Here is a 72,089-nt window from a genome sequence, read left to right as displayed (position 1 = left end):
ACCAACTTCCTGGAAGAGGGATCTAAACTTCTGGAAGTTTAGATCTAAATTTCCTAAAAGAGGGATCATGTTAGCCTGCTCACAATACTACATAGGAAGCATCAGTAAATATTTATTGAATGAATGAAGAAAGGAGAAAATGGAAAGAGGGGATTGGAGAGGTAGAGATGGATCAGATCACAAAAAGACCTTGGACATCTTTTGCGGGGATGTGTACTTTATCCAACAAGTTGGAGAGCAATTAGTACTTTCAGATGGATAGAAACAGATTTATACTTGAATTAGCTCACTTCAGTTTCTTTATGAAGAAAGTATTTAAAGAAGTAAAAGAAACAGAAAGCCTATGTTAGAGGTGGACACTGAGAAAGGTTTCAATTCAAGAAAAACTAAGATGTCTTCAGTTTGCTAGCTTGATAAGGCAGATATAAGCTACTTATCAAAACAAGAAAATGATTATTGTACAATTGAGCATGTGAGTCTGTGAGTCTGGACTGGATAAAGAAATAACTAGCATAAGTAGCCTATAGATGATCATAAAAGCCTTAAAATAGACCAGAGATGACAAAACCCTGGGTAATCCCAATATGTAATGTACCAAGAGTTGAAAGAAAGAATGAAAGAAAGAAAAAATCAGCAAGCCAAGAGGAGTCTAAGAAGAACCACGAGAGAGTAACATAGGAGAAAAGTGCTATGACATAAATCTTGGCAATGATTTTTTGGATATGATACCAAAAGTATCAGCAAAAAAATTTTAAAAATAATCAAATAGGACTACATCACCTAAGAAGCTTCTGCACAGAAAAATAGTCAACAAAATGAAAAGGCAACCAACAGAATGACAGATAATATTTGCAAGCCACACTTCCAATAAGCCTTTAAAATCCAACATATATAAAGAACTCATATATCAATAGCAAAAAAAAAAAAAAATGAATAGTACAATTAAACAGAAGGCAAAGGACCTAAATGGACATGTTTCCAAACAAGATATCAAGTGACCAAAAGGTAAATGAAAAGGTGCTCAACATCACTAATCATTAGAGAAATGCAAATTTAACTGCCATGAAATGTCACCTCAAACCTTCTTTAATAGCTATCATCAAAAAGACAAGAGAAACAAGCTAGACGTCCATCAACAAATGGATGGATAAAGAAGCTGTGGTATGTATAAACAATGGAATACTACTCAGCGATAAAAAAGACTGAAATACTGTCATTTGCAGCAACATGGAAGGACCTAGAAATTATCATATTAAGTGAGGTGAATCAGAGAAAGGCAAATATCATACGACAATCACTTACACGTGTGATGTAAAAAATGGTACAAATTAACTTACTTCCAAACAGAAATAGAGCTACAGATGTGGAAAACACACTTATGGTTACCAAAGGGGATATGGGGGTGGGAAGAGAATTAAGAGTTCGGGATTAACATATACACAGTGTCATAGATATGGAATAGATAAACCATAAGTCCTCACTATATAGCACAGGGAGCTATACTTAGTATCTTGCAATAAACCATAATAGAAAAGAATATGAAAAAGAATGCATACATATGAATAACTGAATCACTTTGTTGTACACCTGAAACTAACACAATATTGTGAGTCAGCTACAATTCAATTAAAAAAAAGACACAAGATAATGAGTGACTCAGTGAGGATGTGGGGAACAGGTGTGCACTGTTGGTGAGAAGATTAATTGGCCTAGCCACTATGGAAAACAATTTGGATGTTCCAGAAGGACTTTAAAATAGAACTACCATTTTATCCAACAATCTCGCTTTTGGGTATACATTGTAAAGAAATGAAATCGCTATCCTCAAGAGACGTTTGCACCCTTATAGTTATTGCAGCATTATTTATAATACTCAAGACATAGAAACAACCTGTGTCTATCGATAAATAAGTTTAAAAAATGCATAAAGGGAACTTCCCTAGTGGATGGTGGCTGAGACTCTGCAACCCCAGTGCATTGGTCCTGGGTTCGTTCCATGCCTGGCTGGTGAATAAGATCCCACATGCCAGAACTAAAAATCCCCCACCATGACAAAGATCAAAATTCTGCATGGCACAACTAAGACCCACCACAGCCAAACAAATGTTTTTAAATACACATTTTTAAATATATACATACATATGCTTATAATATATACATATGTATATTTAATGTATATATGCATACTTACAGTATATATATATTTTACTGTATATATACATACTTACTGTGTATATATATGTATATATATATATATTTAGTAAAATATCAATACTACTATTCAGCCATAAAAGTAAGGAAATTGTGCCATTTGTGAGAGTATGGCTGAATCTTGAGGGGGTTATGCACAGTGAAACAAGTTAAGTAGAGAAAGACAAATACTGCATAATCTCAGAAGCAGAATCTGAAACAACAAAACTCATCAAAACAAAGGTCAAATTTGTGGTTGTCAGAGGCAGGGGTAATAGCTGGGAGAACTGGATGAAGGTGGTCAAACTTCTAGTTACAAGATAAATTAATTCCTGCAGATGTAATGAATAGCATGGTGACTATGGATATCAACTGTTGTTTAGTCACTAAGTCATGTCTGACTCTTTTATGACACTATGGACTGTAGCCTACCAGGCTCCTCTGTCCATGGGATTTTGCAAGCCAAATTACTGGAGTGGTTTGTCATTTCCTTCTCCAGAGGATCTTCTCAACCTAGGAATCGAGCTCACACCTCCTGCATTGCAGGTGGATTCTTTACTATTGAGCCACCCATTGTTTTGTGTATTAAAAAGTTGCTGCTGCTGCTGCTGCTGCTAAGTCGCTTCAGTCGTGTCCGACTCTGTGTGACCCCATAGACAGCAGCCCACCAGGCTCCCCTGTCCCTGGGATTCTCCAGGCAAGAACACTGGAGTGGGTTGCCATTTCCTTCTCCAATGCATGAAAGTGAAGAGTGAAAGTGAAGTCGCTCAGTCGTGTCCGACTCTTAGCGACCCCATGGACTGCAGCCTACCAGGCTCCTCCATCCGAAAGTTGCTAAGACAGTATAAATTAAAAGTTCTCATCACATGGGAAAAACATTTTTTAACTGCTTTGGGTATTGGATGTTAACTAAACTTACTGTGGTAATTATTTCAGAAATATACAAATATAAAATTGGTATGTTATACATCTGAAACTTACACTATGTTATATGTCAATTACAACTTCATAAAACTGGGAGAAAACAAAGCAAAGCCAAGAAGAGTCTAAGGAGGACCAGGAGGGAGGAACATGCTGAGAATCATTACAAGAGAGCTTCAGTAAGGAGGGAGAAAGAGGTCACCATTGCCATACACAGTTAGTTATCTCTCAAATAAGGGCTATGAAGGTCCATGGTTTTACCTGGGGGGAAAGTTGATCAATAGAATTTTATCTGCCACAGTGTTGTATCTAGTGGTACAGAATGCTTTCTGATAAATTTTATGTGATTTATGTGGTTTAGTAAATGCTTTATTTTGGGTTCACATAAGAGTTTGTTTAGGAGATAACTTGGAATTAAAAAAAAAAAAAAAAAGAAACTTGAAATGGAAAAGCAAGACTTCTTAACTCTGCCCAAGTTTCTGTCTTGCTTTCTTCCTTCCCAATCTGTTTTGACATCAAGACTCTCTTGTTTTGTCAACTGTGCCGGAGACAGATAAGGATGGCAGGTATGCAGCTTAGTAATCATTAAGTCTCAAGTTGTCTTGACATCTGCCAATAGCTAAAACACTTTGTTTTTAAGTCTGAATTATCTGCTCATTCACTTTTCTTGCTATTCAAGTTTAGTGACACAGCCAAAAAATACCATCAAAAATACCAAACTACTATAGCAAATAAATGCATTTTTAAAAGTCCAACTACCTTCTATTTTTTAAAAAAATATTTTTGTAAAAAAAACACAAAACTTTAGTCTAAGTCAACCAAATTCACATTTAAGGCTGTTCTCTTATGAACTGTCAAAAATTAAAAATCTTACACTCAAAAAGAGTAATCATAAATTTAGAGTGGAACTCCATAGACATTTTCATAACTCAATTTGAAAGTTTAGCAATTGGTTATGTGGTAAACCTATGTACCAAAAATATCCTCATAATTTAGACAATCTCTTTAAAATTTAAAAAAACATAGTTAATATTTAAGTAGCAAAGGCTATTTTAAAATAGTAGCACTAATAATTCCATAGATGTGGTATGAAATTGCAAAACTAATACCTACTTATTTTCCAGCTTAATAGAGTATAAGTTAATTGTCAGGTACACTATAAATCAGACAATTATTTCTAAAAATAGATTATTTTTCAAACATCTAAGAAATTATCCTTGCTAATATTTCTCACTTTGGAAATTACATTTTCGAAAGAAATAGTTCTGAAGTGTTCTTTTGGGGCAAAATTTAAAAATTATCAGTAGACATACAAAATTAGAATAGGTATATATCACTTGGTTGGCTATGAAATGAAATTAAAACTTAGATTTTTAACTGACGTCAAAAGAAAAATATAGAGCTCCCATATAAGAGAAAAGGAATGCCCATATACCAAGTCAGTGATTTCTTTAACTTTAGGTGAAGAATTTGTGTTCAAAAACTGAACAACTTGAATGTGAATCACCTCTCCTCACCATATGGTAAATAACACTGGGAATACTCTACCTGCCTTTCTCTGTGAAATGCATCTTACAATTCTATTATAGTGTTTTAATGATAAAAGGTTGAATTAAATGTGTAAAGTACTTAGAAAACTGTTGATGCCTCCTTAATATTAATAATTACTACTCATTAATATTATCACTGGAAGTACAATTTCCCAGAATTTTGCTAGAAGTGTCCTATAACAAGGGATATAACATCTGAACGTTATTACCTTTCAGAGCCATAATCGACAAATTTAAAGTAGAAATTAAGTTTAAATATTAGAGTGCCAACAAATCACGTAATATAATTTCTGAGTGTACTACATTATTTATCATATCCCATCTGTTCATTTATTTTAGATAAAACCAAGTTTTTATTTTAAAATTGTCAATGAAAACATGGTATCAATGGTGTTGATTAGAAAGATCCAGAATATGCTCCTGGATATAAGGAAAGATGGTATAGCAGGCTAACTCTTGATGAAAACAATTCAAAAATCTGGAAGATATATAGATATAGGTATAGATATAGATACACAAATGGCATTATATATAAATATGTATAACAATTATATGAGCCACAGACACACATATATCACACATCCAATCTAAGTATCCAAGTGCTACTTAGGCAACAAAGATAAGGAAGCCAAGATTCCAGAGATAAGGGAAGCACAGAGAAATTAACCTCTCATTTGACATCATTTTTCTCCTTGAGGCAATTTTTTATTCCCAAGACCAATTGATAGGCACTGCAGAAAGTGTCCACTGAGAAACTGAGAATCTGGAAGACTGAGCAATACTTGCAGCAGTCCTTTGTACCCAGTTTGACAATATTGGAGGTCAGAGCCCATAAAGTCTAGGGGCTGTCATAAACAGCCAGGGTTCTGAGTTGGGAACTCAGAATATACAATTTCTAGTGTTAAAGAGAAAGTGGAAATAAACTAGTTCTAAAAAAGGCCTAAGCTCAGCTTTAAATCAACTTAATTGATGTTGGATTAAAAGAAAGTAATTTACTAAATCGCTCAGTCGTGTCTGACTCTTTGCAACCCCATGGACTGTAGCCTACCAGGCTTCTCCATCCATGGGATTTTCCAGGCAAGAATACTGGAGTGGGTTGCCATTTCCTTCTCCAGTAGATCTTCCTGACCCAGGGATTGAACCTGGATCTCCTGCATTGTAGGCAGACGCTTTACCGTCTGAGCCACCGGGGAATTTATACTTCTTAAACAGTTTGCTGAAGGAAGGAAACTTTCCTTTCCTTCATTGGAGAAGGAAACGGCAACCCACTCCAGTGTTCTTGCCTGGAGAATCCAAGGAACGGGGAGCCTGGTGGGCTGCCGTCTGTGGAGTTGCACAGAGTGGGACATGACTGAAGTGACTTAGCAGTAGCAGACAGTTTGCTAAAGCAAAAGTAAATTCTCACTGAAAGAAAATAGCATCTTCCAAAGCCTCAAATTATTTCTGAATTTTTTTTCATATATAAGATCAAGAATTCAGTAAAACAATTTATTGGATTTACAAAGAAAACTAACTTAACAAAAGTCAATAGAAAAAATACACAACAAAAATAAACCATAGAAGTTCCAGATATTGGAATTATCAGTCCTGAATTTTAAAATAATAGTATGCAGCAACCAATAAGAGGATACTATCCAAAATTACAAGCAGTTCATAGAATTTAATGTTGAAAAACTGTTACTGAGTCCCAGCTCATACTTCTCACTACATAACAGGCCAAAAAATTTGAGAGCTGTGTTGTTAGGGCAAGAAATAGTGATTTTACTCAAAAAGCCAGCAAACTAAGAAAATGGTGGACTCATACTCTGAAGAACCGTCTTGCCTGAGTTAGATAGAATTCAGGCTTCTTTTATACTAAAATGGGAGGGAGTAAAGTCAAACATTTCATGGAGTATGAGAGATGCAAACTGCTACACATAAAGTAGATAAGCAATAAGGATTTACTGTACAGCACAGGGAATTCCATCCAATATCTTATAATAAACAATAATGGAATATAATCAGGAAAAGAAAACTGAATCACTATGCTGTAACCCTGAAATTAATACAATATTGTAAATCAACTATAATTAAAAAATAAAATAATTATGTTCAAGGTTAATATTAATATGTATGAGATTTTGAAATTAAATAAAATTGAGATGAAGAAAGAGTAATTAGAAATTCTTTAAGTGAAGAGTAGGATAACTGAAATTAAGAACCCAAATGAAGCACTTATCAACAAACTAAACAATTTAAAAGAAGATTAATAAGAGTTTTCCATCTCAATGCTGCCCTTTAAGGATTACTAGGTCTCTGAGGCAGCTGGTCAGGCAAAATATTACCACTGCCAGTTTAAAGCAGGAAACTAGATGAATTAAACTGGGACAAGAGTTTGCCCAAGGTTATACAACTAGTACATGGTTAAGCCAGAACTGGAGATCAGCTGTCAAAGATCACAAAGCTGAGCAGTTCAATGAAGTCTGCCAAATATAAAAATAAATTATAGCTTAGAGAAATTTGTCTTAGGAAGAGGGGAACGTTAAAAAAGGAAGTCCTGGAGCTCATCAAACGCCTCCATACCTACACTGAAACCAAGCACCACACAAGGGCCAAAAAGTTCCAGAGCAAGACATACCACGCAAATTCTCCAGCAACACAGGAACACAGCCCTGAACTCCAATATACAGGCTGCCCAAAGTTACTACAAAACCATAGACATCTCATAACTCATTACTGGACACTTCATTGAACCCCAGAGAGAAGGAATCCAGCTCCACCCACCAGAACACTGACACAAGTTTCCCTAACCAAGAAACCTTGACAAGCCACCTGTACAAACCCACCTACAGCGAGGAAACTCCACAATAAAGAGAACTCCACAAACTGCCAGAATACAGGAAGAACACCCCAAACTCAGCAATTTAAACAAGATGAAGAGACAGAGGAAGACCCAGCAGGTAAAGGAACAGGATAAATGCCCACCAAACCAAACAAAAGAGGAAGAGATAGGGAATCTACCTGATAAAGAATTCCGAATAATGATAGTGAAATTGATCCAAAATCTTGAAATTAAAATGGAATCACAGATAAATAGCCTGGAGACAAGGATTGAGAAGATGCAAGAAAGGTTTAACAAGGACCTAGAAGAAATAAAAAAGAGTCAATATATAATGAATAATGCAATAAGTGAGATCAAAAACACTCTGGAGGCAACAAATAGTAGAATAACAGAGGTAGAAGATAGGATTAGTGAATTAGAAGATAGAATGGTAGAAATAAATGAATCAGAGGAGAAAAAAGAAAAACGAATTAAAAGAAATGAGGACAATCTCAGAGACCTCCAGGACAATATTAAATGCTACAACATTCGAGTCATAGGAGTCCCAGAAGAAGAAGACAAAAAGAAAGGCCATGAGAAAATACTTGAGGAGATAATGGTTGAGAATTTCCCTAAAATGGGGAAGGAAATAATCACCCAAGTCCAAGAAATCCCGAGAGTCCCAAACAGGATAAACCCAAGGCGAAACACCCTAAGACATATATTAATCAAATTAACAAAGATCAAACACAAAGAACAAATATTAAAAGCAGCAAGGGAAAAACAACTAATATCACACAAGGGAATTCCCATAAGGATAACAGCTGATCTTTCAATAGAAAGTCTTCAAGCCAGGAGGGAATGGCAAAACATACTTAAAGTGATGAAAGAAAATAACCTACAGCCCAGATTACTGTACCCAGCAAGGATCTCATTCAAATATGAAGGAGAAATCAAAAGCTTTACAGACAAGCAAAAGCTGAGAGAATTCAGCACCACCAAACCAGCTCTCCAACAAATACTAAAGGATATTCTCTAGACAGGGAACACAAAAAGGGTGTATAAACTCGAACCCAAAACAATAAAGTAAATGGCAACAGGATCATACTTATCAATAATTACCTTAAATGTAAATGGGTTGAATGCCCCAACCAAAAGACAAAGACTGGCTGAATGGATACCAAAACAAGACTCCTATATACGTTGTCTACAGGAGACCCACCTCAAAACAGGGGACACATACAGACTGAAAGTGAAGGGCTGGAAAAAGATTTTCCATGCAAATAGAGACCAAAAGAAAGCAGGAGTAGCAATACTCATATCAGATAAAGTGCACTTTAAAACAAAGGCTGTGAAAAGAGACAAAGAAGGTCACTACATAATGATCAAAGGATCAATCCAAGAAGAAGATATAACAATTATAAATATATATGCACCCAACATAGGAGCACCACAATATGTAAGACAAATGCTATGAAAGGGGAAATTAACAATAACACAATAATAGTGGGAGACTTTAATACCCCACTCACACCTATGGATAGATCAACTAAACAGAAAATTAACAAGGAAACACAAACTTTAAAAAATACAATAGACCAGTTAGACCTAATTGATATCTATAGAACATTTCACCCCAAAACAATGAATTTCACCTTTTTCTCAAGCGCACACAGAACCTTCTCCAGGATAGATCACATCCTGGGCCATAAATCTAGCCTTGGTAAATTTTAAAAAATTGAAATCATTCCAAGCATCTTTTCTGACCACAATGCAGTAAGATTAGATCTCAGTTACAGGAGAAAAACTACTAAAAATTCCAACATATGGAGGCTGAACAACACACTGCTGAATAACCAACAAATCACAGAAGAAATCAAAAAAGAAATCAAAATTTACATAGAAACGAATGAAAATGAAAACACAACAACCTAAAAGCAGTCCTAAGGGGAAAGTTCATAGCAGTACAGGCAGACCTCAAGAAACAAGGAAAAAGTCAAATAAATAACCTAACTCTACACCTAAAGCAACTAGAAAAGGAAGAAATGAAGAACCCCAGGGTTAGTAGAAGGAAAGAAATCTTAAAAATTAGGGCAGAAGTAAATGCAAAAGAAACAAAAGAGACCATAGCAAAAATCAACAAAGCCAAAAGCTGGTTCTTTGAGAGGATAAATAAAATTGACAGACCATTAGAAACAAAGGGAGAAAAATCAAATCAATAAAATGAGAAATGAAAATGGAGAGATCACAACAGACAACGCAGAAATACAAAGGATCATAAGAGACTACTATCAGCAATTATATGCCAATAAAATGGACAACGTGGAAGAAATGGACAAATTCTTAGAAAAGTACAACTTTCCAAAACTGGACCAGGAAGAAATAGAAAATCTTAACAGACCCATCACAAGCAGAGAAATTGAAACTGTAATCAGAAATCTTCCAGCAAACAAAAGCCCAGGTCTAGACAGCTTCACAGCTGAATTCTACCAAAAATTTAGAGAAGAGCTAACACCTATCCTACTCAAACTCTTCCAGAAAATTGCAGAGGAAGGTAAACTTCCAAACTCATTCTATGAGGCCACCATCACCCTAATACCAAAACCTGACAAAGATGCCACAAAAAGAGAAAACTACAGGCCAATATCACTGATGAACATAGATGCAAAAATCCTTAACAAAATTCTAGCAGTCAGAATCCAACAACACATTAAAAAGATCATACACCATGACCAAGTGGGCTTTATCCCAGGAATGCAAGGATTCTTCAATATCCGCAAATCAATCAATGTAATACACCACATTAACAAATTGAAAAATAAAAACCATACAATTATCTCAATAGATGCAGAGAAAGCCTTTGACAAAATTCAACATCCATTTATGATAAAAACTCTCCAGAAAGCAGGAATAGAAGGAACATACCTCAACATAATAAAAGCTATATATGACAAACCCACAGCGAACATTATCCTCAATGGTAAAAAAATTGAAAGCATTTCCCCTAAAGTCAGGAACAAGACAAGGGTGCCCACTTTCACCACTACTATTCAACATAATTTTGGAAGTTTTGGCCACAGCAATCAGAGCAGAAAAAGAAATAAAAGGAATCCAAATTGGAAAAGAAGAAGTAAAACTCTCACTGTTTGCAGATGACATGATCCTTTACATAGAAAACCTTAAAGACTCCACCAGAAAATTATTAGAACTAATCAATGAATATAGTAAAGTTGCAGGATATAAAATCAACACACAGAAATCCCTTGCATTCCTATACACTAATAATGAGAAAATAGAAAGAGAAATTAAGGAAACAATTCCATTCACCTTTGCAACAAAAAGAATAAAATACTTAGGAATATATCTACCTAAAGAAACTAAAGACCTATATATAGAAAACTATAAAACACTGGTGAAAACACTGGTGAAATCAAAGAGGACACTAATAGATGGAGAAATATACCATGTTCAGGGATCAGAAGAATCAATATAGTGAAAATGAGTATACTACCCAAAGCAATTTATAGATTCAATGCAATCCCTATCAAGCTACCAGTGGTATTCTTCACAGAACTAGAACAAATATTTCACAATTTTTATGGAAATACAAAAAACCTCGAATAGCCAAAGCTATCTTGAGAAAGAAGAATGGAACTGGAGGAATCAACCTGCCTGACTTCAGGCTCTACTACAAAGCCACAGTCATCAAGACAGTATGGTACTGGCACAAAGACAGAAATATAGATCAATGGAACAAAATAGACATCCCAGAGATAAATCCACGCACCTATGGACACCTTATCTTTGATGAAGGAGGCAAGAATATACAATGGATTAAAGACAATCTCTTTAACAAGTGGTGCTGGGAAAACTGGTCAACCACTTGTAAAGGAATGAAACTAGAACACTTTCTAACACCATACACAAAAATAAACTCAAAATGGATTAAAGATCTAAACGTAAGACCAGAAACTATAAAATTCCTAGAGGAGAACATAGGCAAAACATTCTCCGACATACATCACAGCAGGATCCTCTATGACCCACCTCCCAGAATATTGGAAATAAAAGCAAAAATAAACAAATGGGATCTAATTAAACTTAAAAGCTTCTGCACAACAAAGGAAACTATAAGCAAGGTGAAAAGACAGCCTTCAGAATGGGAGAAAATAATAGCAAATGAAGCAACTGACAAACAACTAATCTGAAAAATATACAAGCAACTCCTACAGCTCAACTCCAGAAAAATAAATGACCCAATCAAAAAATGGGCCAAAGAACTAAATAGACATTTCTCCAAAGAAGACATACAGATGGCTAACAAACACATGAAAAGATGCTCAACATCACTCATTATCAGAGAAATGCAAATCAAAACCACTATGAGGTACCATTTCACACCAGTCAGAATGGCTGCAATCCAAAAGTCTACAAGCAATAAATGCTGGACAGCGTATGGAGAAAAGGGAACCCTCTTACACTGTTGGTGGGAATGCAAACTAGTACAGCCACTATGAAGAACAGTGTGGAGATTCCTTAAAAGACTGGAAATAGAACTGCCTTATGACCCAGCAATCCCACTGCTGGGCATACACACTGAGGAAACCAGAATTGAAAGAGACACGTGTACCCCATTGTTCATCGCAGCACTGTTTATAATAGTCAGGACATGGAAGCAACGTAGATAGATGTCCATCAGCAGACGAATGGATAAGAAAGCAATGGTACATATACACAATGGAGTATTACTCAGCCATTAAAAAGAATACATTTGAATCAGTTCTATTGAGGTGGATGAAACTGGAGCCTTTTATACAGAGTGAAGTAAGCCAGAAAGAAAAACACCAATACAGTATACTAACGCATATATATGGAATTTAGAAAGATGGTAACAGTAACCCTGTATACGAGACAGCAAAAGAGACACTGATGTATAGAACAGTCTTTTGGACTCTGTGGGAGAGGGAAAGGGTGGGATGATTTGGGAGAATGGCATTGAAACATGTATAATATCATATATGAAACGAGTCGCCTGTCCAGGTTCGATGCATGATACTGGATGCTCGGGGTTGGTGCACCGGGACGACCCAGAGGGATGGTACGGGGAGGGAGGAGGGAGTAGGGTTCAGGATGGGGAACACATGTATACCTGTGGCGGATGCATGTTTATATATGGCAAAACCAATACAATATTGTTAAGTAAAAAAAAAAAAAAAAAGATTAGTGAACTAGAAGGTAGTTTAGAAGAAAATATCCAGACTGGATAACACAGAGAAACATGGGTAGTACAAAAGCAAAAAGTAATGTAAGAAAGCTATGGAGTATAATAAAAAATCTAACACATTTATACTTGAAAGCCAGAATTTGAGGAGAAAGAGAAAATCGGACAAAAACATAAATGAAGAGACTAGCTTAAGAGCTTTTCAAATATGTTTAATACATCAATCCTCAAACAAAATAAATGCAAATAATGTGCTATTTGTGTTTATCAGATCAAAATTTCTGAAAATCAAGAACAAATAAATCACCTTAAAAGAATCTAGACAAAGGATGAAAGTAAAAGTGAAGTCGCTCAGTCATGTCCAACTCTTTTCAACCCCATAGACACCAGGCTCCTCCCTCCATGGGATTCTCCAGGCAAGAATACTGGAGTGGGTTGCCATTTTCTTCTCCAGGGGATCCTCCCAACCTGGGGATCGAACCCTGGTCTCCCACACTGCAGGCAGACACTTTAACCTCTGAGCCACCAGGGAAGCCCAGACAAAGGATATACATCCTTAAAAAATGAAAATAAACTTGAGAATAAGCTTCTGAACAGAAGTAGATGTCCAGAAAATAGTGGACTATGATCCTTAGAGTGCTGCAACAAAATTTCTAGCACCAACACAGAATGTTATACTCAGTGAACATGTACTTCAAGATTGAAAACAAAATACAGAAAATCTCAGATGAAAACAAAAAATTTAATGCCAGCAGTTCTGCATTAAGAAACTTAAGAGTGCTCTTCAGACAGAAGACAGATGACTGCAGATGGAAACATTGAGATACAGAAAGGAAAGGAATGAAAAAAGGATAATATGTAGGTAAATAGATACAATTATGCATAAATAGGAGAAGGCAATGGCAGCCCACTCCAATACTCTTGCCTGGAAAATCCCATGGACAGAGGAGCATGGTAAGGTACAGTCCATGGGGGGGCTAGGAGTCGGACACGACTGAGCGACTTCACTTTCACTTTTCACTTTCATGCATTGGAGAAGGAAATGGCAGCCCACTCCAGTGTTCTTGCCTGGAGAATCCCAGGGACGGGGGAGCCTGGTGGGCTGCCATCTGTGGGGTCATACAGAATCGGACACGACTGAAGTGACTTAGCATAACATGCATAAATAATTAAAGTCATATATTTTTGGATTTTAAATATAGATTTAACTAAAATACATGTCACCTATAACACAAATAACATGTACAAGCTGAAAAATCCTAAGGTTCTTGAGTGGTCCAAATGTTGTTAAAAATACTGCTTTTAATAAGAATGTGTGTTGGTAGGTCTAGGTAGTAATAAAATGATATAAAGGAAATAAACTAAGAGATGGAACAGGGAATTCTTTGCGGTTGGAGGGGGAACGGGAAACACAAAGAAGGGCCAAAAATAAAAACAGAGAAAAAAGAGAGTGAAACTAGACTGCTGCTGCTGCTGCTAAGTCACTTTAGTCGTGTCCGACTCTGTGTGACCCCATAGACGGCAGCCCACCAGGTTCCCCCGTCCCTGGGATTCTCCAGGCAAGAACACTGGAGTGGGTTGCCATTTCCTTCTCCAACGCATGAAAGTGAAAAGTGAAAGTGAAGTCGCTCAGTCGTGTCTGACTCCTAGCCACCCCATGGACTGTACCTTACCATGCTCCTCCATCCATGGGATTTTCCAGGCAGGAGTACTGGAGTGGGGTGCCACTGCCTTCTTCAGAAACTAGACTAATAGAAAGCAAATAATAAAATGAGAAATGAAAGTATAGCATATAAACAGCTAAGTAATTGTAAGTACAATAAATGTCCTAATTAAAAGATAATTTTCTCAAACTGTATAAAGTTCTATATACTGTTTATCAAAATACATTAAACAGAAGAAAACATAAGAAACCAAAAAACAGTGCAAATAATGGTAGAGATCTTTAAATCATGAAATACATGTATAGATAAATAAAACTATTTCATAATATTAAAAGGGCAATTCTATCAAAAAGATTAAAATATTTAAAAACAAGAATGTAACAAACAGCATGACTGTAAGTACATAAATCTAAGATTGACAGCACTAAAAGAAAAAGTAGATTTTAACATATCTCTCTCAATATCTAATAGAGCAATATAGCAAAATTCAGTTAAAATATAGGACATCTGAACATGATTGGCCATTTTGACCTAGTCAAGACATTAAGATAACACTGTATACAAGGAGAGTATTACTTTGAACATTCTTTTCAAGTTTATGCTGCCAAGTTTAGCTAAAATTACCCATATTATTAACAAATCTAAAAAATTTTGAAGTTTTTTGAAATAACGTAGAAAAAATGCATCTCTGACAATGTTATAAACTAGAAATTGATTTTGTAAAATGATACTCTAATGTCATTTATTTGTAAACAAAGCATTGCACTTCTTAATAATATCTGATGCAAAATATCACAATATAATTTAAAAATATTTTGAACAGAATAGCAGTGAGTATATGACATTATTTAATTTGTGGGATGATGCTAATATCATGCTGAGTAGAAAAAATTCAGCCTTGTATATAGACTTGCGAAAGGAAGAAAGGCTGAAAATTTTAAATATCTTTATACTCACATCATGAAAAGTTAAAATATTGAACCTAAAGACTGTAGAACACAAGGAATAATAATGAATATTAATTGAAGACATAAAAAAATAAACTTACAATAGAATCAAATCAGCCAATTGTTATATATCTGAAAACAATATTTAAGCTGTTAAAATTCTTACAAGATTGATCAAGAATAAAAGAGAAAAGACGCAAGAATCAAGATGAGAAATAAAAATGGGAAATGCAATACAACCATGTACAAAAAGGCATGTTTCAGAAGGTCATCGAGACATTTCTCATAAAAGTCCCAAACTCTGAAACTGTCCACAAGTCCATCAATGGGAAAAATAAAAAAGCTATGGAATATTTCTACAATGGAATACTACACAGTAATGAGACTGAAATACTACTACACAATTTGTTACGTGGATAAATTCAATCTTGTCCAGTTTATCTTCATCATCTAGATAGCCCCTGGGTGTTTAGATTGTGGTGTGTGTGTGTGTGAATATATATTTATAGATGGTATGTGTATATTTATATTTGTATATATCCTAGATTTTTGGGTTTTTTCAAGACAATTAGCTTAAACTACCCCCTTAAATCCAGACACATACTCAAAATCTTTTATTATTATTTATTTATTCTTGGCTGCATTGGGTCTCCCTTGCTGCCTGGGGGCCTTCTCCAGTTGCGGAGTTGCAGAGAGTGGCGGGGCGGGAGGCGGGGTCGCGGGTGGGGAAGGGGGCCGCTCCCTAGTGGTGAAGCCTGAGCTTCCCCTGTAGAGAATGGGCTCTAGGCACACACGGGCTTCAGTAGTTGTGGGGCACAGGCTTAGTTGCTCAAGGCACGTGGAATCTTCCAGGACCAGGGATTGAACCTGTGTCCCCTGCGTTGGCAGGCAGATTTTTAATCCCTGGACCACCAAGGAAGTCTGATATTCAGAATCTTTTTAATCAATACCATGTGTACATATATTTTTATAAAGAATTTTAAAATAAAATTTTATTTTAATCTAAAATAAAATTCCCTTTACTTGTGGAACTCTAAATATATGGCTTATGACAAATAATGTTGTCATAACATAATGGGTAAAAAAAAAATCAGAAATCAAAGAATACCTACTGTATGACTCAATTATATACATTTTATACAAAGGGAAAACTAATATACAGCTCTAAAGTTTTATTATCTTTGTGATTGGGACAGGGAGAACACTTCTGTGAAGATGGGGAAATTCTATTTCTCAATCTTGGTGACAGTTAACTTGTGAAAATCTTGTACAAATTTATTGATGTGATCACTTATGAGTTGAGGACTTTCCTGAATTTATGGTATTCTTAAATAAAAATTCTTTTAAAAAAATGTCCAGAGTATCATATTTCCTTTAGCACTGTGAAATTATACATTTAGTTATAAAAATAAGAAAAAGTATGTAAAACTTATTTGACAAAATTCCACTTCTGATTCACATTCAAACTATCATTCACATTATTTCTAAAGAGCATTATAAATAAGTATGATTTTAAAATCAATAAAAAATAACATCACAAAGACTATTATAGAGAGCAATACTCTCTAAATATGAAGAACTGTCATATTTGCCACTTTATTATTTTTAAAGAAATATAATGTAGAGTCCCCTGGAGAAGGAAATGGCCACCCACTCCAGTATTCTTGCCTGGAAATCCCATGGACAGAGGAGCCTGGCAGGCCATGGTCTATAGGGTCACAGAGTTGGACACAACTGAAGTGACATGAGAAACACTGGGCTGGAAGAAGCACAAGCTGGAATCAAGATTGCCAGGAGAAATATCAATAACCTCAGATATGCAGATGACACCACTCCTATGGCAGAAAGTGAAGACGAACTAGAGAGCCTCTTGATGAAAGTGAAAGTGGAGAGTGAAAAAGTTGGCTTAAAGCTCACATTCAGAAAACTAAGATCATGGCATCTGGTCACATCACTTTATGGGAAATAGATGGGGAAACAGTGGAAACAGTGTCAGACTTTATTTTTCTGGGCTCCAAAATCACTGCAGATGGTGACTGCAGCCATGAAATTAAAAGACGCTTACTCCTTGGAAGGAAAGTTATGACCAACCTAGATAGCATATTCAAAAGCAGAGACATTACTTTGCCAACATAGGGTCCGTCTAGTCAAGGCTATGGTTTTTCCAGTGGTCATGTATGGATGTGAGAGTTGGACTGTGAAGAAGGCTGAGCGCCTAAGAATTGATGCTTTTGAACTGTGGTGTTGGAGAAGACTCTTGAGAGTCCCTTGGACTGCAAGGAGATCCAACCAGTCCATTCTTAAGGAGATCAGTCCTAGGTGTTCTTTGGAAGGACTGATGCTAAAGCTGAAACTCCAATACTTTGGCCACCTCATGCGAAGAGTTGACTTATTGGAAAAGACAGATGTTGGGAGGGATTGGGGGCAGGAGGAGAAGGGGACAACAGAGGATGAGATGGCTGGATGGCATCACCGACTCGATGGACGTGAGTTTGAGTGCACTCCGGGAGTTGGTGATGGACAGGCAAGCCTGGCGTGCTGCAGTTCATGGGGTCGCAAAGAGTCAGACACGACTGAGCGACTGAACTGAACTGAACTGAAGCGATTAAGCATGCATGCATGCAATATAGAGTCATGACAAATAATTTATATTATCCAAAAGTTTAGATAGATGTAATAAATGTATATGTGTATATTTGTATACATACACATTATATGTTTGTATACTTGTATATGTGTATCTGTGATAGATGTGTGTATGCATATGTATATATGAACAGATATATATGTGCATGTATGTGCGTATGTGTGTATGTACACACATAAAATACTCACAAATGGTTATACATATGGTACAGAAACATGTCTTACTTTTTTCGAAAACTTATAAGATTCACTAAAATCTCTTAAACATTCTTTATGTCCTCTGAGTTCCCCTTCATTTTCCCTTGTACTGATTTTCTTACTTATCTGTGGCAATGGTACTTTTAACTTCTTAAGGACCTGGCATACTGCTGCTGCTGCTGCTGCTGCTAAGTCGCTTCAGTCGTGTCTGACTCTGCGACCCCATAGACAGCAGCCCACCAGGCTCCTCCGTTCATGGGATTTTCCAGGCAAGAGTACTGGCATACTACTACCAGTGATCAAATTAGTATAATAGTACTGTATGACAACTGTACAGTGGTATAATACTATTGTTACACTATTCAACTGCTTACTTTTTCCTCCTCAGTACTTGTTTTGCATCCGTATTTCTGCATGTTATCGCTTCTGTTTCTGTCTCCCTGCCACATGGCACTTCACAGTGTACACCCACTGATTCTAGCCACTCAGACTCCCAATGACAAGCCTTTTGATATGGCTCAGTGGTAAAGAATCTGCCTGCAATACAGGAGACCTGGGTTAAAGCCCTGAGTTGGAAAGATCCCCTGGAGGAGGGCATGGCAACCCACTCCAGTATTCTTGCCTGGAGAATCCATGGACAGAAGAACCTGGCGGGCTACAGTTTGTGGGGTTGCAAAGAGCTGGACACAACTAAGTGACTAATACTTTATACTTTCCAATTTCTCACACCACAAATAATGCTGGGGAGAAAAAACAACAAAAAAAAAAGTTCGTGCATGCCCACATATGGACCTGAACGAGAATTTTCTTAGTATATATTCATAAAAGCAGAAGTGCTGATTTATCTGGAATGCACATATTTATTTTTTCTAAATACCACCAAGTAGCTCTCCAGAGCGGCTATGTGTATCTGTATTCTCACCAGCAGAGCAGAGAGCCACCACACCCTCATATTACCTGCTACCACTGAGCTTCCTAGACTTTTGGTGGTTTATAGATAAATTGATGTTTAATTGTTGTTTTAATTTGAATTTCATTAACTTGTAAATAGTTATATATCCACTTAAGTACACTGCCTATTTAGATCTTTGCCTATTTTTTTCTTGGGGTTGAAGCAGCTTTCCTGTTGATTTAAAAGAGTTTCCTTGTACCATATTTCCAAGATTTTCTTGAGAATTTTTGACACTGCAAATATCTTCGTCCATACTCTCTTATCTCTCCCTTAACTTTATGCATATTACTGTTTCTTAATATTAATTTCAGATTCTAAGTATAACCAAATCCATCGTTTCTTACAGATTTGTCATTTGATTAGTGTTTCCATGCTAAGTCACAAAGATTATCCCATTTTCTTTCATTAATTTTAATTTTACCTTTCACATGTTTTTCACATGGTTTTGCCTTTTCTTATTAACCTATGTGGTATAAAAATATAATAATTTTCAGTTGGTCATTCTTTATTCTTCTCTATGGCTACATAATATCACATTATATGACTACAGTGTATTTAAGCAGTATGCAGATGATTTTTTTAGGCTTTTCTAGTATACTCACTTATATAAACAGTATCTTTCTGGAGTTGCTAGGTCAATATGTTTATATGTTTTTGGTGTTTTTTGTTTTGATTACTGTCAAACTGCCCTCTAAACTACTGTTCTATCTGTGATGTTCAATAATAGTACCCTTCATATTTCATGCATATACATTTATAGATAATTCATATGAGAATTCTCATATCTAATCCTAACCCTAACCCTAATTGGAAATTTCTACAATTGGAAATCAATCAAGATAGCAGAGTGAATGGACCTGAAGCTCATTTCCCCCATAAACACTTCAAAAATACACCTACATGTGGAACAATTCTCACTGAAAACTAACTGGAAACTGGCAGGATTCCTGTACATCCAAGTTCAATTCAGTTCAGTCTCTCAGTCATGTGCAACTCTTTGTGACTCCATGGACTGCCGCATGCCAGGCTTCCCTGTTCATCACCAACTCCTGGAGCTTGTTCAAACTCATGTCCATTGAGTTAGTGATGCCATGCAAACATCTCATCCTCTGTCATCCCCTTCTCCTCCTGCCTTCAATCTTTCCCAGCATCAGTGTCTGTTCCAATGAGTCAGCTCTTCACATCAGGTGGCCAAAGTATTGGAACTTCAGCTTCAGCATCAGCCCTTCCAATAAGTATTCAGGACTGATTTCCTTTAGGATTTATGGTTTTGATCTCCTTGCAGTCCAAGGGACTCTCAAGAGTCTTCTCCAACACCACAGTTCAAAAGCATCAGTTCTTCAGTGCTCAGCTTTCTTTATAGTCTCTCACATCCATACATGACTACTGGAAAAACCATAGCTTTGATTAGACGGACCTTTGTTGGCAAAGTAATGTCTCAGCTTTTTAATATGCTGTCTAGGTTGGTCATAGTTTTATTCCAAGGAGCAAGGGTCTTTTAATTTCATGGCTCCAGTCACCATCTGCAGTAATTTTGGAGCCCCAAAAATAAAGTCTCTGTTTCCATTGTTTCCCCATCTATTTGCCATGAAGTGATGGGGCCAAATACCATGATCTTAGTTTTCTGATTGTTGAGTTTTAAGCCAACTTTTTCACTCTCCTCTTTCACTTATATCAAGAGGCTTTTAGTTCCTCTTCACTTTCTGTCATAAGGATGATGTCATCTGTGTATCTGAGATTATTGATATTTCTCCCAGCAATCTTGATTCCAGCTTGTGCTTCATCCAGACAGGCCTTTGGCATGATATACTCTGCATATAAGTTAAATAAGCAGGACAACTATATACAACCTTGCCTTACTCCTTTCCCTATTTGGAACCAGTCGTTATTCCATGTCCAGTTCCAACTGTTGTTTCTTTACCTGCATACAGATTTCTCAGGAGGCAGGTAAGGTGGTCTTGTATCTCATCTCTTCAGGAATTTTCCACGGTTTGCTATACATCCAAAGCTGTAAGAAAGATAAACATTAAATCTGGTAGGAAGGGAAGAAAGCAAGCAGGTCAGGATCTGTGCCCCTGGGAGAGGACCCAGAGGAAAAGGGAGATGACACGGGTAGACACCTGCCCTGGGGAGTGAGCAGTGAGAGCCACAGGCTGGGTGCCCAGTCCTGGGGTCCTACACCAAGGAGACAAGCTCCCCTGGAGGGTTGGAGGATGACTGGGACTAACAGGAGAGCTGTGGCAAGCCTGGACTCCACTCATGAGGAGCTTGTACTGACTTGCCCTCAAGGAAGAATCAAGCCCAGGACACAGAGGTCACCCAGTCCTGGGGTTGAGCCTGAGTGGTAGGTGCTTGTCAGTGTTGGCACTTCACTCAAGCACTGCAGCCCAGATTTCTGACAGCAGTTACAGCTCCTCCTGATACATGCCAAAGGGCCACTCGAGCCCACCCACCCTGTAGTGTGGTCCACAGCATGGGGTGCGTGTGGAGCCTGGGGACAGGGAGAGGGCTGGGAGGGACAAAGGGGACTTGCACCTGAGGCTGCGTTTGAGTGGAGCGAGGGAAACAAATACCGGCACCTGCATAGGCAGTGTGGAGGGGATGGGTCAGACCTTTGTCTCTGGTCAGCATAAGCCGAGAACTCACATGGACCCCAATTGCTTCAGCACTCACACCTGGCTCTACCCTTAGCTCCTCCACCACCAGCCCTCCCCTCTACCACACTGACAACTGCCAGCATCAAATCCAGCTTTCTCACCGGAGACACTGGGAATACACAGTATAGGCAAGCATCCACTTAAGGACACACTTTCAAGACCATAATAGGTAAGTGTTTCACCTAAATTCATGGAAGAAGAGAAAGTTAAGCAAAATGAAAGAGCAAGAGAAAACTCCTGGAAAAAATTAGGAAATTATCAGATAAGGAATTCAAAGTGTTGATTGTAAAAATGTTAACTGAATTAGGGGAAAGAATAGAACTACACATTGATAATTTTAACAAGGAATTAGGAAATATACAAAGACTCAATCAGAAATGAACAAGTCAATAGCCAGCATAAAAAGACATCAGAAAGATTAACAAGATTGTAAATGGAATTATTTTATTTTATTGAACTAATTTCTGAAAAAAAAAAAAGGTACATCAGAAGAAATGAATAACAGACTAAGTGATACAGAAGAATGAAAAAATGATCCAGATGATAGAATAAAATGGAAATTGCTCAATCAGAATAGCAAAAAGCAAAGCAAATTTTAAAAAATGAAAACAGTCTAAGAGATTTCTGGGTGGGATAGCATTAAATGCACAAACATTGACATAGTAGGAGCCCTAGAAAGAGGAGAGAGAGAGAATGGGATCGAAATGTATTTGAAGAAACCATGGTTGAAAACTTTCCAAACCTGAAAAAGGAAATAGATAGAAAACACAGAGGATTCCAAACAGAATGAATCCAAACAAACCCACGCCAAGACATATCATAATTAAAACAGCAAAAGTTAAAGAGAATACTAAAGTTGGCAAGAGAAAAACAGAGTCATATATAAAGGAATCACCATGTCTGTCAGCTGATTTCTCTGCAGAAACTTTGCAGACCAGAAGGGAGTGTCATGATATATTCAAAGTGCTTAAAGGGGAAAACCTGAAACCTAAGATACTCTGCCTAGAAAGATTACTATTAAGAATAGAAAGATAAAGGACTTCTCAAATAAGCAAAAACTAAAAAAAAAAATCATACTCTAGCTTCTCTAAAAGAAATGCTAAAGGATCTTCTTTAAATGGAAAAGAAATAAGAATCTAATAGGAAAGGGAAAACCTCACTAGGAAAGCCAAATATATAGTAAGCACTGGGGATTTACCATTTAAATAAGACAGTATGAAAATGAACAGACAATTATAAAAGCAACAGTAACTACAAATAACAGCTAAGGAATAAACATGTAAAATATGATTTCAAAACCACAGAATGGAGGGGAGAGAACAGGAGTACAAAGTACAGATCTTTTAGAATTTGTTTGAATTTAGATGACAATCTGTTTGAAAGTTCAGTTCAATCGCTCAGTCGTGTCCAGCTGTTTGCGACTCCATGGACAGCAGCACACCAGGCTTCCCTGTCCATCAACTCCCGGAGCATATTCAAACTCATGTCCATCAAGTTGGTGATGCCATCCAACCATTTCATCCTCTGTCTTCCCCTTCTCCTCTTGTCTTCAGTCTTTCCCAGCATCAGGGTCTTTTCAAATGAGCCAGTTCTTCTCATCAGGTGGCCAAAGTATTGGAGCTTCAGCTTCAACATAGTCCTTCTAATGAATATTCAGGGTTGATTTCCTTTAGGATTGACTGTTTTGATCTCCTTGCAGTCCAAGAGACTCTCAAGAGTCTTCTCCAACACTACAGTTCAAAAGCATCAATTCTTTGGCACTCAGCTTTCTTTATAGTCCAACTCTCACATCTATACACGACTACTGGAAAAACCATAGCTTTGACTAGATGGACCTTTGTCATCAAAGTAATGTCTTTGCTTTTATTTTTAATTAATTTATTTATTTAATTGGAGGATAATTACTTTACAATATTATGGTGGTTTTGGCCATACATCAACATGTCTCTGCTTTTTAATATGCCATCTAGGTTGGTCATAGCTTTTCTTCCAAGGAGCAAGCGTCTTTTAATTGAAACAAGTAGATGTAGTTACAGGTCAGTGTCAACTCCATGTAACCACAAACCAAAAACCTACAATAGATACCCAAAAAGAAAGGAACTAAAAGGAAGAAATACAGACATACTACTAAAGAACATATTTGCAAATGATAGGGCCTACAAAGGGTTAATATCCAAAACCCTTTGGACATTTGGATATATTAATGGCTCATACAACTCAGTATTGAAACAAACAAACAGCCCAATCAGAAAATGGACAGTAGACCTAAACAGAAATTTTCCAAAGAAGATATGCAAATGACTAACAGGAACTTGAAAACATGCTCAACATCACTAATTATTAGAGAAATGTAAATCAAAACCAAAGTGAGTTATCACCTCACACCTGTCAGAGTGGCCATCATCAAAAAATCTACAAATAATAAATGCTAGAAGGATGGACCTGAGAAGGCAATGGCACCCCACTCCAGGACTCTTGCCTGGAAAATCCCATGGATGGAGGAGCCTGGTGAGCTGCAGTCCATGGGGTCGCGAAGAGTCAGACACGACTGAGCGACTTCACTTTCACTTTTCACTTTCATGCATTGGAGAAGGAAATGGCAACCCACTCCAGTGTTCTTGCCTGGAGAATCCCAGGGACAGGGGAGCCTGGTGGGCTGCCATCTATGGGGTCGCACAGAGTCGGACATGACTGAAGCGACTTAGCAGAGGGATGAACAGAAAAGGGAACACTGCTACACTGTTGGTGGGAATGTAAATTAATGCAGCGACTGTGGAGAGTAATATGGAGGTTTCCCAAAAGTTAAAACTAGAACTTACATATGATCCAGCAATTGTACTCCTGAATATATATATATGAAAACACTAATTTAAAAAGATGCATGCACCTCAATGTTCATAGCAACACTATTCACAATAGCCAAGATATAGAAATAACCCAAGTGCCCATCAACAGACGATTGACTTAAGAAGATGTGATATATATATATATAATGGAATGTTACTCAACTATAAAAAAGAATGAAATAATGCCATTTATAGCGTGAATGCCTATCAACAGATGATTGACTTAAGAAGTCAATTGACTTAAGAAGTCAATTAATGCCATTTATAGTGTGAATGCACCTATATTCTCAGTGAAGTAAGACAGATAAAGGCAAATACTGTAGGATATCACTTATATGTAGAATCTAAAAAAATAAAACATATATAAAGACATAAACAGACTCTCAGGTATAGGGGGGGAGGGAAACCTGGAGGTTATAACGAGAAAAAAGAAGGGGGAGATGGAAGATGGGGTATGAGATTAAGAGATGCAAACTACTTAAATAAAATAGATATGCATAAAGTAGATATGCAACAAAAATATGTTGTCTAGCTCAGGGAATTACAGACCTTATCTTGCAATAACTTTTAATGGAATATAATCTATAAAAATATTGAATTGCTATGCTGTGTACTTGAAACTAATATAATATTATAAATCAATTTTACTTCAATTTAAAAAGTTATCTGGCATTCTATTGTGGTATTAACATTAAAGATTTTAAACTAAAAATATTGTATTCCACTACCCATATTATTGCTTGATTTTATCTTTATTTGAGAGCCTTAATTTTTTTCTTTACATTCTTTGTTGTGTCATATCTTGTTGTTTTACAGTAGCTCAGTTGCTAAGTCATGTCCTAATCTTTGCGACCCCATGGACTGCAGCACGTCAGGCTTCCCTGTCCTTTACTATCTCCCAGAGTTTGCTCAAACTCATGTCCATTAAGTCAGTGATGCCATCCAACCATCTCATTTTCTGTCACCCCTTCACTTCCTGCCCTCAATGTTTCCAGAGTCAGGGTCTTTTCCAATGAGTTGGCTTTTCACATCAGATGGCCAAAGTATTGGAGCTTCAGCATCAGTCCTTCCAGTGAATGTTTGGGGTTGATTTCCTTTAAGATGGACTGGTTTGGTCTCCTTGCTGTCCAAGGGACTCTCAAGAGTTTTATCCAACACCACAGTTCGAAAGCATCAGTTCTTGGCACTCAGCCTTCTTATGTGTTTTTATATTTTCCCTGAAAAAGAAAAGACTATGGTAGGATGATAGCAGACACATTAAAAGAAAAAAGATCTCTAGGAAACATAATAATTCCTGATTTTATTTCTCCCTGTAAGCAGGTACAAATAAAAACAGACTTCTGAAAACTTGCAGCCTAATATATTCTACTTATACTTAATAGACCACACTAAAATCAGAAATATCACTTGCAAAGTGATTATCTACCTTAACCACATTCACAATTATTTTTGTAAGTATTTTCACCAAAGATCTCTTGTCTTATCAAACAAAATTATATTAATTATTACCAAATATTTTGAAGGTACTTGACAGTAATTTTGGCCAGAAACCACATTTGCTAAAATGAGAAAATGTTTAGCATTTGGTCTATTTTGAAAGACACATTTTAAATTATTTGTGGGGAAAAATACACTCAGCATATAAGTATATTGCTAACTCATTTTTAAGCAAAATTAATTTTTATTTCAAGTCAAGAAAAATCTCCTATATGAATGAAATATTTAGTGGCTGAGCTAAAATGCGACAGTATTGGTACATTTTTCTTGTAACAGCATGTTAGCTAGCATATAGGTGACAGGCCTTTTTAGTCATTGTTAGTGGGACTGTAAAATGATATAAACTGGTTGGAATAAAGTTTGACAACACATTCAGTACATTAAATATAAGAGTAAGTTAAATACTAAAGTGAAAGTGAAGTCGCTCAGTCGTGTCTGGCTCTTTGCAACCCCATGGACTGGAGCCTATCAGGCTCCTCCATCCATGGGATTGTCCAGGCAAGAGTGCTGGAGTGGGTTGCCATTTCCTTATCCAGGGGATCTTCCCGACCCAGGAATCGAACACGGATCTCCTGCATTGCAGGCAGACGCTTTACCATCTGAGCCACCAGGGAAGCCATGAGAGTATTAAATAGAATGTTCTGTGGTGTTTTTGAAGAAAATATTTAAAGTCAGAAAAATCCCTAAAATTTATTAAGGAAAAATAAGTTTTTTAATAAACACTTTACACATTTTACTCTTTCCTTTACTTTCCAGTGATTAAAAAGTTATATATTCTGTCTCAGTTCAGTTCAGTTCAGTCACTCAGTCGTGTCAGACTCTTTGCGACCCCATGAATCGTAGCATGCCAGGCCTCCCTGTCCATCACCAACTCCCGGAGTTCACCCGGACTCATGTCCATCGAGTCAGTGTTGCATATCTAAAGTATGTTGACTCAACTTTCTTACTCCCAATTTCCTATATATTTCACAATAATTTCAAATTTGAAATTTAGATTATTACTGACAAACTGCTTTTACTTTATTAATCTCCCTTTTCAAGAATAATTTTGACATGTGTATTATATTCCTTGACTATATTTTATGGTCAATATTTGAAAAAAAAAGCCTTAGGGTTTATGAATTTAATTTTTCATCGCTCTTTTTATTTACATCATATTCTTTCAGTTCTTTCATCTGTTATTTTGATTCATTTCTCATTTGGTTAGAATATGTCCTCAATTTTTTCACAAAAGTTTAAATGATCTATTTTCTGGGATTCTTTGAGTCTGAGAACACTTTTTCTATCTCATTTGTGAATGAATCATAGCTTCTCCTTATTTAGAAACCTTGAATTACAATTTTTCATTCTCAAAGCATATGCAGATGTGGTTCCCTTGTGTGAAGCATTTATGAAAAGAAGAAATGTAGACAAATTTGTTTCTCCTCCTTTTCTCTGTTACCTTGTGGTCTCTGTGCTATAGTTCATACCATTATTTTCAAATGCTGATTTTTTATTACAAGAAGACTGGATGTAATTCTCTTTCCTTTGATATATTTTGTAGGCATTTGGTGAGTCTTAATCCGAACTCACTTTTGCTTCATGTCAGGAAAATTTTCTTCTATTGTTTCCTATTATTATTTTTCCATTTGCTCTATTATTTTTCTGTCTGTAATTCCCTGCCATGTTTGCTTGTACTCACATACTGAAATGACCTATTTGTATACCATTTTGGCTCTTTTTTCTTCCCCCTTTAACTGGAAGAAAAAATCAGAGAATATAGGGGTATAGTAGTGTTTATAGTCAGTGATTTCTTAGTGGTAGGATTAAAGGTAATGTAAAATTTTTAAACATTTTAAATTTCATGTGTCCAAGTTTTAAAGACATCTACAAATAATATATGTATTACTTCTGCAATAATAAAAAATGTTTTCAAAAATAAAGAAATAACTTGAAGAGGAAACATAAAAATTACAGGGAAAGAATTTCATTGCAATGCTTAGTGACCAACTCTGGCCATACTATTATAGATTCTTGTGTTTTAAAATCTGAGGGGGATTTAAGATTCAGTAAATGATTTAGTGATGCTAATAATTATCGCTATAATATCAGACAACAGGGGCTTCCCTGGTGGCTCAGTTGATAAAGTATCCACCTACAATGCAGGAGACACAGATTTAATCCCTGAGTTGGGAAGATGCCCTGGAGAAGGGCATGGCAACCCACTCCCATATCTGCCTGGAGAACCCCATGGACTGAGGAACCTGTTGGGCTACTGTCCATAGAGTCACAGAGTCGGACGTGACTGAAGTGACTGAGCACGCACACATGCATCAGATAACAAACATACGGGTAAAATTAGAAGAAGAGAGATTACGTTGCCTGAAAAGGTAACATTAAGATGAACTTAAAATTATTTTTCCAGAGTGTGACAGGCTTTCATACTGTAGTCACATATTTTCAACCCATGATCTGAACTCCAGTGGAAAGTTTAAGATACTGTAGCTTTTCCCCAACAACAAGGAGATGATTTTAGGAAACTTCCACAGTGGAAAACTTGGCAATTAAGGAATTTATGATTCAGTGTGAGAAATAAAACTAGAATAAATTCCTGAAATCCCTCAAAAATCTATTTAGTTACAATAAAATAATAAGGAATGGTGCAGAAATAATGCCAGTTGATATCTAAGCCTTACATTTATAAGGATATACATTGAGCTTTTAATTTTCATTTATTCTTCCAAACAGTCCAGAAATATTTTCGAATCTTCTCTAACGCTCCAAATATTTTTAAAGTGTTTTTGATCTGTTTTGCACTAATAGACAAATTAGGTATGCAGTGTTTGTAGTGATGGATTGCTTTGTATTTATGTTCTTGCCTATGTCTGGGTCTTCAAAGAATGATGCCTTCTGGATTCTAATATTTGGAATTTTGTGACCCCCCCACCTACCCCACTCTGAGTCCTGTCTTCATCAACATTTACTGGGTTAGTTTCACCCTTTACCTTCTTACAGATGATTCCAGAATGTGGCTGTAAGTGCTTCCTTGGCATTCCTTCTGTTTTTCTTACCTCTTTTTCTCTGATCTCTCAGTCTTTTTTCTTACATGCATGGAGCATCTAAGCCAGGAAATTTGATACTGCCCACAATTCTATACATATTCTCAGTTCAGGCCACTTTTCCTGCCACAAAGAAGTGGCTGACCAGGTAAATCACTCAAAGCTCTGCTCACTGGGAAGAGCTTATTTTACTAATGGTTTTCAAGCCACCTTTGACTATGACTATGATGCAGCCCATCATCCTTTAATGGCTTGCCCCTTGTAAGATGATCCCTGATAATTATCTTTGAGATCTGGTTCCCCCATCAGCTTGTCTTACAGAAGATCCCATGAAGTCATTGATGAGAGTTGAAATGGGGCCACTGGGCCCTCCTGCAGCATATTTTGTACCTAGGAAAACCATCCCTATTTCATGCAATTAATCCCCACATTTCTCAGTGAGTCAAAGCACCATCTGATTCTACTTGGGCTCTATCTTACATGTTCCTTTTCCATGTAATGTTAGATTCCTGTGCTGCCTGCCTGATCAATATATAAGTAAAAGAAACCAGTTCATGATGAAAGTTCTAGATCCACGGTCACTTGTTCTTAAACTTTCTATCTCTTTCAGCACATAGAAGGATGCTGATGTTTAATTCTTCATTGCAAATGTCATTCCCTTGTTTCAGAATCCTGGGGTCTTGCACTCTGACCCTCCCTCTGAAATTTGTCATGCACTCCTCTCAGCAGCGCTTGTCACCACTGACATGTGACTGTGTGACCCAAGTAGTGGGATGCAAGCCCTGTAGCCTGCTCCCAAGATAGATCCTTTTCCTACTCCAGGTTCCACTCAAAGATCATAGAATTTAGGTCAAAGTAAAGTTCCTAGTTGTGTGGGCTTTATTAAATTGATTATACGCATTAGGTACAACCCTCAATGACTGCCCATTTATTTTGTCCCTAGGAAAAATGGGCCCTATTTCATCCAATTAATAATCTCTTCAGTTCTCTGTGAGGCAAGGCCCCTTGGGTACCACCCTGCTCTCACTCATTGCACAGCTGTCCCAGAGTACTGGTGGTTAGTGCCACCACCTGGTATCTATTGCTTTGGGACTCCGGCATCCCCACTGCTCTCAATGAACAAGCTCTGTGTCAGCCTGCAGAGGAGAGTTAATGATGCAGGTGCCTTTCTCACTGGCACATTTACAGCAGCCTTGTGAATACTGAGTCCTCTGGGCCCTGACTTAGAACATAATCTTCCATCCTCTCCAGCACGGGCTGCTTTACTGAACTTTTTAGTTCCTTCCTCAACCACCTGCCATAGTCATTCAGCTTTTCAACTTCACTCAGTGGGGCCATCTTGCTTTCCAGGCTTCCAGAGCCAGCCTCCCAACAAGTTTGCATCATCCCCTGGTGTCAAGTCCTACATCCTGACAGACCGACCCATTCTCTTCACTTTTGGCTGTATTCTAACCACCTTGATCAAGTACTCTCCAAATCCAGTCTGTAGGTGCCCCCCTGGTTTTTGCCTGTATATACTGATTTTCTTATTGCCCCTTTGGCACAAAGCTCTCACCAGGCTCAGGACATCTTCAGTAAGCTATGAGTTAACCTCAGTTTTTGGTTTGGCAGGCAGCAGAGGAGGTAGTGGACCCAGTGGACTTAGCGGTGAGAACTCCTGGCCTCTTCCCATACAGGGAGAATACTAACTCTTAATAGGGAGAGAGAAGCCATCTCTCCAGGCTCTGAGAGCTTGGAGCGAGGGGGTCAAATATCTAGGGTGCATGAGATTGACTAGGGGTTAATGCACATGAAAAATTAAAAGGAAAAAGGCAAAATTTGACAGGAGAGCCTCTGACTGCAATAAAAATCTGACTGAGAACATCCACACCAACAAGGAACTCCAGTGCAAAAAGACTACCTTATTGAAGGACCCTGGTACTTTGTGCCACACTTAGGCATTGGCTGGGGCTGCCTGGGAGGAGAGTGGTCTCAGCTGGAAAGCTGAAGTGGTCCCTGGAGTTGTAATAACTGCAGGTTGTCAGCTGATTGTGTTTCTTGCCTCTTAATGGCAAGGTCTTCTATGAAAGAAAGATCTCCAAGGCAGAGTCCATGGCTGCCACAGCCAGCAAGGTCCTCCCACAATGAGAACTTAGGGAGGAGGCATCAGTTTTGTAGGTTTCATCTCTCATTTTCTCCAGGGCACAAGCTCATGGAGAGACACAGAGACCAAAATAGCCCAAAACCACACATTGTTCTTTCTCAGGGATCCATCATCCAATTCTTTTGCAAGTTAAAAATATGCTCACAAGATTCAATTGCAAAATAAATACAAAAACTAAAATTATTTTCTTTAATATTATCCATTCACCATCTGTTGTTTTTTACTATAGGCATAGCTTGTTTTATTATATTGCTTTACTGTAATTTGCAGATATTGCATCTTTTGCAAATTGAAGTTGATAGCAATGCTGCACTGAGCAAGTCTTTTAGGGCCATTTTTCCATCAGCATTTGCCCACTTCATGTCTCTATGTCACATTTTGGTAATTGTCTCAGTATTTCAAACTTTTGCATTATTATTACATTTTTCTGTTGATTTGTGGTCAGTGAACTTTGGTGTTACTACTATGACTCAGTGAAGGCTCAGATGATGGCTAACATTCTTTAGCAGTAAACTGTCAGGGGCCTCCCTGGTGGCTCAGACAGTAAAGAATCTAACTGCAATGTAGGACACCCGGCTTTGATCCCTGGGTTGGGAAGATCCCCTGAAGAAGGGAATGGCAACTCACTCCAGTATTCTTGCCTGGAGAATCCCACGGACAGAGGAGCCTGGTGGGCTACAGTCCATGGGGTCACAAAGAGTTGAACACAACTGAGTGACTAACATTTTCACTTTTCAGAGTTCCATGTGCTATAACAGTAGGTTCTAAAACACTAGGTTATTGGAACACACACACACACACACACACACACAGGATTTCCCTGGTAGTTCCGTGGCAAAAACTCCATGCTCCCAATACACGGGGCCCCGGTTTGATTGCTGGCCAAAGAGCTAGATCCACATGCTGCAACTAAGAGTTATCATCCTGCAACTAAAGAACTCATTTGCCACCATTAAGACAGTGTAGTCAAATAAATATATACATAGTTAAAAGTAATAATGATTTTTTTTTTAATTTAAAAACATGCAAGATGTGCCTTGCTAGGTGCCAGGCCCGTGCTTCCCCTACTCCAGGCCATGACTTATTAGTGGAATGAGAAATCAGTTCAGTGGGTTGTGACCCACTTTATTTTTTTTTAATAGAATGAGATAGGCTAGAACAGAAAATACCATTCTGTCTTTTACACAGTAAGGGTAAGTATCTTGTGAGAATTTTGTTTCTATTAGCTATTGTGTATGTGTGTGTGTGTGTGTGTGTGTGCACGCGTGCACTGGGTCACACTATTCTAGGCCCACTGAGTGCTGGCAACAGAAAGTTCATCTAAAACCAGCCACAGGAACTGATCCTTGCTCCTTCTTCAAATTAATTTCCACATGATTTCTAAGTCTAGGGTCAGACTAACTGATACAGCACCATACTGCATTCTACTGTCTATCCCCATCAGAGAGGAAAAGGAGCTCTATGTAAAGGCACAAAGAGGTTTATGACAAGTAGGCATAACCATGAGATTTTAAAACACTCTTAAATAACAGGCAATTTACCCCCAAGCATCATAGTTAAGAGCCATTCGACTATGAAGATCAGAGAAAGTCAGGGCGGAACTTGGCAACTATTAGAATGACATCACGTGTCCACCAAACTTCCACGTTAACTACAAGCACTTCTACCGTGAGCACATTATCAGTTCCTCTGTGCTACAGTTTTTAAACATGCAGTCTTTGAAAAAGCTCCTTTGGAATTCTGTGCTTTTATATAGTTAAAGCTGTTTAAGTTTCAAAATAAGTTTTAATTTCCCTGCCAAGAGATAGCAAAATAGGACTTCTTGCTAATGACATATTAAAAGAGTATGCTGATTATAAAAAGTGGATTTATTTTCCTTAAGACAGTGACATTTTCAGGAGGACTATGGTTATTTATAAAATGGAAACCATATCAGGGAATGGAAAAAGTTTGCAATTATGACTTAGCTGGCACAATCTTCCTTGGAACCTTGGCTCTTCCTGTACCCTTGACCTGTGAGTGAGATTGACTTTTCTAGCTCACATGGTTACCCAGCAGGATAAGAAGAGCTGACACTTATTTTTCTGTAATGTTTTCTCCTCAACTATGTTGAGATTTTTTAGTTGTAAAAAGTGTCAAGGGACTTCCCTGGTGGCTCAGTGGTAAAGAATCTGCCTGTCAATGCAGGAGACATAAGTTCAGTCCCTGTTCCAGGAAGATCCCTCACGCTGTGGAGCAGCTAAGCCCATGCACCACAACTACAGAGCCAGTGTTCTAGAGACTGGAACCGCAGCTACTACTGAGCTGACACGTGCCCTAGAGACTGCTCTGCAACAAGAGGAGCTGCCGCAACAAGAAGCCCAGGCACTGCAACTAGAGAGCAACCCCTGCTCATCACAGCTAGAGAAAAGCCACGTGTCAACAAAGACCGTGAACGGCCATAAATAAATAAATAATTTTAAGTGATCAAATCACAACTTAAGCTTTTAACCCAAATCTACCACATCTGATTTCAGTTCAGTTCAGTCGCTCAGTCGACTCTTTGCGACCCCATGAATCACAGCACGCCAGGCCTCCCTGTCCATCACCAACTCCCAGAGTTCACTCAAACTCATGTCTATCAAGTCGGTGATGCCATACAGCCATCTCATCCTCTTGTCCCCTTCTCCTCCTTCCCCCAATCCCTCCCAGCATCAGGGTCTTTTCAAATGAGTCAACTCTTTGCATGAGGTGGACAAAGTACTGGAGTTTCAGCTTCAGCATCAGTCCTTCTAATGAACACCCAGGACTGATCTCCTTTAGGATGGACTGGTTGGATCTCCTTGCAGTCCAAGGGACTCTCAACAGTCTTCTCCAACACCACAGTTCAAAAGCATCAATTCTTCGGTGCTCAGCTTTCTTCACAGTTCAACTCTCACATCCATACATGACCACTGGAAAAACCATAGCCTTGACTAGATGGCCCTTTGTTGGCAAAGTAGTATCTCTGCTTTTCAATATGCTATCTAGGATGGTCATAACTTTCCTTCCAAGGAGTAAGCGTCTTAATTTCATGGCTGCAGTCACCATCTGCAGTGATTTTGGAGCCCAGAAAAATAAAGTCAGCCACTGTTTCCCCATCTATTTGCCATGAAGTGATGGGACCAGATGCCATGATCTTAGTTTTCTGAATGTTGAGCTTTAATCCAACTTTTTCATTCTCTTCTTTCACTTTGATCAAGAGGCTTTTGAGTTCCTCTTCACTTTCTGCCATAAGAGTGGCGTCATCTGCATACCTGAGGTTATTAATGGTAACCACTCCATGGTAGACTGTAGCCTACCAGGCTCCTCCGTCCACGGGATTTTCCAGGCAAGAGTACTGGAGTGGGTTGCCATTTCCTTCTCCAGAGGATCTTCCTGACCCAGGGATTGAACCCAGGTCTCCCACATTGTAGGCAGACGCTTTACCATCTGAGCCACCAGGGAAGTCCTAATTTATCAAATTGCATCTGGACACAGCACCTTATATTTGTTCTTTTATTATTGATGTCACTCATTTGTTTGCTTTTGCTGTTTTTAATCCCAAAGTTGCAGCTGCCTCAGAGAAAAATAACTTCATTCCACGTGGTTATCCTATCCAATCCAAAAAAAATAAATTTAAAAATATCTCTGAATTAGGTATTATATCAACTAACTTGAAACATGTATGCCTGTTTTATTTAAAGCACTAGCAAATTGAAATTTTATAAAGGAGCATAATGATCTATATTAACAGGAAATAAAATATTAGACTCTGCCATCTATATCTGTAAACACTCTACACAATAGAATAAAAGGGTCAAAAGAGTGGTACTTGGGACTAGCCCTTAATCTATAATGTCTTTGGGACACATCTTGACCTTTTAAAATGGCTCTTCTTCTTTTTAAGGGGGCAGAGTTAGCATCCGCAGTTGAACCAGGAAAAAGAAGAGCTCCACTCTAACATCTTTAAGCTTACCTTTAGAAATGAGCATTTTTATAGAGGGCAACTTCCCATTTGCTGAGGAAATAACATCCTGGAAAATGAGTCAGAAATAAATATCCTCAGTTTAATGCTATATAAATACATTTGCCATAGGTTTCATTAAATATTCATGGTACACACATGTACAGGTCAAATTACCTTTAAATATTACATTTCTTTCCAGTGGTAGAAAATTTCAGATTTATTCCATGTTTGGAAGGAGCAGCGATGGGACACATGCGTTAGTATCTGCCAGCAAATTCAGTTGCTGGTTTCACTTAACTCACCAAAATGTGAAGTAGCCTCAAGTGTCTTGTCTATCTCCTAGAAATCACAGATGGAACTTAAAGCCATCCTAAAATCCTAAGTATTTTACACATACTTTAAAGAAGAAATGGATTGTTTGGTGCCTCCTGTATAATATGCCTCAGGCATGTTATACAAATCTCAGTTAATACAACCAAATCCATGAAGTAGGACTGATCATCCTTCCACATAATGCAATTGATTAAAAAAAAAAAAAATGGCTCAGACCGATACGTTGCACGTGATTGTAGGAAATGGCAGGATCTGCGTGGAAACAGATCCTGCTTCTGACAAACCATGGTTTGTCAGGGTCCCACAGTTCCAGTGCATCTCTGGTAAGATCAGTTGTCACGTGTGGCCCTGTAGATTACAACGTGGGCCGAGCATTAGCAACTTGAACTAATCAAGCCTCTTCTAACTTCCCCCTCCTGCACAGCAGCGCGGAAACACTCTGGATTCAAGTCCGAAGGATTTTTTGGTCTGAACCCTGTTCTTTCCCTGACTGATGTGCTGTGCTTAGTCGCTCAGTCGTGTCCAATTATATGTGACCCCATGAACTGTACCCGCCAGGCTCTTCTCTCCATGGGATTCTCCAGGAAATAATACTGGAGTGGGTTGCCATGCCCTCCTCCAGGGATCTTCCTAACCCAGGAATTGAACCCAGATCTCTCGCATTGCAGGTAGATTCTTTAACATCTGAGTCATCTTGAGTTACTTGTGCATTTCACATTCTTCTGATTTTTTTTTTTTTTCCATCAAGGGTAAACAAGGAATAATATTACAAGTACTGCCAATCTCATAGTAGAATCAGAGGATCGGCTGAGATGGTATATGGGGTCACTGTATGGAAAATGCCAAGCCCAAAACTGATGTAGGGCTTATGTAGATCTCATCACACACCCATCTCTGGTAGCAGACTGGTCCGCATCTTATCCAGCATCTGGCCACAGAAAGTTCATATGAAATCAGCCACAAGAACTGACCCTCTCCTTCCTCATAAATCCATTCCCATAGGGTTTCAAACTCTAGGGTCAGTCTACCTGATACAACAAGACACTATATCCCTCTGCCCGCTGCTCAGAGAAAGAATAAAGGGCTCCATGTAAAGGCACCAAGGGGTTTATGACAAAGCATAACCATGACATTTTGGCAGTCTTTGCTGTCTTTGAAAAAGACCTCAACTTCACCACCTCAACTTATGGCGTCACCTCTGTGGAGATGACCCCCATATTCATTTCCAAAGCCTATTATTCTCAAAGTGCCTCCAACTGAGAATGTTGATGTTTCTATAAATAGGCTTTACAGAGAGTTACTGAGCCATGTGGGGACCGTGGAAAGAAGGCATTCAGCATAGGGGTTTAAACATATTGCTAAGTTGATTAAACAATTTATCATCCAAACTGGGAGACTCTTTGAATGCTATTAATAATTATGCTGAGACAAAGGGTTTACACCAGGACTGTCCCAGGCACAGCAAGAGGAAGAATCACCCCATATATACCCCAATAAAAAACCATCCTATTTAGAGAAACACTAGTGGATGTTAACTGTCTCCCATCCTGTATTTATGGGTGTTAGTTCAACTGCTTTGCTAGTAACAGAGTCAAATTATCAGAGAAAACTGTATGGTAACTAAAAAGTAGGAATAAAATCATTTCTTATAAAAAAATAAAATAAAACCATTTTAATTAATCCTCCATGCTTATATATATTTTAGGAACTCCATCTTAATTTTCTTTAAAAAGGCAGCTGGATTATATCTAATGAAGGTGTTATTTTGATACATGTAAAAAATGTTAAATATGCCACAAAGTTTCTATTTGTTCTCTCTCTTTTTTTTCTTAATATGTCAGTTATATTAAAAAAAAAATCAGAAACGGTTCAGAAGTCTTTGAACCTCGGAGAGGCTCTAGACACCCCTAGGCCTGACCTTCCCTCTGGTTCTGTCAGTGGAGTTTAAACTAGCTCCTGCTACTGCTGCTGCTAAGTCGCTTCAGTCGTGTCCGACTCTGTGTGACCCCATAGATGGCAGCACACCAGGCTCCCCTGTCTCTGGAATTCTTCAGCCAAGAACACTGGAGTAGGTTGACATTTCCTCCTCCAATGCATGAAAGGGAAAAGTGAAAGTGAAGTCGCTCAGTCGTGTCTGACTCTTCACGACCCCATGGACTGCAGCCTTCCAGGCTCCTCTGTCCATGGGATTTTCCAGGCAAGAGTACTGGAGTGGGGTGCCATCACCTTCTCTGTTAAATTAGCTGGACATTCACAATTCTGCATCTTCTCAAACTCAGGATGTGTGCATGTGCTCAGTCACTCCAGTAGTGTCCAACTCTTTGTGACCCCATGGACTGTGGCCACCAGGCTCCTCTTTACATGGAATTCTCCAGGCAAGGATTCTGGAGTGGGTAGCCATGCCCTCCTCCAGGATATCCTCCCAACCCAGGGGTCAAATTCACATCTCCTGTATCTCCTGCATTGCAGGTGGATTCTTTACCTGCTAAGCCACCTGTGAAGCCCAAATTCAATATAGGTGAAACCAAACTCCTCTAGGTTCATCTATCACGTGACTATGATAAGGACTATAAGATCGACTGCGTCTGGGTCCACTGTCTTTGGGGCCAACACTGGCCCCAAATATCACAGAGTGACACTGCAAATCTGAGCCACAAGGGGAGCAGAAAAGAGGAGAGATGTAAATGAGAGCCAAGGCCAGAATCCCTGTTTGGTGTCACTTCCAATGGCTTCTGTTGCCTGTGATTTCTCATCCTCCAAGGGGCAGGGTGCACAAGCTGCAATGTCAAGGCGAACTCCAGGAGCAGGGCAGGGAGCCAGACACCTGAGCCTTGGCTGACAGTGGAGAACGGCTCAGGCAAGTGGCTTCTGGGGAAGGCAAGGTGACAAAGACGCATGCTGCTTCCCCATCTGACACTTACCTGCAGCACCATCTGTGGCACCTACTCAGAGCCGGGAAGTCTTCTGGCCTCTGGGGGAAAAGAGGGCTCTCAACTGCAACCCTGTGGACCCCGAGTCGGTGGATGCCTGCTCTGAAATAGCAGTGGCAATTCCTATTCGTAAAAATCCCACCAGGATTCTAGCGACACATTTTGAGGATTGCCCAGCAGGTTCTCATCCTGGTGTAACAGGCTTCCCATACACAACTGCCCCCTTTCGCCTGGTTGAATGAATCACTTTACACACCCATCTCAACACACACCTGCTCATTTCACGCCCCACATGTGCTGTCTTTACATCTTCAAGGCTGAGTTTCATAATATTGTAAGGTGACCTTTAGCATAAAAAGTGCCATCATGGAAGGAAAATCACTATCAGCCAAATTTTAATTAGTCCTGTAAGGATAATGCTGTAAGTACCCTGAAGGATGCTGGATGAGGGGACCCACAGGGCAATGTCACAGTGCCCATTTCTTGGAGGTGATCATTTCCCTGAGGATTCTCTGGCCATTGGGCAGACAGAGGTCCCTGGGTGCACCAGTTCTCTGGACCAGATCCTCAAGTCACTAAGCAGTGTCCCTCGTCTGTCTAGTTTATCTGACCTGCTGGCATCCATGGTGGAAGTGGAGTTCTTTCAACCCATGAGGAAGGCATGATCAGTCACCCGGGTGGATATAAAGAAAGAAACTTCTATTCCTTCAAACTACCAAACCTGAGCTGCATCTAATTACTACAAGTGCTCTATGCATATTTTTATGTTTCATTTTTAAAATGGGACATTTTTCTACCACTTACATGTCAGAACACTGAATTTCCAAAAGTTCAGTTTTTAATTCACATAACTAATAAACAGAATGCTTCCCAGGTGGCTCAGTGGTAAAGAATCCGCCTGCTAATGCAGGAGATGCAAGAGATAGGGATTTGATCCTTGGGTCCACCCACTCCAGTATTCTTGCCTGGAAAATTCCATGGATAGAGGAAGGTGCCTAGCAGCTACGTTCCATGGGGTTACAAAGAGTCAGACACAATGGAGGGACTGAGCACATGCACACTCGTTAAACAAAACAGCCAATTGATATATAAGCAAACTTGTTTTTGATAAGCCTACATTTGGAAGTTTTGCCTTAACAATTGAATATTTGCTGTTAATAATAAAAATATTCTCAGTTATTATTTAAAAATCTTTTAAATACAGAGACAAGTAGCCTGGATTCAGTGTCCATCAATAAATTTCCAAAATGCTGTGAAAGTAGGAAATTATTTAAATTAAATAAAATACATTCACTTTTATTTAATTCACTATTAAATAAAAGTGAATAATTTATTATGTTTAGAGGAAGCTTATCTTAAAATAAGAGCTATTGCTGGTTACATAGGTTATTGCAAAATCAGACCAAGGAACACAGAGAATCACAATGTTAATGGCCTTGCCTGGCAAACAGATTACTTTATAGAAAATTTTCAGACAACTCAGTGGCTAAATTTGTGTCTTTTCCATGATTAAATTATTTTCTTCTCATAGACTCAAACTTTCTTGAGTATAGAAACTCTGTCAATTTAGTCCTTTTATCTACAAAACACCTCATGTATTTCTGAGCATGCAATAGATGCTTAAAATATGCTTATATTTAACTTATATAACATTCCAGTCCTAACCTCTGAGAATCAAAAGTATTTGCATCGTACTTTACAGTTTACAAATCACTTTTATAAATGGTACAATTAGGAGGATTATCTTCAATGTAAATAAGCCATAGAAGCTAGAACTGAGAAAAATGTAAAGAGTTTCCCAAGATGACATGGTTTTTAAAACCTGTGTGTTGATGAACCCAACTTATATCATTTGACTTGAGCGCCTACAATCTTGGTTTGTATGTAAGGGAAGACTTTGCTGAATTAATGGATACCTCAATCAATAATGAAATCATTGAAAAGTAAGCACTGAAATCAGATTGTGAAGCAACAAGCTAGTTGATGATAAGTACCAAGGTTATTATTTATGTGATCTTCATTATTTTTTCTAAAGAAGAGTGAGGTAGATGAAACACAGAACAAACAAAATGATACCTCGCAAAACAATAGTCCCACAGTCATTAAGGGGCATGTATGTTTCTTTACACTCAGAGAAGTACCCAAGAGCTTGCTTGATGGAAAAGACTCACAAAGAACCGAATAGTTTGGCGTCACAGACCAAGTGGTTCCTCGCTGGCGATGACCACTGTCACTAGACTGGATTTAGCTTCAGACGTATTGCGTGCCATCTGGCTCCAAAGAGCAAACCTATTTTTATAATATCATATTTGCAATAAGAGAAAACGACACACATGCTCAGAGTTGGATGGGCTTCCATTTTTAACACGACTGACTTTCATCTTCCTGGGGGCCCCAAACTGGGTGGGCTCTCTTTCTCTGCTCTGAGTCTTATCTCTGTTAAGTTGCATGATTAGGATCCCAAAGTCACTGAACAAACAGGGTAGAATTCTCCATAACAGACCTCTCGTTCATATGCATTTCACTGGCTTTTGTTCGAGAAGTCCGAAAACGGCTATCATCTCCACACTAATAATATCCTCCAGTAAATGATAAAGCCAAGTCCAAAGTAAACCAATAAGCTTTATCGGCATGTCAAAGTGATCCCCTTACAGCTCTGAACTTGCCAAGGGTGCATCCTTTTCCTAGACACAGCCTCGATGCACATTAAAAGGCACTTACTAGAGTGGGTGTTTGTTTGCCAAAGGAGGGCAGGCTACACTCTGATTCCAGTCACCCCGGTCGTCACTCTCATCACAGGAAGATAGGTGTACTTTACAGCCAGACTCCTTCCTTGATGACCTCTTGACTCAGAGTCTGGGGGAAATTCAGAGCTTCCTGCCAAGTGGTTCTTGCTCTTTCTGCTTGTTAATATTAACTGATGGACTTCTCGGAGGGAGGGTGAATTTCTTACCATGAATCCAGAGAATGCCGCGGTCCACCAGCTACTCTTCCATCCCTGCTGTCAGAGAAGATGAGTCAAGAAGGATTTACACACGCTGTTCATCCTAACAGATGGCCTTTCCCCTGGATTCTGAGAGAAGCTGAAAAATCAATCCACGTTCTCTCTAATTCCAAATTAGGCAAATGAGTGTGCTGGCCTTGATTGCTGGGAGTGGATTTAGCAAAATGGACACAGTGAAAAAGGTGAAAGATGTAAAATGTTTAGAAAAGCCTGTATCTCACCTCATTTAGAATTCTGTGCCCCTCTTCTCACTTCTTTTACTTTAATTAATTTTGATAGGAGTATAATTGCTTTACAATGTTGTGCTGGTTTCTATCACCACCTCCCCAACTTTTGGCATAAAAAATGAGGCTTATTTATGAAGGAGTGAAAACAATAATATTCTTTCCTTTCCTTTTGTGTTCTGTGTGTGTGTGTGTGTGACTTTGCCACTCTATGTCCAAGAAAGGTTGCTGTATACAGCGTATGCTTGTATAATTGGTATAAGTGAATGTGTAACTATAAAAAACATGTCCATTGTATGTACATCACATACTGAAATAGCATGTGGGTCTGTGTAGCTAATATCAGGAACAATGGAGGCTGCTTATGTTGGGTAATAGCAATATGTTGCAGGTTTTCTTAAGAATTTTTTTTTTTTTTTATGATTGTAGATAAATATTCCCCCAGGAATGAATGGCTCGGGGAAGGTGTGATGGGATATGAAGCCTTTCGTCATAAAATCCCCATATAAAAATCCTGGCAAGATTGATAGGGACTGAAGTGTGTCTAACACTGTAGCTGCGTTGGTTTCATTCCAAACACAGCATGCTCCTGAATGATTTGTCATTACCATCAGACCTGAAGGAAAGAAGAGCTGGAGAGAGAAACCTCCCATTGCCACCTATAGGCTGCGAGAGGAAGGTCCAGGGGACAGCCATGTTGCTCTGGGGAGCAGCAGAGAAGGAGAGAGATTCTAGAGGCCTCCAGTTTGCATTCACATTGACTTTGCCTCACTCCTTTTTCCAAAGAGCACTTCTTGTGCCAACATCTGGCCCAGATGCAGTAGAGGATACAAAGGTACAAAAGAAATATTGTCCTCATCTTTGGCTACAAATATGAAAAATAAATCTATCTCTCATGTTCTAGGCACTGGAGAGAAGCCACAGTGAGCTGAGAACTTGATTGATGGTGGTGACAGAGAGGTCTTCCTGGAGGAGGTAATATTCAAATCCTGCTAAGTGCTCTACAAGGCCAACACCCAGGTAGAGGGGAGGGGTCGTATTCTGGGTCACAGAGCATGGCATAAGCAAGGGGGTAGGAGTACAGATGACATGCTTCATGTTTAGGGAACTACAATAAGTTCTATATCTGACTTTGTTCTAAGGGTGAATTTTTACAGTATGTGGGAGGGGAATAGTATTGCCTAAAATGGGGCTAAAAAAAAACTGAAGAAAGATGAACTATGAAAGGCTCAAGGACTCTGCTATTGTTGTTATTTAGTCACTAATCATGCCCAACTCTTTGTGACTCCATGGACCAAAGCCCTCAAGGCTCCTCTGTCCATGGGATTTCCCAAGCAAGAATACTGAAGTGGGTTGCCATTTCCTTCTCCAGGGAATTTTCCTGACACAGAGACTGAACCTGCATCTCCTGCATTGGCAAGCAGGTACTTTTACCACTGAGCCACCGGGGAAACCCCATGCTATGGTACCTGTAGTTTATTCTAGACTCGGAGTCGCTGTCTCTCAAATGAGATCACTATTTGCTGAAAACAAAAACCTTTGTTATTTTACCATTATAATTGACATGTTTGGTGGTGTCTCTCCAACTCACACTTTTCCCTTTCTTCTGACTCTCCCGCTACTCTGCAGAAAGGCCCCTTAGTGGTGGGTCATGTGCAAGTTTTACAACCCTGCTTCTCCGACTACCATATGCAGAGTAATTAGATCTCTGGCCCAAGCTGGGCCAATCAGCTTCCTTCTTACATGAGTTTATTGTAACAGAGAATTCCTGGGAACTGAGTTCACTAATAATAGATCTCAAGAAGGAAGATCCGGACCTCAATATCAATGTTTCCATGCTTTCTAACACCACTTAATTCAGCCCTTTCATGACAACTTCAGTATCCTTCACATGAATACCCTTTTTTGAATAAGCTAGCTCAAGTTATTTTCTGCTGATTTGCAAAGCAAAGACCACTAATACAGTCGATTTCATTTGTAGTGTTTTATTATTTATCTGGGAGATTTTCCCTTGACAGACAGCGATCTATTCCCAAGGTGGTGGGGGGAGGGGGGCGGTAATTGTTCCAGGTATTGCACTCACACAATTCCCCAGAATGGTAACTAACTAGTTATGTCCATAATTCACCAACCCACTGAATCAAAGGCTAATTTTTTTCATTAAAATTATTTCACTCAGTAACCCACTAGAAGGAAGATCCAAATACCAAATCCTACTTAAGAATTAGAGAGCTATATCCATTTCTGTGTTTAAGTTCATTTATATGGAGCTGGTTTTATCTGTTCATTCATGTGTTAAAGAATTCATGTGTTTGAAATGCATTTTGCATCTACTTAACAGCTGAAAGGAAATTCTGAGCCGCCATATTTACCATTGTCAGGATCTCTGTAAATTAGCCTAGCTATGAGAGATCACTTGTACCCAGGGAAGACATTCAGTAGCTCTCACTGTGGCTCAGCATTTCAAATGAAAAGCTTTTTCCATCAATATGATTCCTTCTGCCCTCTCACCTTCCCTCTTCCTGAGCTACCATCTGGGTAGAGATGTATGAAGGCATTGCCAAAAATTGCTGTGTCAAACAATAGGTGTCACTGTGTGACAGCATGCAAAAATTAAGCTGTTACCTTGGTGACCAGACCGGAATAAAAGAGTCCCATAGACTTAGATTTAGTATAGAGAGACCTGGCAGTTGGGTTGGGTGTGGTTTGTGCTCCGGCCAAACTCACACATATCATAATGTCTGCTGTCCACTGAGCCCCTGTGACAGGGAACAGTCAACAGGGAACATCTTGCTAGTGTCCAGGAGCCTGAGATAATGAACTTGGAAAGCCTTTGTCTATTAGGCAATCCTAAAATCCTTCAAATCAAAATGCAAATTTCAATTCTATATTCTCTCCAAGGAAAAAATATTACTAGCTTTCATCTATAACACCATCATCTCACTTTAAAAAGGTTTGGTTCTGAACCTCCTTTCTGTCTATGAGATAGAGTCGGAGCTATGTTGAAATGAGATTGTTAAGAGCCCAGACTGTAGAATTTTCTCTGGCCATCCGAGTCACTCAGAAAGCCCGAAGCACTCTCTTTTTCCATGTATTATAATAAAACAAATTATTCTGGTGTCACAGACCTTGAATACCTACTAACCTTGATAAGCACTTACGTCTAAACAAAAAGGGAATCAATTTGCATTTTCCTTTCTACTGGCTAACATAATGCTTCATTTTACAGTCGCCATTAAGGGTTATTGCTATCTTTACATACCACATTAGGCAGTGTGTGTCCATTGTTCGTGCACAGGTCCATCAGAATGTTTCAGGTTGAAGGCATTTTTACAATGAAGTGGCTTTTGTCCTGTCCCAGCGCTATTATCTTGAATGTGTTTATCCCAACAGGTCTCTTCAAAACTGGAAAACTGTCCCCTGTAAGAACATGTCAGTGATCACCTTGCTTCACAATCAGAATTAACAAAGCTCACACTACTGTACATAAAATAGATAACTAAAAAGGACCTACTGTATAGCACAGGGAACTCTATTCATTATTCTTTAATAACCCATATGGGAAAAGAATCTGAAAAACAATGGATATATGTATATGTATATGTTCAACTGATCTACTTTGCGTACACCTGAAATTAAAGCAACTTTGTAAATCAACTATACTCTAATACAAAATTTTTTTAAAAAGAATTAACAATATTTAAAGTCTCACCAAGCCTCAGTGAGCATGCATACACACACACACACACACACACAGAGCTTACCTGGATGGGCAGTTAGATCAAATATTCTTGGACTGACCTTAATGAATTGAAAGCTGCATAGACTCAAGAAATTCTTTGAAGGACTCATAGCATTCTAAACCATGTGAAGCTTTCAACCATGCCATGCCTGGCCTTTAAATTAGCATTTTTTCCTCTGATCTATGGCCTCTTAATTTTCTGGAGAAGAGGAAATAAACCACAGGCATTCATGAAACAAGCATCCGTGTATGGGAAGAAATGGGAAGCATACTTCTACTGGAAACCACAAATAGTTGAGTTAGAATAATTGAGAAATGGCCACTGGCAGGTAGGGTAACACAATTATTATAGATGTAACCTTTGGGGAAGTAAAAGCCGAAAATCTTAACTGAGAAAGATAGATGCACTCCATGAAAAAGAATGATCACCAAAGACCCATTTCACAATGAAAAGCATGTAAGTAGTGGTTGCAGAACACTATTCCAACAATGACAAATAGCTTGGTCAGAGGTCAAAAATTAAAGCATAAAATATTGATATTTTAAAATTGAGCTTTCATAATAAAAAACACCAAAGAACCATTTTCTCTTGGTATGTTTGGCAATCATATTTTAATGTATATTCAGCTATTCCTTATTTTATATTAGTCCTGTAACTTTTTCCTGCCCTGATTCCATTTCGAATCAAGAAAGTATAGGTCTGGAATATTTTGCCATTGTGAGAAGTCTGAATGAATCTTGAATGTCCAATTCTTAATATCTTTATTACTGAATAATCATATTGTGCAATGAAGAAACTAGATTCTAAGATTCTAACAGACAGGTAAAATATCTTTAAATTTTGTTCAGGGCCTTGTGTGAAGTAGTTAACAATGATGGAAGAGATACTGATAAATAAAACTAACAGAAGCTCTGGCAGAACTAGTGATCCTTGGAATATATGGGCATCTTCCAAGGAGTTTAAAATACAATCACATTCCACTCAGAAACTACTCCTTTATGTGTCAGTACAGTGAAAAGAAAAAAAAAAACAAAAACACAAATTTATAAAACAAGGACTCTGTGACAGGGTCTGGAGTAAGCTCTGGGGAAGGAGAAGGGAAGGAGACTTTGCACCTGCTCTGTAGAATTTTCCAGCCCAGAATAGAGTCTGACAAGAAAGCAATCAAAACGCATATAATGTGGTAAGTGCTTGATTTCCCCGTGCAAGACTGAAAATCATTTCCACATCACCCTTGCCTTAATCTTCTTGATTATCCTATGGACCAGGTGCTAATTATCATCTCAGTTCACACTGGGACATTCTGAGACATCGGGAGATGACCTAGAGTCAGGTAGGAGGTCTGGGGGTGGACCTCCGTTTCCCCACTCCTGGCGGCAGGGAGTGGTGGTGATTTTCCAGTGTTTCCATGGGAGTGCTAAGCCTGTGGCTATGTCTAAGTTCCTCCCAGAAGGATGTAAAGTCCTGGCGAAGCTGCTTAATTTCACTTGTGCTGGCTACTTCACCTCTCAGCTCCACACCAGATTGGGAATGCCCATCAAAATGTTGGCAGATTCCATAAATGCAAATTCAAAGAATCTGAAGAGCAGACACTGTCATTCAGAAGCTCTCCACATCCTCAGCCCATCCTCTTATTGTAGAGCCAAATCCAAGTTTACTAAAGAAGTTGGGGAAACAAGAACTCTGATAAAAAAGGAAGTGATTGTTGTTGTTTTTTTTTTTTCTGAAATAAAAATACTCATGATGACTGGAAGCTCCACCTAAAGGATTTTAAAATAAATGTTAAAACCAATAAAAGTTATTTAGGAGTAAATATTTGTATTATTCAAAGACTTTCGCTCTACGAAAGGGTTCCCTGAAGATTTCCTCTTAATAGTGTACTCCCTTGGTGCTTCTTAAATGGTATTTACAGACTATTAACTACTCGCAAAAAAGCAGGTAGAGAAAAACTGCCAAAGTATGAGAATCTCTTATTGATTAGTCAAAATTAAGAAAAGCCTCCCTAATAGATGAAATTTGGTCTGCCAGAAGTGAATTTTCACAATGAATTTTGAAATAAATCCCTGATGGCAAGATTTCTTCCTTGAATGCAAACAGAACTCAGATTTTAAGCACATTATTTTTAATGCTACAGTGTTTGGGGATGAAAATATTAAAACTTTACAAACTATTACCAGGGTATTGATAATTAGGAGATTTTTAAAAACTAAATAAATAACATTATAATTGAATCCAAATGCACAAAATTTTGCCACATTTCTGCTTGATCCCTTAGCATTGACTTGTAGAAGTAATAGATAAAATGCACACATTTTTAAAAAAATATTTCTGACCTAAATTATTCAAACACTTTTCAGAAATATCTTTCTGACTCAAATTAGCATCACCACAAAGACCTTTCCGAAACTTCCCAAGAAGTGGGCATGAACATTTTAAAAGGCTTCCTAATATTAGTTGAAAATGGTACTTCTTGTTATTTATTTTAAAAGAGTTTGATTGCAAATTAAGTTGAACATATTTTTTATTTTAATTTGTATGTTCTGCTGTAAGCTATCTGTAAACTATTTGTATTTTATGCTGTAAACAGATAGTTAACATTGTGGTATGTTCCTAGTCTCAGTATTTCCTTATTGAGTTGTGTGAGTTCTTCACATATCAAGGATGGACAGTTCCTTTCATACTGGTTACAAACAATTTCTTCAGTTAGATGTGTGTACTTTTATTTCGTTTGTGAAATTTGTAACATGTGCTTTTGACTTTTTTCACCAATTTTTACCTAGAAAATGTTTTCTCCATAAATTACATAAAGAAGTTATTTATGTTTTCATCTGTTGTTTTCAATGTTTTTTTCCTATTGTTTTCAAAACTTTCTTTTTAAATGTTTTTACCAGTGGATGAGTCAGGCTGCTCTCCTAATCTCTTTGAAACTGTTTTTTGCTTCATAATGCAGAAATTATAATAACTATTTTGTAAAATTTGGGGAATTCTGTGAAGTCGTATTTGAAAGCTCTTTTTGCCCTCAGAAGCTGAAAAATCTGAAATTTCAATAGTATTTATTATTATGGCTGACCAGACTCTGATATGCCAAAAAGTTCCGACAATCTTAACCAAGCAAAGCAAAGCAAAACAAAGTGCATCTTTCATAGCTTTGAACGACACAGAAGTCAGTATGCTTTGGCCAGATGTAAAATAATTAAACTTCATACGAGCATCTTTGAACCAAATCTTATGATGACTTTTTTACCCTTTTCTTCCTGTGTTTATTTTTTTTTTCCTCTTTAAAAATCATCTCCAAGTAACGCACAAGAAGAGATTGCCCCGCCCCCTTGCCTCACTGCCCGGTTTAATATGGCTTGGACTGTCTTCTCGTATCCCCAGCTCCTATATGAATCATTTTCAGCACTGAGTTCTGATCATTATATACAAGGTCACTTTTTAATTAGAACAATATAGTAAAACATATGCTCACAAGATAAATGAGGTACAAAGCTAGCTGTGCTACAGTGAACCCTTTTATTGGAAAGCCCTTAAAAATAATAAGCGTCATGTATAGTCCAGGGGCCTTTGCAACATATTTCAGTACAGCAAAGTGCCTGCCACAGTGAATGAATACCCTGTTATAGTGAACAATCATTTGGCAGCATAGGTTATTTTAATGGACACATCACTTTAAACGAAGCCTTCGCCATCTGTTCTGCCCTCTAATTACAGATGCAAAAGGAACATAATTCACAATTGCATCATAAAAAAGTAAGATATAAGTGATTTAAATGCATGTGGATCTTCCTTATTCAATGCAGTATGCAGCTGTTATGTTGTTTTCATGTTTCAAACACAAATGAGGATAGAAATCGTTCTTCTCTGATGGAGTGAATTCCCTGATACAGAACATTTTGGGGTGTGAATAAATGCAAAAGTGCTTCCTCTTCCAGCACCTTCCTATCACATGAGAGACAAGGCTCTTCTGTAATGCATTCTGCGTTCTGTTACCATGTGTGATGGAGGGCACGTTTGTGTTAAAATCTAATGTTCTGTTGATTCTTTATTAGGCTTTCTCATCTCAATGACTGCTCAAGTACTTGTACTTTTGTGATAACCAAACGGTTGGCTGTAGGTTGATGTGTTATAACAAAGAAATCCTCCTTCAGTGTAAGATGAGGACATGGTTACCCCAATAAGCACGTTGGTATATCTTAAACAAATCCCTTTTGATTTTTCAAGACTAACTCTTTGGAGTTATAAGCAGAAAGATGGAACTCCTTCCCTTTTCCCTAATTTTTCAAAAATACTTCAAAACTCCCTCATGAATTCACAAGTTAAGGATTACTTATTTGGGGAAGGATATTTTAATATACAACTTGAAGGTGAATTTAATGCCTTATTGTAAAACTTCCAGTGTAATTTAGTACTGACACAATCACAATGAATCAGAATATAATTTTGTTTTCTAAAGACAAAATTTGTTAAATTCATCCTAGAGATGCTCAATTTGTTTTCAAACAATGAAGCTGGATAGTCAAATGAAATGTTAATAAGGTAAAATATTTCATTCTTAGAACTAATTGCTGGGGGAATGGTGCTAAAAAATGGAATTAATTGGTGAAGAGTGCAAACAGCTTAAAAAGTTAAGAATATTATTTAAAATCCATGCTGTACCCCTGAGAATGACAAGAAAAATGTCCCCTGCAAAAGTTTATACTTCAGATTCTCCATGGTTCTACAATGAATGAGATGCAGTTCCATAGTCATTGCTAATAAACAGGTGCTTTGAAGGTGTTAAGTCATTTAAAAATCCATCTTCCCCCAAAATAAAGTTTATATATCTAATTTATCTAACAACTATTTTTTACAGATCAATCAAACAATATTTAGATAATCTAAATATCAACACTGCAATTATTGTATTCAAATTCATGTCCATTGGGTTGGTGATGCCATCCAACCATCTCATTCTCTGTCATCCCCATCTCCTTCTGCCTTCTATATTTCCCAGAATCAGGGTCTTCTCCAATGAGTCGGCTCTTCACATCAGGTGGCCAAAGTATTGGAGCTTCAGCTTCAGCATCAGCCCTTCCAATGAATATTCAGGACTGATTTCCTTTGGGATTGACTGGTTTGATCTCCTTGTAGCCCAAGGCACTCTCAAGAGTCTTTTCCAACACCACAGTTCAAAAGCATCAATTCTTTGATGTTCAGCTTTCTTTATGGTCCAGCTCTCACATCCATACATGACTACTGGAAAAACCATAGCTTTGACTAGATGGACCTTTGTTGGCAAAGTAATGTCTCTGCTTTTTAATATGCTGTCTAGGTTGGCCATAGCTTTCCTTCCAAGGAGCAAGTATCTTTTAATTTCATGGCTGCAGTTATCATCTGCAGTGATTTTAGAGCCCAAGAAAATAAAGTCTGTCACTGTTTCCATTGTTTCCCCATCTATTTGCCATGAAGTGATGGGACCAGATCACATGATCTTTGTTTTTTGAGTGTTGAGTTTTAAGCCAGCTTTTCCACTCTCCTCTTTCACTTTCTCCTCTCACATTAGTTTGGTGTTGACTTTATTTATGATTCCTCCATGTGTCATATAAGACTTGATCATACATTGAAATTAGAAATAACCAAACAATTCATATCAATTAATCTATAAATAGCTTGATAATTACCATTATTCATTTAAAAAATTATCACTTTTTTTTTTTGAAAAATAGCACACAATCAGAAATTTCCATCAAATTCACCTGAATATTCTTTCACATTTCAGTGACATTATTTCTCAGAAAGTATATTAAAGGGACACTTACTTCTCACAGGTAAGAAGTAAGCTTCCCAAACCAGTTAGCAGCAAAATGAAAGATGTAAAGATAATGAATCTAAAATAAAATGTACTTAATAAGTTTAAAGTTTATATTATATTTCTTTTAATTTTCTAATTTTTTGGTATTTTATGTTAATTTTTATTTTTAATTTTATTGAAATCTAGTTGATTCGCAATGGTTGATTCACAATGTTGTGTTAGTTTCAAGTGCCCACCAAAGTGATTCAGTTTTATATGTATACATATATATATTCTTTTTTTACATCCTCTTTTATAGGTTATTACACTATATGGAGGTATTTACCTGTGCTATACAGTAGGTCCTTATTCATTCAGTTCAGTTCAGTTTAGTTGCTCAGTCATGTCCAACTCTGAGACCCCATGGACTGCAGCATGGCAGGCTTCCCTGTTCATCACCAACTCCCAGAGCTTACTCAAACTCATGTCCATTCAGTCAGTGACTCTATCTGACATCCCATCCTCTATCATCCCCTTCACCTCCTGCCTTCAATCTTTCCCAGCATAAGGGTCTTTTCAGATGAGTCAGCTCTTTGCATCAGGTGGCCGAAGTATTGGAGTTTCAGCTTCAGCATCAGCCCTTCCAATGAATATTCAGGACTGATTTCCTTTAGGATTGACTGGTTGGATCTTCTTGAAGTCCAAGGGACTCTCAAGAGTCTTCTCCAACACCACAGTTCAAAAGCATCAATTCTTCTGTGCTCAGCTTTCTTTATGGTCCAACTCTCACATCACAATGCTCACAGGACTATTGGAAAAACCATAGCTTTGACTAGATGGACCTTTGTCGGGAAAGTAATGTTGCTGCTTTTTAATATGCTGTCTAGGATTTGAAATAGCTCAACTGGAATTCCATCATTTCCATTAGCTTTGTTCACAGTAATGTTTCTTAAGGCCCACTTGACTTCATATTCCAGGATGTCTGGTTCTAGGTGAGTGATCACACTATCGTGGTTATCTGGGTCATGAAGACCTTTTTTATATAGCTCTTCTGTGTATTCTTGCCACCTCTTCTTAATACCTTCTGTTTCTGTTAGGTCCATACCATTTTCGTCCTTTATTGTGCCCAACTTTGCATGAAATGTTCCCTTGGTATCTCTAATTTTCTTGAAGAGATCTCTAATCTTTCCCATTCTATTGTTTTCCTCTGTTTTTCTGCATTGATTACTTTGGAAGGCTTTCTTATCTCTCCTTGCTATTCTTTGGAACTCTGCATTCAAATAGATATATCTTTCCTTTTCCCCTTTTCCTTTTGCTTCTCTTCTTTTCTCAGCTATTTGCAAGGCCTCCTCATACAACCATTTTGCCTTTTGCATTTCTTTTTTTTGGGGATGGTTTTCATCACCATCTCCTGTACAATGTTATAAACTATTATGGTATATATATTTTATTCAAAAATTCCTAATTTAATTAAATTTTTATGATGAATGATGGACTAGGAAAACTTCTGTTACTTGTCATACTGATTTTTAATTCTTTGTAAACTTCAAAGTCTTTTTAGGATTTTTTAAACTATAGCTTGAGAGGAGGTAAGTGGGAGAAATTAGGAAGGTAAAAAAAAAAAAATCTGTTAAACATTTTTACTTTTCTCTGTTAACCAGCTATGTGGATGTATCTTATAATTACAGGTTATATACTAAGTAATTCTGTAACTGTAGAATGTCAGGATGGATCAAATACAAAAAACAACAAATTCAGTGTTAGCAATCCATACATTTGGACATACATTTAAATTTTCTCTTTATTTTTTATGTTATTTTTATGGTAGCCAATAATTTAACTAGTAATAAATACGAATTTCAAGGAAGTCAAGATGAAAGGATTGTGTCCTTGGTAATAGTGTCTATATCTAAAACTCTCTACATTATTTTTATTTTAGATGATTTCAGAAAAGAAAGTCAAATTAATATTTCTGAACATGTAACTTTCTGGACAAGACTGTTTTCAATAGATATCATTTAACAGATCACTTCTTTTATTTAAATATGTATTAGTTGCCCTTGGAAAGGACAAATGAATCAGCAGCAAAATAGATCTTCAGATCAGATCAGATCAGTCGCTCAGTCATGTCCAACTCTTTGCGACCCCATGAATCGCAGCACGCCAGGCCTCCCTGTCCATCACCAACTCCCGGAGTTCACTGAGACTCACGTCCATCGAGTCAGTGATGCCATCCAGCCATCTCATCCTCTGTTGTCCCCTTCTCCTCCTGCCCCCAATCCCTCCCAGCATCAGAGTCTTTTCCAATGAGTCAACTCTTCGCATGAGGTGGCCAAAGTACTGGAGTTTCAGCTTTAGTATCATTCCTTCCAAAGAAATCCCAGGGCTGATCTCCTTCAGGATGGACTGGTTGGATCTCCTTGCAGTCCAAGGGACTCTCAAGAGTCTTCTCCAACACCACAGTTCAAAAGCATCAATTCTTCGGTGCTCAGCTTTCTTCACAGTCCAACTCTCACATCCATACATGACCACAGGAAAAACCATAGCCTTGACTAAACGGACCTTTTGGCAAAGTAATGTCTCTGCTTTTCAATATGCTATCTAGGTTGGTCATAACTTTCCTTCCAAGGAGTAAGCGTCTTTTAATTTCATGGCTGCAGTCACCATCTGTAGTGATTTTGGAGCCCAGAAAAATAAAGTCTGACACTGTTTCCACTGTTTCCCCATCTATTTCCCTTGAAGTGGTGGGACCAGATGCCATGATCTTCATTTTCTGAATGTTGAGCTTTAAGCCAACTTTTTCACTCTCCACTTTCACTTTCATCAAGAGGCTTTTGAGTTCCTCTTCACTTTCTGCCATAAGGGTGGTGTCATCTGCATATCTGAGGTTATTGATATTTCTCCCGGCAATCTTAATTTCAGCTTGTGTTTCTTCCAGTCCAGTGTTTCTCATGATGTACTCTGCATATAAGTTAAATAAGCAGGGTGACAATATACAGCCTTGACGAACTCCTTTTCCTATTTGGAACCAGTCTGTTGTTCCATGTCCAGTTCTAACTGTTGCTTCCTGACCTGCATACAAATTTCTTACCTTACCTCTATTTTTCAGTTAAATTACAAATAATTTCCTTTTTTTGCATAGTTTTCAGTTGCATTTAGTGTAAAGGATATGTGATTTGTTTAACAAAAATATTTGCTGGCTAGCCATAAATTCAGCTTCATTTTAGAAATTTCAAAGCTATCAATTGCTAGTAAACTTTAAAAGGACTTTAAACATAAATGTATTTATTTGTTGAATGGCCTGTAAGTGAATCCATTTGGGGATGAAGGACACTAATAAGGGTCCACTTGGAAGTGAGAGTGTGCAGGGAGTCATAGCTAATTTCATCAAGCAGAAGACACTGCAGCTCACCCTCCCACAGAAGAAAGCCATATGTGATACATGAGAAGCAACGATTCCTAGTTGTATACTAATGAAGTACAAAAAGTCTTTGCTCTGGGAAAATCACCAGAGTCTAGTATTGTAAGTCCTTTACTAAGACCACTCAGCCCAACATAGTATCACATTAATATTAGAACCATGTTGTAATTTTGGTCACTGAGAGCCAATGACATTTACAGATCATGTATATGAGTGGTAATGATGGATGATGCTGCTGATGGTGACACTGATGATGAGGATGATGTGATGAAGACGATGAAGTTGATAAAGCACTGAAGATAATACTGCTGCTGCTGCTGATGACATTTAACAAATATGAAATGACTATATGTTAAACACTTTTCTTTTCTGATTAACTTTTTGTTACATTTAATCCTCTCAACAACCCTGTGAGAAAGTCACCGGAACATTAGAAAGGACATACCACCAGAATGAGAAGCTCTAGGGAACATCACTGGTTCTGTGAAAAGTCTTTACTAACTTATATTGGCCCATAGGAGGGACTGATGCTGAAGCTGAAGCTCCAATACTTTGGCCACTGATGTGAAGAGCCAATCCATTGGGAAAAACCCTGATGCTGGGAAAGACTCAGGGCAGGATGAGAAGGGGGCAACAGAGGATGAGATGGTTGGATGGCCTAACTGACTCAGTGGACATGATTTTGAGCAAACCCCGGGAGATAGTGAAGGACAAGGAAGGCTGGTGTGCTGCAGTCCATGAGATCACAAAGGGTTGAACGCAACTCAGCACCTGAACAACATTGGCTCACTTATACCAGCCTTAATTCCTTATGTTGTAAGTCCATTCTTACTTGGCAAAAATTGATTAGGGTGATTGAAGGAAAACTGCTTCAAAAGTATTCTATCTTGAAATTAATCAAAAATTTAAAAGTCATTGCTATTTAACCTATATAGGCATATAGTCATCCGGTCCCATCACTTCATGGGAAATAGATGGGGAAACAGTGGAAACAGTATCAGACTTTATTTTTCTGGGCTCCAAAATCACTGCAGATGGTGACTGCAGCCATGAAATTAAAAGACGCTTACTCCTTGGAAGGAAAGTTATGACCAACCTAGATAGCATATTCAAAAGCAGAGACATTACTTTGCCAACAAGGTCCGTCTAGTCAAGGCTATGGTTTTTTCCAGTGGTCATGTATGGATGTGAGAGTTGGACTGTGAAGAAGGCTGAGCGCTGAAGAATTGATGCTTTTGAGCTGTGGTGTTGGAGAAGACTCTTGAGAGTCCCTTGGACTGCAAGGAGATCCAACCAGTCCATCCTGAAGGAGATCAGCTCTGGGATTTCTTTGGAAGGAATGATACTAAAGCTGAAACTCCAGTACTTTGGCCACCTCATGTGAAGAGTTGACTCATTGGAAAAGACTCTGATGCTGGGAGGGATTGGGGGCAGGAGGAGAAGGGGATGACAGAGGATGAGATGGCTGGATGGCATCACTGACTCGATGGACGTGAGTCTCAGTGAACTCCGGGAGTTGGTGATGGACAGGGAGGCCTGGCGTGCTGCGATTCATGGGGTCACAAAGAGTCAGACACGACTGAGCGAATGAACTGAACTGAACTGAGGCATATAGTATATACACTAAATAACTTATTTCCCCAAAATCAAAATAAATGACTAAATCAATATATATATCTAGAAATGGTGAGAAAAGAAAACAACAAAAAAAGACCCTGAAATGCAGCATCTCTGTGCTCAAGACAACAAAAGGTAATTAAGCATCTATCAACTACAGCTGCTATATGAAAAACACTGGGTTAGATGCTGTGGAGGGAACAAAGAGAATTAATATTTGTCCTAAGGAGTGAGCCATCCAATCAGGAGTGCAAAGATGAACTCATAGAACTACAATAATATAAGACTGAAAGACGGAGCATTTCTAATTAGTTACTTGGAAAATACCAAATCACTTTCCTCTTTCTTTAAACCTCCTTCATAACATTTATTTCAAGTGGACAGGAGTCATCTCTCCTACCAGGCTTTCATAATCCTTTGTCATTCTTATAAAACGTGTTCTTCATTGGGCTGAGCCTGTTTGCACCTCTGTTTTCACATCTATGAAATGGAATCCTGAGTAACAGCCTCATAGGGTTATTGTCAGCACTCTGATCTTTTCCAGTCCTGTGGAAAAGGACACTTATTGTCAATGACATTGACATTTATCGTCAATGACAATAAATGATTAGAATATTTCCTAGCCCGTGAGAGTATCACCGTCTTATTGTTACCACCTACCTCTCTACTGAATTTCTTGACCTGATTTGTAAGCTTCATACCATCTTGTTCACAATTCAAACAGCTTCTAGAAAACTACAATAGGTATTTTATGTGTTTTCTCAAATGAGAATAATGAAGTAGATGATAAAGACTAATGGTGCAATGGGTATCCAGAGGGTGCATGTTCACTCATCTCTAGAGAATTCAAGGCAGACTTGCTGAGGAATGTGAGTTGAAAGGTACAAGGGAACAAAAATGACCTCCTTCTGGGTAGGAAACCAGATTGAGGCACAGGTCACTGGAACATACATAGAAGAGAGTTGGCTGGAATGGAGAAGTGTGTTAGGTAAGCGATGAAAAAGAAACTCACCTCGGGTGTCACTGCAGTAATTTAGCAATGAATATCTGAGAGTCTCAACTACACAGGGCCATAGAAATAGGATAGAATCAGGATGTAGAAGTGACAAGACTCAGTAGGAGCACATCGCTGCTGTCACAAAGGGAGCAAGAGGAAAAGAGAAGAAGGAAAAAAAATCAGAGATACAGCTCAATTTCTGAGTTTGGATAACAAAAGCAATGATAATTATAGAAATGGGAAAATGAAAGAGAAAGCAGAGCTTGCTTTTCTAAGGGGAGACTGGAAGTGAGTTTAACATAGGTGGAGTTTGAGGTTCACAGGTTATCAAATTGGACATGCTTACTAAGTCTGTCATATGAGGTTGAATCACTGAGGGGAAAGCGAAATTAGAGAGTTAAAAGCAACAATTAACCCTTTAATGTAAGTGACCCATGTCCTTGTAAGTTCAGTATCAAGATTCATAGGTATTCACAGACTCTTAACAGAAGTCCCTTGGGGCCAACATCAAGGAGAAGAGGGACAAAACCAAGGTGGCCATTCTTTAAAAAAAATTTTATTGGTGTATAATTGCTTTAAAATGCTGTGTTAGTGTCTGCTGTACAGCAAAGTGACTCAGCTATATGAATATATATATCCCTTCTTTTTTGTATTTCCTTCCCTTCTAGGTCACCAGAGAGCACTGAATAGAGTTCCCAGCACTATACAGTCAGTTCTTATTTGTTATCTATCTTATGCATAGCAGTGTATATATGTCAATCCCAAACTCCCAACCCATCCCATCCTTCCTTTCCCCATTTGGTGTCCATATCTTTGTTCTCTACATCTGTGTTTCTATTTCTGCTTTGCAAATAAGATCATCTGTACTATTTTTCTAGATTCCACACATATGAGTTAATATATATAATATTTGTTTTTCTCTTTATGACTTATTTCATTCTGTTCGTATTTCCTTGGCCTTGGTTCTACAAGGATACAGGGTATGGGACCCGCACTGTGCTTTACACAGGGAGAGTTCTCTTTCCTTTCCCTGAAGCCACAGTCTAGCTCGAGGAGACAAAGTTAGTGAGAGACAAAGGAAGGCCTCCTGGTTCAACTCAGCTCCCAGTACACACACCAGACAGACAAGGTGGCCCACAGCCTATATCAGCATAAATACAAATGGGCTGAAATAGATCTTTTACCTAAAATAAATGTCAAATAGTATGCAAATAAAAATATATTTTTGTCAGAAAGACCTTGGACAAGGCAGAACACAAATGTTTATTTAAAAGAATTTTTAAACTCTGATTCAGACTAGGAAAGTCAGGCCAGTCGCTGAATCCCATGGGACAAGCACATGCGAAGGTCTCCACCCAGTAAGTTAGCTTTTAATGGTGTCTTTACAAAACCACATGTCCTCAACTAGAACTAAGAAAAACTCCCAAAATATATCAATTCCAAGTGCATGCTGCTACTGCTGCTAAGTCGCTTCAGTTGTGTCCAACTCTGTGTGACCGCATAGACGGCAGCCCATCAGGCTCCCCCGTCCCTGGGATTCTCCAGGCAAGAACACTGGAGTGGGTTGCCATTTCCTTCTCCAATGCATGAAAGTGAAAAATGAAAGTGAAGTCGCTCAGTCGTATCCAACTCTTAGTGACCCCATGGACTGCAGCCTACCAAGCTCCTCCGTCCATGGGATTTTCCAGGCAAAAGTACTGGAGTGGGGTGCCATTGCCTTCTCTGCCAAGTGCATGACCCAGGTCTAAATAAAGAAGAGAGGAAATGTTAGGTCATGTATATACATCAAATTCATGGACCTTTCCAGTTGCGATACCAACAATACCTAAAATTGAGATTATATTTTTCAATGTTCACTTATCTGTTTAAACATGCTTATTTCCCGTAATTATAATGGGGGAAAAATGCAGTCCACTGTTAGAACATAAGGGACAAGAAAGAAAGAAAGAAAACAATCGTACAGATATGTGTAGTTTGTCCATCTTACAGGTAAGAAAACTGAGGGAGATGGAATGAGTGTCCAAGATCAATGAAGGGAGCACAAGACTGGACGGAATTAGACTAGAACAGAAGCCTTCCCAGCACCCAATCCATGAGCTTTCCCCACAAAGTTGTTGCCTCTCAGGAAGAAGAGACTCAGAAGAAAACATTAAGAGATATTCCCTACCCTAGGGTTTGACAGATAACCTCTGATGGAAAGTTCCTTCTGTGTTTTGAGTCAAGAGGTAGAAATACAATGGATAGCATAGGCAAAGAGGAGAGTCAAGGCTAATCACTTTGCTGCTTTTGAGAAGATCTGCTTAGAATGTTCAATATCTATTTCAGAAATTTCACAATGAAAACCCGTGAAACAATGTACTCTCTGGAAAAGAATGGACTAGAAGAGGCAAAAACGGAAAAGGAAAAGTGAAACAAATTTCCCAGAAGTTCACATCTCATCATCCCATGAAAATGCCCTAGACATAACCTTCACTTTTCTTTCCTACAACTGCAAACTAGCTTTCTGTTTACTTCTGTTTTTTTTTTTTTTTTTTTCCTGCTATAAGGAGACTTAGCACGTCACATCTGAGAGTTGCCAAATGATGTCCTATGCAGAATGTCAGTTTGAGAGTCTGGAGGGTGAAGGATGAAGAGACCCCAGAGGAATATCCAAGAGCCCAGAGAAATGAAGACCCAATGGCTCTGGGAAGAGGAAGGAGGCATTAGGCAGAGGCAGAAGGACAAAGTTACGCTCAGCTTGCAGTTTGCCCCATAAACCATCGCTGAGATATGAAAATAAAAGTGTCACTCTGAGATAACTTGTAGGTTTCTGGAAATAATCAAAGCTCTATTGAAGTGTAAGTGAACATGACTAGATCCTGGAAATAATGAATTTAGGAACTCCAGAAGTGAAAACAAAAGGCAATGAATGAAATCCACCTCCTTCAAGACATAATGCTTTTATCAATAAGTCAAAATTATTGCCAGACTTCCCGGGTGCCTCAGTGCTAAAGAATCTGCCTGCCAATGCAGGAGACTCAGGTTTGATGTCTAGGTCAGGAATATCCCCTGGAAGAGGAAATGGCAACCCACTCCAGTATTCTGGCTGGGAAATCCCATGACAGAGGAGTCTGGTGTGCTATGGTCCATGGGATCACAGAAGAGTCAGACACAACTGAACACACATGTACAAAACTATTGCCACATAATTGTTCAAAGGCAAATCAAGTTCAAAACAGATATTCTAAGTTCATCAGCTATAGGACTCCCTTAAAGAGGAGGTTAAACGAATGTGAATCGAAGCTAGTCAATATGTCCTCTATTTTCAAGAAACTTGTTTCTCAACTTGAAACTATTAGTTTTTAGAGTAAATATGTTTACTTAAAAGATTCATAGAAAGGAGCTAATCTCAGTTTCCTATCAATGTGATCTCTTTTTATCTTAGCCTCAAGCAGTGTTCTCTAAAATGAAATTATAGCACAGTTTTAGAGAATAGAGTTCTTGAAATGACTTGGATAAAGGATATATTCTCAAATGATGTAAAGTGGCATTGTCAATAGAAGAAGGGGCTAAACTGAGAAATTTTGAAAAGGCAATGGGAAGGGAAGCTCAGCTAGATTTTATAAACCAGCTAATGTGTGATTGATCTGAGTTCCACTGTTAGGGTTTAAATGGAACTCCCCTCTGGCGTTCACATCCTAACTGTAACCTTTCTTCAGCTTGAACATGGGACCTATAGGGATTTGAGCTACCACACCCTTCTCTCTGTGTACATAAAATATTTTTGGAGAGCTCTTTAGAATCTGTCTGCTCTGAGACCCGTAAGTCCACTCTAAAGACAAGAGGTTTAACTTGAGATGGACACTTGTCATTGAGGAGGGCTCATAAATCATTGTCCATTGAGCCTCTTTAGAGGATGAAAAGACATCTGAAATAGCATCCTGCATTCAGAAGGTCTAGAAAGACACCCAGGAAGAGTGATCCTCTCTAAGCTGTTGAACTTGGTCATAAGCCATCAAGAGGTTCCCTGGTGGCTCAGTCAGTAAAAAATCTGCCTGCAATGTGAGAGACCTGGGTTTGATCCCTGGGTTGGGAAGATCCCTTGGACAAGGGCTTGGCAACCCACTCCAGTATTCTTGCCTGGAGAATCCCCATGGACAGAGGAGCCTGGCGGGCTGCAGTCTACGGAGTCACAAAGAGTCAGATACAACTGAGTGACTAAGCACAGCACATAAGCCTTCAAATCCAAATGGGTTCAGTGTTTTGGATTTTAAATCCCTTCTCTTCTAACACAGATAGAAATAATACAAAAAAGTTTACCTATGCAGCTGCAAATAAAAAATAATAATAAAATGCATCAAGTAAAAACTAATGATGAATAAAATAATAATGAAAAAAACTAGCAATTGCAACAATCAAACCCCAACAAATCACACAGCTGTGTCCCTGCCTTCAGCACATATGATTCTTAAATGATTGCATTCAACTTATGTGCTTGTTTTAAAGTTTTATTGCCAAAATGTTCCCAGAAAAGTATTGTGCTTTCTGGCCTTGTGATAATCAGAGATACCAATGTGAGTTGTTGCTTTTTTTTTTCCCCCTATCTTTTGGATCATATAAATGTACATGGTTTTCAGTCTTGCTTCCTGCATTTGTTTTTTTCCCTCTAGGACAATTTCTGGGTATCTCAAGAGAATGAAAGAAACCACTGTGACCAAGCTGGAATGCATGAAAACCATACCACCTCCTCACAGAGGACGAGGAACGGATCCCACGACTCTGTACTTGCCCCTGTCTTCTCTCCTTCCCTCCAGCTACATGTCCACTCTGCACCTTCCTTGCTACCCAGGCCAACTCTACCCTAGCTCCCTGGCCAAAGGGAAGATGGCTAGATCTCCTGGGGCCATGATGTGCGGCCTGAGAGGAAGTGTTGTCTTTGGGGAAATAGCAAGATTGGGTGACTACCTTAAAGTCAATACTATTTATCTTCACCTCTTGTCCTGTGGGCTGACAAAGGGGCACCACTGTTAGGCCCAACCCCCCTGCACAGCTGCAATAGAAAAGGCAGGGACTTGTACTTTCAAGTGTCAGACCCTTTGTGCCTGACTACTAGTTTATGAGGCTGATGTCAAGCATGGCAGTCAATGAAGTCTTTGTCCTAGGTGTACAGGGCAGGACAGTGGAAAAACTGCCCTCTCTTATATCCCAGGCTCATCCATCTTCCCCTCACCCTGGTTCTCAACTTCTCTGTCTCTTGAGCCAACAGAGAGAGGATCCCTCCTGGGTTAATGTACTGGAAAATTGCTCTGCATGTTTATGAGGGGGTCCCTTCCAAATGAAAGAAAAAAGGAAAGGGGAAAAAAACGGGGAAGAAGAGTCGTTTTTTCCCACTGAACTCATTGGCCTTATGCATGTGGGTCTGACCCTGATTAAGAAAATCTCAATGCCCTGCTAGGAGCTTTATTGTCCAGTTTGGCAGAACGCACTTCCGATTGAATTTTTTTTTATTATTTATAATCACAAAGTGGTTTTGAACAGCGACTCCCATCACCCATCCCACCACCACTACACACACACACACACACACATACACGCACACATCTAAGCCCTTACCTTTAAAGAGGCCCCATCCACTCACATCCAGTTTTCCTCACAACAACCTATCCTCCTTTTTAAAGCTGGTTTCCCCAAGGGAATTCCTTATAAATAGCAAACATGTTGTTTTCATACAGTTATATGGAAGTTGGACTGTGTGAACTTTGCCATGGACTTGGACCCGAGAGGTGGCTGCCTTCCATGAAATCACATTTGCTTATTTTAACTTTTTTTTTTTTTTTTTTTTTTAGCTAAAAATAATATCCTCTATCTCCAACCTCTTCCTTCACTCCCAAATTTTATTCCTCCATGCAAGGCTTGAGACTAAAACAAAATGTCACATAAGTGGTTAAGGCATCTACTAGGTATCAATTATGTATGCTCCGTCTACAGCAGACCAAGAGATTTTTACAAAACTAAACTGAGACCTTCCAGAAACTTCTGAACAGAAATCATGGAAATTGGAAACACAAGATTATAGATAGTTGTTTCGTCTAGAAGCCAGCAGGCACACAGCAAGTGTTTTTTTGTTTGTTTGTTTCAGAAAATGAAGAAAAAAGAACTTAGCAGCTCAGTCCATTTTCTTCTTTCTTTAGCCTGATTTTCAGAAATTGCTTTATGTTTCCATGGATTATTAGTTTGGCCAGAGAAATTGGAGATGGGGAAACATTTGCACATAAAAGCTGAAATTCAGTCCTACTCAGTGTTGGACACCAGGAAACACAGCCCCAGCCCTCAAGGAAAAGAGTTAAAAGGGCAAGGATGGGAAAAGCAGCCCCAATCCATGCCTGCTAAGTCCCTTGAGACATGTCAGACTCTTTGCTACACTGTGGACTGTAGCCCACCAGCCTCCTCCTTGAATTGTTTCTATGAAACAATTCAAAAGCTGAAATTCATTGGTGACAGAAGGAAAAATTTTTTTAGGGAAATTTGTGGAAAAGTCACAAAACTGACTCAAATTTAAAAAGTTAATCAAAGAGAAGAATTACTATTCCACCCTCAACCCCCACTCCAATGGTGGCTTCTGTCCTTGTTTTGAGTTGATGACACCAACCTTGAGGCAAATCCTACATTAAAGTTGAATTCCCTGGTAAATGAATGACCAAACCACCTTTCCTGTTAGGAAGTTTTTTGCAGAAGCTGACAGAAAACAATTACAACCGATTTTTCAATTCTGTGTATGATGTCCAAAACCGAGAAGTTTCTATGAAACAATTCAATTCCAGCATGTGAGGAATTTCCTGGGTTGTTGATTTTTCTTTTTCTCTTTCTCACTGTATATTTTTCACCAAGATTTCCTTCTGATTGAAACCTAACTTTCTTTTCTGCAATTTCCATTGCTCTACCACTGACAACAAAGGGGCTCATTTAAACATTTCGCAAGACGACAAAAAGAAAAAGGGGAAAGCTGACAAATCAGGCTCAGGAGAGGGGGGAGGCATTAAGTCTAACACAAACATTAATAGGGACCCCTAATCTCTTCTCCCGCCTCCTTTGATAGAAGGAGGTCAGAGCGCCTGGTCCCCACGCCTGCTCCCTCAAGACCGATAACAAGCAGATGTTACTGTAACATGCTCAGGGAATCAAGCATAAATATGACCCCTGACCCCGGCTGTCAGCTGATCCACTGAGCCTCTTAGAAATAGACTCTTCTCGTTGCTGAGTCCCCCCTCTTTCCCACCAGCCCCCTCCCCGGGCCTGGCGCCCCCACCTCGGGTTTCTATGCCAGTGGCTGCCGCCCTGGCCCTTGCACAGTTGCACTCGGTGTAACCTTTCTCTTCACGGAGGTCAAAGGCCCAAGACCTCAGGCCAGCCTCTTTTCTTGCTAAAGGCCAGCTGATGAATCATTCCAACTTGAAGGGAACAGAGGAGAGGGGAGGACTCTGAAGGCCTTTTCAGAGAAACAACTGTGGCCTATACATCAGCATTTACACTGCCTTGACACTTTCAAAACTCACGTCCCTCTCTGGGAACCACAGAAAGAAGTGGGGACTGAGAGGCCTTGCTATCAGGATGGAAGAAATAAGAAGGGAAGAAGGGGAACATGATACCAGCCTTCAAGACTGTGTAACTGGAGACTGTCCAAAAAAGAGAGAAATGTAGGCGTGCACATGTGCACGCTTACACACACACACACAATCTTTGCCCAGATTTCAGCTGAATCAGAGTCACTTTTTACAAAGTGAGAGAAAAAGAGAGCATGAATGTGCTTTTCCCCTCTTCCAAGAGAGTTTGATCACCAGCACTTTGTTGAATGACTCAGAATTCTCTTGCCTATTATTTAGAAAAGTAGCAATCATCTAACTTTGAAAAAAGAAACTCTATATATGCCTCCTTTAAGACAACCCTCCATGAGTAGAGTCAGGAGGGAGGGATGGGGTTGGAAGCTAGGATTGATGGCTAAAACACCTGGAAAGCATTTTGTTTTTCACTGTTTCATTCATCCTACAAAGCTCTAGTTCTAGTTTATACTTTGAATCTGTGAGAAGTGAATCTTTACCCTGAAGTCATTCAGGTGTCTTCAGTAGCCTTACAGTAAGGCTAAGGTTTGGAAATACTTGCAGGGAGCTTAGAAAGGAGTTAATACAGACCCAGTTGTCTGTTCAAGGCCCCCAAAATGAAAGGAAGTATAAGGCGCAGGCCAAGCATGGAGACGCAGATGTAGAGAATGGATCTTCAGACACAAAGGGGGATGGGGGTGGGATGAATTATAAGATTAGAATTCACATTTATCTGCTACTATGTGTAAAACAGACAGATAGTGGGAAGCTTCTGTACAGCATGGGGAGCTCACCTCAGTACTCTGTTTTGACCCAAAGGGGTGGGATGGGGGGTGGCTTGGAGGGAGACTTAAGAGAGAGGGAATCTGTGTATGCTTATAGCTGATTCACATTGTTGTAAGGCAGAAGCCAACCCAACATTGTAAAGCAATTATCCTCCAGTTAAAAATTGTTTACAAATCAAAGGTAAACTCAAAAAATTAAGTAATTAAAAAAGAGGGAGGATATGTATGTATATATATAGTTTATTCACTTTGGTGTGCAACAGAAAAAACACAACATTGTAAAGCAATTATACTTCAATTTGGGGGGAAAAAAATGCTCCCAAGAGGAGCTCTACAGGAACTCCACTGCTTGGACTAGAACTTGATGTTATCAGTTTTTTCTCTTGTCTTTTCTGTCCTATGTTTTCTCTAAAATCTCCTAATTTAGACACTGACCCCACTATTACTGACTCCATATGGAAGAGAGAGAACTATCACACTTTAAACTCCACTCCATTATATGGTTGTTCGTTTATTTTTTCATTCAATAGAAAAGGCACCTGATGTCTTTTAGTTGCTATAGGGGGCACAGAGATAGATAAAACAGAAACTTACCTGATGAGAGTTTGCATCCTACTGGAGTAGATCAGGCAGGAATCAGATAAACATAGAAAAAGATAACAAGGCAGGGTGTCATAACCGAGGTGCTTACCAACTTCTATGACAGCTTGAAAGATGATATCATTTGAATGGAACCCCAAAAGATATCTGTGTAATGTTCCCATAGAACATAGAAAACAAAAGCATGAAGGAACAAAATGCGTCCAAGGAATGCCACCATGTTTGATCTGACAATTACAATAAGGGACACAGAAGAGAATGGCCAGGAAGAAAAGACAAAAAAAAAATGTGATGATCACCTGGAATTGAGGAAACATGAAGCCGAAATATCTCAATGGGTTGCGTGTCTTTGGACCTGTCAGGGGTTGGGTGTCTTCCAGTTCCTACTAGCATCCTAGTATTACTGAGATGTTTTTTCCTGAAGTTGAAGAAGATTCCAGACTCATAGGCTGAGAAGCAATTCGATCTTTATAGATCAAAAACTTAATTCAAGTCCTTAAACAGAATTTTTGATTAGCTAAACCTATGAGATTTCCCATTCGTAAATGAAAAGAAAAATGAAGATCCGCTCATGGCTTCCCTCCTCTTGATGTCAAAGCATCAGCTCAGAGAGTGTGCCTTGTCATACCTCGGGGCTCTGATTCCTACACCAGGCCAGTGACTTTGACTTCCTATAATGCTTCCCACAGCAAATGTTAGCATAACGATCTACTTGTCTATTATGGCTCTTATTAACATAATTCATGGGCATCATGTTTAACATATCATTTTAAAAAATATGGTAGGTTATTCAAATCTGAGAAGTTGAAACTGAATATATCAATAAAGTAGAAATTCTGGCTTAAAAAAACTGATGACCTGTATTAACAAATTTAGAAAAATAGAAATTATGCAAAATACATCCTCAGACAACCACGGAATTAGAGTAAAATTAACAGAAATCTGTATTTAGAAATTAAACCATAAAAATTAAATGAAATCCATGGATGTTTAGAAACCCATAATGGGTCAAAAAGAGGTCATCAGAAAAACTGAAAAAATGTTTTGAACTGTGTGAAAACAAATACATCTTATCAAAACTTGTAGAATATAGTGAAAGCAGAGCAAAAAGGAAGATTTATAACACTAATAGGTATATTTGAAGAGGAGAAATATCTAAAATCTACACGTAGAGAATGACAAAATACAGTGGAAAAAAACAAAGAAGATCTAAACAAATGGAAAGATATTTTGAATTTATGAATTGAAAGATTCAGTGATGTTAACATGTCAGATATACCCAATTTGATCTAGAGATGCTGGACAATCTCAATCAAGAATCCAAATCCTAGCAAACTATTTTGTGCAAATTGACAAACTGTGTCTGAAGTTTATTCGGAAAGACAAAAGATTTATAATAGTCTATATAATTCTGAAGAAGAAAAGCAAAGTTATAGGACTCAAATTATCTGATTTGACGTTTAATATAATGCTGTGATATTCCTGAAAGCATGATATTTTGTGAATTAGAGAGCCCAGAAATAAGCCCATACAAATACAGACAACTGACTTTTTTTTTTTTTTACAAAAATGCAAAGGAAATCCAATGGTTAAAAGATAGTGATTTCAACTGGTGATGTAAGAATAATTGGCTATCAATATGCAAAAAGTAAATAAGTCAATAAGTAAATAAAAAAGAATAGAAAAGTCTCCCAAGTAGAAGAATTCCAAATAATTCATGTGATACTCCACTCTCAGCAAGGTGGATCATAACTCTCCGTTCCTTTAGCGTGTACCATGCATAGTGATTTTCTCTCTAAGAGAGTAATATGAAAAGAGGGAAAAAATAATAACTTTACAGTAGAGAAATCTGATGAGTCACATTGACAGCAGATACCTTTGATAAGATGTGATGAGAAGAGCACTTTTCTGGATTATCTTCTTACCCCAAACCTGTAATTCCAGTTTAACCACAAGAAAAACATCAGACAATCCCAGTTGAGCAGCATTCCATAAAATATACAACCAGAAGAGAAGGTGTGCTCAGTCACTGAGTCCTGTCGGACACTTTGCAGCCCCATGGACTGCAGCCCGCCAGGCTCCTCTGCCCGTGGGTTTTTTCAGACAAAAATATGGGATTGGGTTGCCATTTCCTGCTCCAGGGGAACTTTCTGACCCAGGGATCGAACTTGTGTCTCCATCTCCTATACAAGCAGGTAGATTCTTTACCACTGAGCCACCTGAGAAGCTACCCAAAATACATGGTCAGTACTTCTCAAACTTGGAAGGTCATCGAACAGGGGAAAATCTGCTTTATGAGAGAAAAATGTCACAGCCTGGTATAAAAAGGACAGTGGGTAAAGACTTCCAAAAAATCTGATTTAAAAAAAAAATCTGATAAAGCATAATTTTAGTTAATTACAATGCATAAATATTGATTAATTAATTGTGATAAGTTTATCATACTAAGGTTAGATGTGAATCATAGGGAGAACTGGGTATAAGATTCATAGGAACTCTGCCTCATTTTTTCAGTTTTCTACAAATTTTCAAATTTTGATGACTCATTTTCTTCAAGCAAATACATTATATTTGCTTTTCCCTTCACCAATTGTATTAAGCACTGTATTTTTTCTGTGGTGAATGAATGAAAAAGTGAGTAGTTGAATGAGTAAATACTTTAAAAGAAAATTTGAATTTTGAAAAACTTAGCTGATGATTTTAACCTTTATCATGGTGACTCAACCAACATATTGTTCACAAGGGACACTTTCTGAACAGTCAGATAGTCTCTAAATGATATTTGTAACACACAAATGAAAAAAGTAAGTTGTAGCTTCTTATTTCCACCCAGAAAATCTGGCATAAAACCTTTTTAATAGATTCTATTTTCTATTATAATAAAAAATTGTTGCCAAATGTACTATCTTTTTAAAAAAAAAATTACTATATTAAGACTATAAAAAGAGAAATTCTATAGACAAATAAGAAAGCATAATTGCAAAGGAGCTAGTCTTTTTCGCGCCACTGTCCCTTTTCAGATTGCTGGGAGAAATATCAATAGCCTAGATATGCAGACAATACCACCTTAATGGCAGAAAGCAAAGAGGAACTAAGAGGTGAATAGGAGAGCGAAAAAGCAGGCTTAAAACAACATTCAAAAAAACTAAGATCATGGCATCTAGTCCCATTACTTCATGGAAAATAGATGGGAAACAATGGAAACAGACTATTTTCTTGGGCTCCAAATCACTGCAGATGGTGACTGTGACCATGAAATTAAAAGATGCTTACTCCTTGGAAGGAAAGCTATGACAAAACTTGACAGCATATTAAAAAGCAGAGGCATTACTTCTCTGACAAAGCTCTGTATAGTCAAAGCTATGGTTTTTCCAGGAGTCACGTACCAATGTGAGAGTTGAAATATAAGAAGGCTAAGTGCCGAAAAACTGATGCTTTCAAATTATGGTGCTAGAGAAGACTCTTGAGAGTCCCTTGGAGAACAAGGAGATCCAACCAGTCAATCCTAGAGGAAATTAAGCCTGAATATTCACTGGAAGGACTGATCCTGAAGCTAAAGCTCCAATACTTTGGCCATGTGATGCAAAAAGCTAACTCATTGGAGAACATCCTGATACTGGGAAAGATTGAGGGTAGGAGGAGAAGGAGGCATCAGAGGGTGAGATGGTTGGATAGTATCACCGACTCAATGCACATTAGTTTGAGCAAACTCTGGGAAACAGTGAAAGATAGAGGATCCTAGAACAGGATTCATGGGGTCGCAAAGAGATGGCCACAACTTAGCGACTGAACAATAACAATCCCTTTTCAGGGATAACTTGAGGTAGAATCAGGAACTCTAGAAGAGGTGAGAAATTTTCATCAACTTGCCCTGGTCATTGAAAATTCTTCAGTGGCTAATAACTCAGAAAATGAATTCGTTCAGTCAACCCAGTTTTCTGAATATTCATGATAATGCAGATATACAGTTTAATCTTGTTATTAAAGAATTTGGCCCTACAAACATATTGATCTCCGTGAGTTCCTGAGTGTAATGTACTGATAATGCTACAATGTGTAACAATAAAGGAGACCAAACTTGGGTCCAAAGGAAGCAAAGAGCTTGAATGATAGAGACTCTTTGGTCATCTGGGAGCCAAGCAAGGGGTGAGAATAGAAGAGAGGCCTTAAATTGCATTACATCACTCCTAATTCACCTGGTGCTCAGTTACTCCTTATAACTCACGTGTTTGTGTGCCCACTAGTCCTCTGAGGAAGTTTTCTGGCTTTTCCTCTCCTGGCCTTTTCCTCTAGTTTATAATGATCATGTGCAGAGTTCCCTGAAGAAGTTCCAGGTTCTCACACAGCAGTGATGATCAAATATATATATATATATATATATTATTTTTTAATGTGTTATATTTTTTCTACATGTTTTTCTTTGTGAATAAAAAATGTTAACCTGTTCAAAACACTATCTGATGAGACTGTTGGCCAATTATGAACTTATTAAATAAAAATGTTCTTAGATGCAACACATACATTAAAAAAAAAAATTTATATCCTCTGATACAAAAGTTTAACTATAAAACATTAGCCTCTGGAGTTGACATAAACATTTAAAATAACTAAAAGACATGATAATAGTAAAAATTTTTTTAAAAAAAACTTAATTTGCAACATGAAGAGATCGATTAATTTTATTTTATGTTAAATTATGAAATCATTAAGCATTTTGTTTTCAAAGAATACTTAAGATACAATGATATTTCAAGACATGTTGTTAAATGGAAACAGAGGAACCATGGATACTTTGATTTTATACACACACACACACATATATCCACACTGCATAGCAGAAGGAATGCAACAATAATTGAACAAAATGAAATGAGAAAATTTTAGTTCATATTTTCATAGTGATCTTATATTTTCTGAACATTTTTGCTTGAACAGAAACAGTACCTTAAATTTCACCCATAATAAGAGCTTTACATATACCTAAAAAATACATATTTTTTGTGCTTTGAAAAATCACATTTACTCAAAAGAAAATGTGATTTTCCTACGTACTTGTTATTGGAAAGAATTGTTTAACCAAATCGCAATAAAGAGATCAATGTTTGGGGGAAATACCATTTTCTTTTTTAGTGATCCTTATTCCATTTCATGGGTAGGGTGGATCATGAGGGCCAAATGTAATGAACAAAGCACATTTACTTTGGAAAAGCAAAACAGTACATGTCACTGTTATTATATAAGTGGAAATTCCAATTCATTTCTCCATGTATTTTTAACCAGACTTATATATTTATTATACATTTTAGTTAAAGTACTCAACTCACTTTGATTCCTGTAGATATCCCTGACTTTTTGAAAGTTTGCTTTACCATACTCCTGTTTTTAAAAAAAGACTTTTATTAGTTCCTATTTTGGATAACCGAAAGAACTCAAAATGGAATTTACCTTTTACCCTACCCACCCCCAACCCCAACAAAGACAAAAGGCAAAAATAGAGTTCAGTATGTGTTTCTTGGTGAACCATTACAGACTTCACACTCCCAAGCATGAGAGGAACACTGCCAAGCTCCTTCCCCAGGAACAGCACTGAGCAGCTCCGTGTCAAGATGCCATAGCTCTGAATTGCATCTGTGAGCATCTGTGCTTTGTCTTGATTTATTTTATGCATCCATTAGCAAGTTTGTCCTAAGGTAAATGCTTCTCAGCTTTACACAATTTCTGCTTACTAAAGGTTTCATAGGAACAATCTACTTTGGCAATCTGTATTTATAGGAAGGAGTAAAATAAAAGTTATCCTGTTTCTATTTTTGATTAGAATTTTTTTTTCCAGGTAGCAGCAGACTTTAATGAATGG

The 72,089-nt window shown here is 38.3% G+C and overlaps 1 long non-coding RNA gene across 2 annotated transcripts; it reads right to left on the bottom strand.

The window, feature by feature from the left end:
* Positions 1-22,269: 22,269 nt before the first annotated feature.
* LOC138984346 (uncharacterized) lies at positions 22,270-62,891 on the bottom strand. 2 transcript variants are annotated; one of them, XR_011461591.1, is made up of 5 exons: positions 62,869-62,891; positions 44,991-45,148; positions 41,454-41,498; positions 35,247-35,304; positions 22,270-25,809 (listed from the first exon to the last, which is right to left on the bottom strand). It is a non-coding gene; the product is annotated as an uncharacterized lncRNA (long non-coding RNA). The 2 variants fall into 2 exon arrangements; XR_011461592.1 differs by lacking the exon at positions 35,247-35,304.
* Positions 62,892-72,089: the final 9,198 nt, after the last annotated feature.

The sequence above is a fragment of the Bos mutus genome, chromosome 21 (assembly GCF_027580195.1).
Source record: "Bos mutus isolate GX-2022 chromosome 21, NWIPB_WYAK_1.1, whole genome shotgun sequence".
NCBI classification, from domain to species: Eukaryota; Metazoa; Chordata; class Mammalia; order Artiodactyla; family Bovidae; genus Bos; species Bos mutus.
Note: the sequence above shows the minus strand (reverse complement) of the source record. Positions and strands in the feature narration are given on the sequence as shown.